Source organism: Vigna umbellata, chromosome 9 (assembly GCF_029865625.1).
Source record: "Vigna umbellata cultivar VRB3 chromosome 9, Vumbellata_1.0, whole genome shotgun sequence".
Lineage (NCBI taxonomy): Eukaryota > Viridiplantae > Streptophyta > Magnoliopsida > Fabales > Fabaceae > Vigna > Vigna umbellata.
Window position 1 is genome coordinate 42042846 of NC_142173.1, and position 62250 is coordinate 42105095.

Here is a 62250-nt window from a genome sequence, read left to right on the forward strand (position 1 = left end):
AGTTTAGTTCAAACTAAGTAATTTTTTGTTCATTATATTATTTAATAGTTCGTAAAATTCATTTTACCCACTTGTAGCTATGTTTCTTATATAATGACTTGATGTACACTGTATTCTATTATACTTTCAACATTTTTCGTTATTTAGTAAATCGCATAAGAATCATAATTCCATCCTCTCCATTGATCCAGTTTACGTGCTCACTGCTCAACGATGTGATGTCCTCTTATTTTATTACTTCATGGTTCGGTCAAAGGTGGAGTGGTGCATATTTGGAGAGGCATAACCATTGAACAATTTCTCCTTTTGTGCTGTGGAATATAATCTGATGTTGGCTTCATTCTCTTTACTTGTGTTTTAGCAGAGTGGTTAAATTTGAGGGAAATATTAGTCCATGCACAGGAATATATTCCTAATTGGCTGTAAAATGCTTCATCTCCCTCAGTCCTAGCAAACAAATAAGTAATTACCAAAATATGTGCACAAAATTTCAGTCCCATGGTTCCTTTTTTTTTCTGTGGAATATAGTTTACCTTTTTGAGACAGTTGGAATAAGAACCTTTTCGTGTTCAGGAGTTCTTCTCAATTCCATCATACAGATTATGCTATGCTGTAGAACATCTCGTGAAGTCTTCATGTGCAGATATCAATCATGGTGGTTTGGTACTAGTAGAATGAATAGGTTAATCTCCATAACGTGATTAACCAAAGCACGAATATCTTCAGAGAGATACTCAAATTTAATATGAAACAGTGTCTTGAAGACAATTATAAAGGACAGTTTTTTTGGGAGAGGTCGGAAATACCACAAGCAGGTTGATAAACAGCACAATATGAAAAATAGGATTTTGTAATCTTTTATACGAGATGTTACACCTAAAAACTATATTATAGGGTTCATTATTGATTATGGGTCATAGGGTATATGGTGTTTCTTAGTGTCCATAGAAGAGTGCAGAATGCAAAAAGCATAGTCAACTGTAACTTTCGAACCAGTTTCTTATTTGAGTAATCTAAAGCGGTGAAAGTAGTAAATGTTTTGGCGTTGAGTGGAATCTTCGATAAGTAGTAAATCTGATCCAATAATCCACCTTATAGGGACCAGATTACTCATGGTCCCAGGTGAATATGAATATATACTGAAAATATTCGTGTGATTATGAGCTTACTCTGGAGCTTTTTCTGTATCTGGCAGACAATTTGGAAGTGTCTGCAGTGTTACCTCCAATTATAGTGTTGATTCGTGATCAATTATGCTTTTAACTTTTTTCTGCTATATTGCTTTAACCACTAATGCCAAAGTTCCATCTGAAATTTATTGGTATGTGAAATCAGAATCACTTACTATTCCAACCCCAGAATAGTTTACTCACCTACTTTGCTAACTTCATGTGATGAAAATATAATAACGAATAATAGCTATCAGAGTTTGCAATGCGTAAGCAACCTCAACAGTCCAAATCTCTGCATCAAGTCATGTTTTGTAATAAACATGTATTAGGCGTTGAACATGTGATAACATTGAAGTTTAAAATATTTCAATTAACTGTCTACTTTTATTCGTGTTTATCAACTCGCGATTTCTATATTCAGTAACATGTACGTTGTACCTAAATGTATCTAACTCTATCTTTTTGGTCTGTTTTAATATATGGGCAGAAATTGTACCCATTTGTTAAAGTTTCAGTTCTATTGGAAGTGTCAAATTCGGTGTATGTCTTGTATGGTTGTGAAGAGAGCAAATAGCTTTAAAACTATATTGTTTTATTGAGTTAGTGTTACTATATTTTAACGGTAGTTTATTACTTTTGCTATTTATCATTTCGTTTATCTTCTATTTATATAGATCACCATTGGTCAAAATAATAAACAAGAAAAAACAATATTGTTTCATGGCATTAGATAGGGTATGATTTTCCGCTTCTTATACTTTTTTTTTTTATATATTTTCTTCTTTTCTTTCATCGACTACTAAAACCTTTTTTCACCCTGTTTTTTTTGTAATATCAAAACTCATTTTTTCTCATCATCTATAATTGGAGAACGTCCGATATGTGACAAATATATTGTTAACCTTAAATTTGTAAATGAAGCGATCACAAATGTATTGAAATATATTTAGTAGGAAAAGAATGAAAATATAACAATACTAAAATTATACATATCTTAGAAAACGCTAATACATTAGCATGTAACATCCCAAAATACAGTAATCACTATAATTCAGAATTAATTACAATTAACAGTAATCACAAACAGTCTTTGCATTAAAACAGGATTAAAAGCCTAACGGCATCAGTACAGAGGACGCGTATAAACGCATACAATGAAACCAAGAGTGAACGCTCTATAATACATAAACTAACGTGCACCAAAATACATCAGAGATGAATAAGACGAACGGCCTTACAAAATAGGTGGCCGAACGTTATAACTATGCTAACATATACAGCCTAACTACAACGAGCACTCTAAGGCTCGGCCTTTACTTCAACTTCAACCAGATTGGATCGTCCAAATTTTCTTCTTCCAGCATTGCTTCAAGGGATGCACCACCATCTGCTCACATCCACAACGGATGATCATTGCATTTGACAAGACGGAGTATACATGTACAGTGGACAACACAATGGAAATGCAAGGGTAAGCTTATAATATTTAATTTTATACAATTAACACATACAGTCACACTTCAATTCAAGCATACAACATGAAACTTATCATAAAATAGCATAGCATATCATATATAAGACAGACCGTCCGGACCGTATGAACCATGTAGTTACAAGCGTCCTTGCACCCGAGTGATGTAGTAACTGGGTAACACCAAACAGCTGCCACTCGAGGTTAACCCTATCTGCCCGAAGTACTCAATGGACTAGGGTCTCCTGCCATTCCCACGCATGAATACCCCCTTCTACTTGAAGAGGCGTATCACGGAATATCAGGATGGACTGCGAGGCTTAACTTATCCAGGTTCATACTTTACCATTCAATATTTCACACATCTGAGACGTTCCTCCTTGGAACGCTCGTTAAAATCCATTTCCAATAATTCTTTCAAAGTATCATTCCCATAATAACAAGTTCCCTTTATTCACATTCTCATTCTCTGTTCCATTCTCATATATTAACAACAGGCATCCTTTAATCAAATAAGAACGAACTTATTACAGTGCATTTGACTTCACGCTTCTGAACAAAAGAAACGAACTATAGTCCACTTACGGACGTTAAGAATACTAAAATAGTTTAAATGGGATTGAGTTTAGAAAATCAGAGTAATACTTAGAAAATATTGAGTACAAAGACTTTAGGTTGAATTAAGAGAATAAATATCTTACAGAATAACTTAGATAAAGAATAGTTTAGATAAATAACCAGAGAAGTTAAAGTACAGAAAACAACTCTTACTGTAAATGAACGAACGTTCAGAAATTTACTTTGGACGAACGTCAATTACGTTCGCTCAGAATTCAATAATAAGGACGAGCGTTCAGTTTGAAACCGAACCCTGCTTTGGACGAACGCTAGGTCAATGACCGAGCACAAATCAGAACGAACGCTGGATACAAACCGAGCGCTATTTAGGACGAACGCTTCGGTATAAGACCGAACCCATTCAGACGAACGTTCAGTATAAGGGCGAACGCTCTATAGAACGATCGTTCGACATAAGGCCGAACGACATTAAGGACGAACGCTCGACATGAGGCCGAACGTCACTGAGGACGAACGTTCGACTTAAGGCCGAACGTCACGTATTTATAAAGTTTCAAATATTTATCTAAGCTGAGCTGAAACGAACGCTCATTCACTAAATTGGGGACGCTCGTTCTCGAGCAGAATTCATTCCAAATGAACGAATTCCAACTAAGTTATTTTAATGAAAAACCGAACGGTCTATGACCGTACAGTGACGAGCGTCATTCATAAAAGGGAAGATTAAAATTCCAGATTTCTCAACTTAACAGAATTTTCCAGATTTCATTTTTTCCAACTTTATAACATTCATTCCAGATTTAATTCACCTTCAACGTCATTATCATACAGTTTCAATATCCAAATCCTTCCAAATATATCATAAACATACTCCATTCATATATAATCAATTCAACATGCATTTTAATCAAGATCAACAACACATATCATACATAAAAGTCAGTGTTCATCCATAACAGATCAATCAAAACCAGCATTCGTATCAGATCTCAGTAACCATTCATAACAGCTCAACTTCATGAAATTCATACATGCACAATAACAGTGATCATCCATACAACTCAAATCTTATATTCTTCATTCATGCAACTCAGATCATTCAACATACAGTATAAATTAAACATATAAGCTTCCCTTACCCGGATTGAAATTCAAGCTTGTTCTAGATGTATAAAAATGGCTTCGTCCAACTACGTTTTGCTTAGGATTCTTGACTCTTCCAGAACCAAATCTAACCACAGATTACAGAACTCTTAGAATACCAGTTTGCATGCAACTAAAACTCTATTTTTCCAGAACCTAAGGACGAACTACGAAAGGGACTTACCAGTGTCAGTCTTTGAAGCTGTTCGGTCCAATGGATAGCTCTTAGTGCAGTGGGTGTTCCTACGGTGCTGAAAACGTGATTGGAGAAGAAACGTAAGGATTACAGTAGAGAGAAGTTTAGGGTTTTTAGAGAGAGTTGGAGAAGATGAAAGGGTGAGTTCAGAGGTTGAAGATGAGTTCGTGTAAGTGAGAGAGAGTTTTCGAAAAGTCTGGTTTTGTTAAACCAACGTTCAATTGGAAGAACGTGTCACAGGTTGCCACATGCACACCAAACTCTGATTTAGAAGATTCCAACGTGACAAGTGGCGTGTGTGCATGCAGAGTTTAGTGCGTTTTAATGTTTCAGAGAATGATGAGCGTGGTGATTCGTGCACGTCAGACAGAATGTGATCAGCTTAGGAAGTGGGTTTTAAATGGCTGGGAATGAGGTGGCAAGCATTAAGGGTGAGATGTCAGGATTAATTTAAGCTAATTATTAAGGGTCTCACATTCTCCTAACTACAAAAATTTTCGTCCTCGAAAATTTAGAACTTACCCGTGAATAGGTGTGGATAAAGTTCCTCATTGCACTCTCCACTTCCCACGTTGAATCTCCAGTCTTTTCGTCCCATACAATCTTTACCAAACGGATGTCTTTTCCTTTATGCAGCTTGGTACGTTCATCTTCAATGCGGACTGGTTGTAGTTCCAACGTTCTGTCTTGGTGCAGTTGGATGTTTTCCAGCTCCAAGACATGAGAAGGATTAGATATGTATCTCCTAAGCTGAGACACATGGAAGACCGGATGTAAATTTGATAATTGAGGAGGTAACGCGAGTTCATAGGCTACTGGTCCAATCTTCTTTAAAATCTGATACGGTCCTATGAACTTGGGAGACAGCTTCTTTGGACGAACAACTCTTCCCACTCCAGTGATTGGATTCAGTCTCAAGAATACGTGATCTCCTGCAGCAAACTCCAAAGGCCTCCTTCTTCTATCCGCATAAGATTTCTGCCTGCTCAGGACGTCTTCAATCTGTCTTGGATCAATTTAACCTTCTCGGTTGTTTGCTGGATGAGTTCAGGTCCAGTGAGTACGTTCTCCCCTTCTTGAAACCAGCAAAGTGGCGTTCTGCACTTCCTCCCATAGAGAGCTTCAAACGGCGCCATTCCAATGCTAGATTGGAAACTATTGTTGTACGTGAACTCCACCAGTGGCAAGACCTCATCCCATGCGCCTAAGTGGTCTAGGACGCATGTCCTCAATAAATCTTCTAGTGTCTGGATGGTACGTTCAGATTGGCCGTCAGTTTGCGGATGATATGCTGAACTCATCTGCAGCTTGCTTCCCAATTCGCCTTGCAGTGATTGCCAAAACCGAGATGTAAATCTCGTGTCTCGGTCAGAAATGATGCTTGAGGGCACTCCATGAAGACGAACGATCTCATTGATATACAACTTAGCCAAATTCGTCATTGACATCTTCAAATTCACTGGTAGGAAGTGAGCGCTCTTCGTTAGTCTGTCCACGATCACCCAAATTGAGTCATGATTCCTCACTGTTCGTGGCAGGTGAGTCACAAAATCCATGGAGATGCTGTCCCACTTCCATTCTGGAATTTCCAGTGTTGAAGCAACCTCCTGGTCGTTGGTGTTCAGCCTTGCACTGACAGTAAGCAAGACCACAAAGCGTGCTACATCACTCTTCATTCCAGGCCACCAAAACGATTTTTAGATCTTGGTACATCTTAGTCATGCCAGGGTGCATGCTAAGACGACTGTGATGAGCTTCCTCCAAAATAATCCGCTTCAGCTCGCCATCATTGGGAATGCACGTCCTACCATGATAACGTAACATACCATCTGTTCCAGCATTAAACTCCTTAGCTTTGTCTGTACCGAGTGCATCAAAGATCTTCACCAATTCTTCATCCTCACGTTGCTTCATCCAGATACGATCAAACACGTTGCTGGAAATTCTAAGGTTACAGCACTTGATGCTGTTCGGTTCTAATTCGAACTGCAACCTTAGATCTCTGAAGCTCTCCACCAAATTTAACTCTTTCACCATCATAACCGAGACATGCACTGCCTTCCTGCTTAGAGCATCCGCAACTACGTTGGCCTTCCCAGGGTGATAGAGCAGTTCAAACTCATAGTCTTTCAGAAATTCTAACCAACGCCTCTGCCTCATGTTCAGCTCCTTTTGATCAAATAAATACTTGAGGCTCTTGTGATCACTGAAGACTTGGAAAGTGGATCCGTAAAGATAATGCCTCCAGATCTTCAATGCGAACACAACAGCTGCCAATTCTAAGTCGTGTGTAGGGTAGTTCCTCTCATGGATTTTCAATTGACGAGATGCGTAAGCTACTGCTCGTTTCTCCTGCATCAGTACACAGCCCAACCCTTGATGAGACGCGTCACAGTAGACTTCAAAAGGCTTGGACGTGTCTGGAATAATTAGCACTGGAGCGCTCGTCAATTTATTCTTCAATTCTTGAAAACGTTCTTCACATAAATCTGTCCACGCAAACGGTTGGTCTTTCCTGGTGAGCTGAGTCAAGGGTGCTACTATCTTAGAAAATCCTTCAATAAAACGCCTATAGTAGCCCGCAAGACCAACGAAACTTCTTACTTCTGTGACTGAACGAGGACTCTTCCATTCCAACACTGCACGCACCTTAGCTGGATCCACTGAAATACCTCCAGCCGAGACTACATGGCCCAAAAACTGCACCTCCTTCATCCAAAATTCACACTTGGACAGTTTGGCATACAACTCCTTCTCCCTCAACACGCTCAGCACTGCCCTCAAGTGTTCTTCATGTTCATTGGTCTTGGAGTAGATGAGAATATCATCTATAAAAACAACCACAAACTTGTCCAAATATGGCCTGAAAATACGGTTCATATAATCCATGAACACTGCAGGAGCGTTGTTACTCCAAATGGCATCACCACGTACTCGTAGTGTCCATATCGAGATCTGAATGCTGTTTTCTGGATGTCATCCTCCTTCACCCTGATTTGGTGATATCCCGAACGCAGATCAATCTTAGAGAATACCGTTGCCCCATGCAGTTGATCCAGCAAGTCATCAATCCTTGGCAATGGGTATTTGTTCTTGATGGTCAGCTTGTTCAACTGTCTGTAGTCTATACATAATCTTGAGCTGCCATCCTTCTTTTTCACCAAAAGCACAGGCGCTCCCCATGGTGACACGCTTGGCCTTATGAATTGCTTCTCCATGAGTTCTTCAATTTGCTTCTTGAGTTCAACCAACTCCGCAGGCGCCATCCGATATGGTTGAACTGAAATAGGTGCTGCCGTGGTCACCAAATCAATGGTGAATTCAATTTCACGCACAGGAGGCAGTCCAGGAATCTCTTCTGGAAACACATCCTGGAATTCGTCCACAACCGTTCGTCCTTCAGTGCACTTAATGGACGAACTCTCAGTAATTCCATCCGCACCCTCTCGGTCTTCATGCGTCATGATCAAGAAGCAAGATGCGCCCTCCATAATATCTTCTTTCAACTGACCGAGTGTCACACCCAAACATTCCTCATCTTCTTCAGGAAATACTAACTCCTTCTTGCCACAATCTATGAGAATGCGATTGGTATTTAACCAATCCATTCCCAAAATTATTTCTAAGTCTTTGAGAGGCAAACAGATAAGATTCACCTTGTACCTACGTCCTTCTACCTCAATAGGGCATCTAACACACATGGTAGACGTCCTAACTTCACCCGCAGCTGGTGTTGACACCATCAAATCAAAATTCATCTCGCTCACAGCTATTCCCAACTTATCAACGCACGCCTTCGATATGAAGGAGTGTGTTGCCCCCGAATCAAACAGCACACAACATTGCATTCCATATAACAAGCAAGTACTGGTGATAAGTGTACCTGAACTTGCTGCTTCCGCACCAGTAATTGCGTACACACGCCCAGTAGCTTGGGCTCGACCACCCCTTCCTTGCTGATTTCTTCCTGCGTTTGGCGGCCTCATCACTGCGCGTCCGCCCATATTACACTCATTCTCCAGATGGCCATTTCGCCTACACCGAGTGCAATATTTTACTCCCACCAGTTGAGGGCATGAAGAACGATAATGGGGTCCTCCACACTTGTAGCACACAACACTGCCTTGCTGCCCAGACTGTCCAGCAGGAATCAAGGCTTGAGATCCACTTGTGTTGGCTGCTGGACGAGCGTAAGGGGATCCTCTCTGATTCACATTCCCCCTTGAGACAATTGGCCCCCTTACTGTTTGCTGTTTCTTATACCGTTCCGCCTCTGCCAAATTTTCCAGTACCTTAGCCCTCTCCACCATGGCAGGGAACGTTCGGATGCAAACTGGAAATCACAACCTTCAGATCACTGCGTAGACCATTCTCAAATTTTCTGCACTGCCACTCCTCACTAGTGGCCATTGTATTGAATCGGACAAGGTGTTTAAACTTATTGGTGTATTCTGATACAGACATTCCACCTTGACCAGTTGTAAAAACTCCACCTCCTTTGCAAACTTTACGCTGTCAGGGAAATATTCCTCATAAAACTTATTACGGAATACTTCCCAAGTAATAGGGCGTGAGCGTCTACCAGTATGGCCCTTGTGCTCGCCCACCAATGGCTTGCTTCTCCAGTTAATAAGTATTCTGTATACGCCAACCTGTTCTCATCCGGACACCTTTTGGCGTTAAAAATCCTCTCCATATCCCTTAGCCACTGGTCCGCCTCATCAGGAAGACTTGCCACTGAACTTGGCAGGGTGATGCTGGAGAAAACTCTCCAGACTCCATTCAGCGTTCGGTTGAGCAGCGTTTGAAGAAGATGCTCCAGGCGCACCTCTAGTTGCAGCCAAGATCTCCATCAACTGCCTTTGCGTGTTTTCAGAATTGACACGCGAGGCCTCCAAACCTTGCATAGCAGCTTGGTTTTGCTGCATCAAGGTGGCGTTTTGCTCCAGCAACGTGGTGTTCTGTTGATGCAATCTTTCCACCACGGTTTCCAACAATCTAGTGTTGTTGGACGTTTCGGACTCATTCGGTTGAGGAGGAGGAGGCAATCTAGGTGCCATTTGTTCTCTGGATACAGAGAAAACAAACGATCGTTAGTAATGTCTAAGAGTTAAAATAGTGATAACTCATTAAACATGCAATAAGCACACAGCAAAACACAGTGCACTCATAACCCTACAGTGTCCCTTAATAGAACAAAACTGCTCTGATACCACTAATGTAACATCCCAAAATACAGTAATCACTATAATTCAGAATTAATTACAATTAACAGTAATCACAAACAGTCTTTGCATTAAAACAGGATTAAAAGCCTAACGGCATCAGTACAGAGGACGCGTATAAACGCATACAATGAAACCAAGAGTGAACGCTCTATAATACATAAACTAACGTGCACCAAAATACATCAGAGATGAATAAGACGAACGGCCTTACAAAATAGGTGGCCGAACGTTATAACTATGCTAACATATACAGCCTAACTACAACGAGCACTCTAAGGCTCGGCCTTTACTTCAACTTCAACCAGATTGGAGTCGTCCAAATTTTCTTCTTCCAGCATTGCTTCAAGGGATGCACCACCATCTGCTCACATCCACAACGGATGATCATTGCATTTGACAAGACGGAGTATACATGTACAGTGGACAACACAATGGAAATGCAAGGGTAAGCTTATAATATTTAATTTTATACAATTAACACATACAGTCACACTTCAATTCAAGCATACAACATGAAACTTATCATAAAATTAGCATATCAATATACATATAAGACAGACCGTCCGGACCGTATGAACCATGTAGTTACAAGCGTCCTTGCACCCGAGTGATGTAGTAACTGGGTAACACCAAACAGCTGCCACTCGAGGTTAACCCTATCTGCCCGAAGTACTCAATGGACTAGGGTCTCCTGCCATTCCCACGCATGAATACCCCCTTCTACTTGAAGAGGCGTATCACGGAATATCAGGATGGACTGCGAGGCTTAACTTATCCAGGTTCATACTTTACCATTCAATATTTCACACATCTGAGACGTTCCTCCTTGGAACGCTCGTTAAAATCCATTTCCAATAATTCTTTCAAGTATCATTCGCCCATAATAACAAGTTCCCTTTATTCACATTCTCATTCTCTGTTCCATTCTCATATATCAACAACAGGCATCCTTTAATCAAATAAGAACGAACTTATTACAGTGCATTTGACTTCACGTTTCTGAACAAAAGAAACGAACTATAGTCCACTTACGGACGTTAAGAATACTAAAATAGTTTAAATGGGATTGAGTTTAGAAAATCAGAGTAATACTTAGAAAATATTGAGTACAAAGACTTTAGGTTGAATTAAGAGAATAAATATCTTACAGAATAACTTAGATAAAGAATAGCTTAGATAAATAACCAGAGAAGTTAAAGTACAGAAAACAACTCTTACTGTAAATGAACGAACGTTCAGAAATTTACTTTGGACGAACGTCAATTACGTTCGCTCAGAATTCAATAATAAGGACGAGCGTTCAGTTTGAAACCGAACCCTGCTTTGGACGAACGCTAGGTCAATGACCGAGCACAAATCAGAACGAACGCTGGATACAAACCGAGCGCTATTTAGGACGAACGCTTCGGTATAAGACCGAACCCAATTCAGACGAACGTTCAGTATAAGGGCGAACGCTCTATAGAACGATCGTTCGACATAAGGCCGAACGACATTAAGGACGAACGCTCGACATGAGGCCGAACGTCACTGAGGACGAACGTTCGACTTAAGGCCGAACGTCACGTATTTATAAAGTTTCAAATATTTATCTAAGCTGAGCTGAAACGAACGCTCATTCACTAAATTGGGGACGCTCGTTCTCGAGCAGAATTCATTCCAAATGAACGAATTCCAACTAAGTTATTTTAATGAAAAACCGAACGGTCTATGACCGTACAGTGACGAGCGTCATTCATAAAAGGGAAGATTAAAATTCCAGATTTCTCAAACTTAACAGAATTTTCCAGATTTCATTTTTTCCAACTTTATAACATTCATTCCAGATTTAATTCACCTTCAACGTCATTATCATACAGTTTCAATATCCAAATCCTTCCAAATATATCATAAACATACTCCATTCATATATAATCAATTCAACATGCATTTTAATCAAGATCAACAACATATCATACATAAAAGTCAGTGTTCATCCATAACAGATCAATCAAAACCAGCATTCGTATCAGATCTCAGTAACCATTCATAACAGCTCAACTTCATGAAATTCATACATGCACAATAACAGTGATCATCCATACAACTCAAATCTTATATTCTTCATTCATGCAACTCAGATCATTCAACATACAGTATAAATTAAACATATAAGCTTCCCTTACCCGGATTGAAATTCAAGCTTGTTCTAGATGTATAAAAATGGCTTCGTCCAACTACGTTTTGCTTAGGATTCTTGACTCTTCCAGAACCAAATCTAACCACAGATTACAGAACTCTTAGAATACCAGTTTGCATGCAACTAAAACTCTATTTTTCCAGAACCTAAGGACGAACTACGAAAGGGACTTACCAGTGTCAGTCTTTGAAGCTGTTCGGTCCAATGGATAGCTCTTAGTGCAGTGGGTGTTCCTACGGTGCTGAAAACGTGATTGGAGAAGAAACGTAAGGATTACAGTAGAGAGAAGTTTAGGGTTTTTAGAGAGAAGTTGGAGAAGATGAAAGGGTGAGTTCAGAGGTTGAAGATGAGTTCGTGTAAGTGAGAGAGAGTTTTCGAAAAGTCTGGTTTTGGTTAAACCAACGTTCAATTGGAAGAACGTGTCACAGGTTGCCACATGCACACCAAACTCTGATTTAGAAGATTCCAACGTGACAAGTGGCGTGTGTGCATGCAGAGTTTAGTGCGTTTTAATGTTTCAGAGAATGATGAGCGTGGTGCTTCGTGCACGTCAGACAGAATTGTGATCAGATTAGGAAGTGGGTTTTAAATGGCTGGGAATGAGGTGGCAAGCATTAAGGGTGAGATGTCAGGATTAACTTAAGCTAATTATTAAGGGTCTCACATAGCATATCATTATTAAACTACTATATAAATCCCAGAACAATAAAATAAACCTATAGTAGAAGTTTCTTAAACACGTACTATATATAATTATAAAGTTAGCGCATTAGTTGTTGAATTAATACCATGTTATAAACATTAGAGTGAATAAAAATAAATCATTCAAAAATTCAGAGTCATCTTTGTCTTAAAAAATAATTTAAGAACCACAAACTATATTCAAACAAAGTTGACACCTAAACTCATAAAAACATGTAGTGTACAAAAAGACAACAAAAGTATCATTAAAAAAACATGTAATGTATAATAAGACAATAAAAGTATCATTAAAGATATATGCATCCAAGTCGAAAATAATGTATACATACAGTAAAAAACATACATAAAAGCATTAAATGCTGACATATATAAGATAGACGGATAAATTTATCTTAATCTCACAAAATTAATTTATAAAATAACTTTTTAATTTTACTTTTATTTTGGAATTTTCAACATTATACAAATTTTCTTATAAACATGATTAGCACATCAGCAAGTCCATGATCACATTATACCATATGTAACATCCCAAAATACAGTAATCACTATAATTCAGAATTAATTACAATTAACAGTAATCACAAACAGTCTTTGCATTAAAACAGGATTAAAAGCCTAACGGCATCAGTACAGAGGACGCGTATAAACGCATACAATGAAACCAAGAGTGAACGCTCTATAATACATAAACTAACGTGCACCAAAATACATCAGAGATGAATAAGACGAACGGCCTTACAAAATAGGTGGCCGAACGTTATAACTATGCTAACATATACAGCCTAACTACAACGAGCACTCTAAGGCTCGGCCTTTACTTCAACTTCAACCAGATTGGAGTCGTCCAAATTTTCTTCTTCCAGCATTGCTTCAAGGGATGCACCACCATCTGCTCACATCCACAACGGATGATCATTGCATTTGACAAGACGGAGTATACATGTACAGTGGACAACACAATGGAAATGCAAGGGTAAGCTTATAATATTTAATTTTATACAATTAACACATACAGTCACACTTCAATTCAAGCATACAACATGAAACTTATCATAAAATTAGCATATCAATATACATATAAGACAGACCGTCCGGACCGTATGAACCATGTAGTTACAAGCGTCCTTGCACCCGAGTGATGTAGTAACTGGGTAACACCAAACAGCTGCCACTCGAGGTTAACCCTATCTGCCCGAAGTACTCAATGGACTAGGGTCTCCTGCCATTCCCACGCATGAATACCCCCTTCTACTTGAAGAGGCGTATCACGGAATATCAGGATGGACTGCGAGGCTTAACTTATCCAGGTTCATACTTTACCATTCAATATTTCACACATCTGAGACGTTCCTCCTTGGAACGCTCGTTAAAATCCATTTCCAATAATTCTTTCAAGTATCATTCGCCCATAATAACAAGTTCCCTTTATTCACATTCTCATTCTCTGTTCCATTCTCATATATTAACAACAGGCATCCTTTAATCAAATAAGAACGAACTTATTACAGTGCATTTGACTTCACGCTTCTGAACAAAAGAAACGAACTATAGTCCACTTACGGACGTTAAGAATACTAAAATAGTTTAAATGGGATTGAGTTTAGAAAATCAGAGTAATACTTAGAAAATATTGAGTACAAAGACTTTAGGTTGAATTAAGAGAATAAATATCTTACAGAATAACTTAGATAAAGAATAGTTTAGATAAATAACCAGAGAAGTTAAAGTACAGAAAACAACTCTTACTGTAAATGAACGAACGTTCAGAAATTTACTTTGGACGAACGTCAATTACGTTCGCTCAGAATTCAATAATAAGGACGAGCGTTCAGTTTAAACCGAACCCTGCTTTGGACGAACGCTAGGTCAATGACCGAGCACAAATCAGAACGAACGCTGGATACAAACCGAGCGCTATTTAGGACGAACGCTTCGGTATAAGACCGAACCCATTCAGACGAACGTTCAGTATAAGGGCGAACGCTCTATAGAACGATCGTTCGACATAAGGCCGAACGACATTAAGGACGAACGCTCGACATGAGGCCGAACGTCACTGAGGACGAACGTTCGACTTAAGGCCGAACGTCACGTATTTATAAAGTTTCAAATATTTATCTAAGCTGAGCTGAAACGAACGCTCATTCACTAAATTGGGGACGCTCGTTCTCGAGCAGAATTCATTCCAAATGAACGAATTCCAACTAAGTTATTTTAATGAAAAACCGAACGGTCTATGACCGTACAGTGACGAGCGTCATTCATAAAAGGGAAGATTAAAATTCCAGATTTCTCAAACTTAACAGAATTTTCCAGATTTCATTTTTTCCAACTTTATAACATTCATTCCAGATTTAATTCACCTTCAACGTCATTATCATACAGTTTCAATATCCAAATCCTTCCAAATATATCATAAACATACTCCATTCATATATAATCAATTCAACATGCATTTTAATCAAGATCAACAACACATCATACATAAAAGTCAGTGTTCATCCATAACAGATCAATCAAAACCAGCATTCGTATCAGATCTCAGTAACCATTCATAACAGCTCAACTTCATGAAATTCATACATGCACAATAACAGTGATCATCCATACAACTCAAATCTTATATTCTTCATTCATGCAACTCAGATCATTCAACATACAGTATAAATTAAACATATAAGCTTCCCTTACCCGGATTGAAATTCAAGCTTGTTCTAGATGTATAAAAATGGCTTCGTCCAACTACGTTTTGCTTAGGATTCTTGACTCTTCCAGAACCAAATCTAACCACAGATTACAGAACTTAGAATACCAGTTTGCATGCAACTAAAACTCTATTTTTCCAGAACCTAAGGACGAACTACGAAAGGGACTTACCAGTGTCAGTCTTTGAAGCTGTTCGGTCCAATGGATAGCTCTTAGTGCAGTGGGTGTTCCTACGGTGCTGAAAACGCGATTGGAGAAGAAACGTAAGGATTACAGTAGAGAGAAGTTTAGGGTTTTTAGAGAGAGGTTGGAGAAGATGAAAGGGTGAGTTCAGAGGTTGAAGATGAGTTCGTGTAAGGAGAGAGTTTTCGAAAAGTCTGGTTTTGTTAAACCAACGTTCAATTGGAAGAACGTGTCACAGGTTGCCACATGCACACCAAACTCTGATTTAGAAGATTCCAACGTGACAAGTGGCGTGTGTGCATGCAGAGTTTAGTGCGTTTTAATGTTTCAGAGAATGATGAGCGTGGTGATTCGTGCACGTCAGCAGAAATGTGATCAGCTTAGGAAGTGGGTTTTAAATGGCTGGGAATGAGGTGGCAAGCATTAAGGGTGAGATGTCAGGATTAATTTAAGCTAATTATTAAGGGTCTCACATTCTCCATAACTACAAAAATTTTCGTCCTCGAAAATTTAGAACTTACCCGTGAATAGGTGTGGATATAAGTTCCTCATTGCACTCTCCACTTCCCACGTTGAATCTCCAGTCTTTTCGTCCCATACAATCTTTACCAAACGGATGTCTTTTCCTTTATGCAGCTTGGTACGTTCATCTTCAATGCGGACTGGTTGTAGTTCCAACGTTCTGTCTTGGTGCAGTTGGATGTTTTCCAGCTCCAAGACATGAGAAGGATTAGATATGTATCTCCTAAGCTGAGACACATGGAAGACCGGATGTAAATTTGATAATTGAGGAGGTAACGCGAGTTCATAGGCTACTGGTCCAATCTTCTTTAAAATCTGATACGGTCCTATGAACTTGGGAGACAGCTTCTTTGGACGAACAACTCTTCCCACTCCAGTGATTGGATTCAGTCTCAAGAATACGTGATCTCCTGCAGCAAACTCCAAAGGCCTCCTTCTTCTATCCGCATAAGATTTCTGCCTGCTCAGGGACGTCTTCAATCTGTCTTGGATCAATTTAACCTTCTCGGTTGTTTGCTGGATGAGTTCAGGTCCAGTGAGTACTTTCTCCCCTTCTTGAAACCAGCAAAGTGGCGTTCTGCACTTCCTCCCATAGAGAGCTTCAAACGGCGCCATTCCAATGCTAGATTGGAAACTATTGTTGTACGTGAACTCCACCAGTGGCAAGACCTCATCCCATGCGCCTAAGTGGTCTAGGACGCATGTCCTCAATAAATCTTCTAGTGTCTGGATGGTACGTTCAGATTGGCCGTCAGTTTGCGGATGATATGCTGAACTCATCTGCAATTTGCTTCCCAATTCGCCTTGCAGTGATTGCCAAAACCGAGATGTAAATCTCGTGTCTCGGTCAGAAATGATGCTTGAGGGCACTCCATGAAGACGAACGATCTCATTGATATACAACTTAGCCAAATTCGTCATTGACATCTTCAAATTCACTGGTAGGAAGTGAGCGCTCTTCGTTAGTCTGTCCACGATCACCCAAATTGAGTCATGATTCCTCACTGTTCGTGGCAGGTGAGTCACAAAATCCATGGAGATGCTGTCCCACTTCCATTCAGGAATTTCCAGTGGTTGAAGCAAACCACCTGGTCGTTGGTGTTCGGCCTTAGCACGCTGGCAAGTTAAGCAAGACGCTACAAATCGTGCTACATCACTCTTCATTCCAGGCCACCAAAACGATTTTCGTAGATCTTGATACATCTTAGTCATGCCAGGGTGCATGCTAAGACGACTGTGATGAGCTTCCTCCAAAATAATCCGCTTCAGCTCGCCATCATTGGGAATGCACGTCCTACCATGATAACGTAACATACCATCTGTTCCAGCATTAAACTCCTTAGCTTTGTCTGTACCGAGTGCATCAAAGATCTTCACCAATTCTTCATCCTCACGTTGCTTCATCCAGATACGATCAAACACGTTGCTGGAAATTCTAAGGTTACAGCACTTGATGCTGTTCGGTTCTAATTCGAACTGTAACCTTAGATCTCTGAAGCTCTCCACCAAATTTAACTCTTTCACCATCATAACCGAGACATGCACTGCCTTCCTGCTTAGAGCATCCGCAACTACGTTGGCCTTCCCAGGGTGATAGAGCAGTTCAAACTCATAGTCTTTCAGAAATTCTAACCAACGCCTCTGCCTCATGTTCAGCTCCTTTTGATCAAATAAATACTTGAGGCTCTTGTGATCACTGAAGACTTGGAAAGTGGATCCGTAAAGATAATGCCTCCAGATCTTCAATGCGAACACAACAGCTGCCAATTCTAAGTCGTGTGTAGGGTAGTTCCTCTCATGGATTTTCAATTGACGAGATGCGTAAGCTACTGCTCGTTTCTCCTGCATCAGTACACAGCCCAACCCTTGATGAGACGCGTCACAGTAGACTTCAAAAGGCTTGGACGTGTCTGGAATAATTAGCACTGGAGCGCTCGTCAATTTATTCTTCAATTCTTGAAAACGTTCTTCACATAAATCTGTCCACGCAAACGGTTGGTCTTTCCTGGTGAGCTGAGTCAAGGGTGCTACTATCTTAGAAAATCCTTCAATAAAACGCCTATAGTAGCCCGCAAGACCAACGAAACTTCTTACTTCTGTGACTGAACGAGGACTCTTCCATTCCAACACTGCACGCACCTTAGCTGGATCCACTGAAATACCTCCAGCCGAGACTACATGGCCCAAAAACTGCACCTCCTTCATCCAAAATTCACACTTGGACAGTTTGGCATACAACTCCTTCTCCCTCAACACGCTCAGCACTGCCCTCAAGTGTTCTTCATGCTCATTGGTCTTGGAGTAGATGAGAATATCATCTATAAAAACAACCACAAACTTGTCCAAATATGGCCTGAAAATACGGTTCATATAATCCATGAACACTGCAGGAGCGTTGTTACTCCAAATGGCATCACCACGTACTCGTAGTGTCCATATCGAGATCTGAATGCTGTTTTCTGGATGTCATCCTCCTTCACCCTGATTTGGTGATATCCCGAACGCAGATCAATCTTAGAGAATACCGTTGCCCCATGCAGTTGATCCAGCAAGTCATCAATCCTTGGCAATGGGTATTTGTTCTTGATGGTCAGCTTGTTCAACTGTCTGTAGTCTATACATAATCTTGAGCTGCCATCCTTCTTTTTCACCAAAAGCACAGGCGCTCCCCATGGTGACACGCTTGGCCTTATGAATTGCTTCTCCATGAGTTCTTCAATTTGCTTCTTGAGTTCAACCAATTCCGCAGGCGCCATCCGATATGGTTGAACTGAAATAGGTGCTGCCGTGGTCACCAAATCAATGGTGAATTCAATTTCACGCACAGGAGGCAGTCCAGGAATCTCTTCTGGAAACACATCCTGGAATTCGTCCACAACCGTTCGTCCTTCAGTGCACTTAATGGACGAACTCTCAGTAATTCCATCCGCACCCTCTCGGTCTTCATGCGTCATGATCAAGAAGCAAGATGCGCCCTCCATAATATCTTCTTTCAACTGACCGAGTGTCACACCCAAACATTCCTCATCTTCTTCAGGAAATACTAACTCCTTCTTGCCACAATCTATGAGAATGCGATTGGTATTTAACCAATCCATTCCCAAAATTATTTCTAAGTCTTTGAGAGGCAAACAGATAAGATTCACCTTGTACCTACGTCCTTCTACCTCAATAGGGCATCTAACACACATGGTAGACGTCCTAACTTCACCCGCAGCTGGTGTTGACACCATCAAATCAAAATTCATCTCGCTCACAGCTATTCCCAACTTATCAACGCACGCCTTCGATATGAAGGAGTGTGTTGCCCCCGAATCAAACAGCACACAACATTGCATTCCATATAACAAGCAAGTACTGGTGATAAGTGTACCTGAACTTGCTGCTTCCGCACCAGTAATTGCGTACACACGCCCAGTAGCTTGGGCTCGACCACCCCTTCCTTGCTGATTTCTTCCTGCGTTTGGCGGCCTCATCACTGCGCGTCCGCCCATATTACACTCATTCTCCAGATGGCCATTTCGCCTACACCGAGTGCAATATTTTACTCCCACCAGTTGAGGGCATGAAGAACGATAATGGGGTCCTCCACACTTGTAGCACACAACACTGCCTTGCTGCCCAGACTGTCCAGCAGGAATCAAGGCTTGAGATCCACTTGTGTTGGCTGCTGGACGAGCGTAAGGGGATCCTCTCTGATTCACATTCCCCCTTGAGACAATTGGCCCCCTTACTGTTTGCTGTTTCTTATACCGTTCCGCCTCTGCCAAATTCTTTTCCAGTACCTTAGCCCTCTCCACCATGGCAGGGAACGTTCGGATGCAAACTGGAAATCACAACCTTCAGATCACTGCGTAGACCATTCTCAAATTTTCTGCACTGCCACTCCTCACTAGTGGCCATTGTATTGAATCGGACAAGGTGTTTAAACTTATTGGTGTATTCTGATACAGACATTCCACCTTGACCAGTTGTAAAAACTCCACCTCCTTTGCAAACTTTACGCTGTCAGGGAAATATTCCTCATAAAACTTATTACGGAATACTTCCCAAGTAATAGGGCGTGAGCGTCTACCAGTATGGCCCTTGTGCTCGTCCACCAATGGCTTGCTTCTCCAGTTAATAAGTATTCTGTATACGCCAACCTGTTCTCATCCGGACACCTTTTGGCGTTAAAAATCCTCTCCATATCCCTTAGCCACTGGTCCGCCTCATCAGGAAGACATTTGCCACTGAACTTGGCAGGGTGATGCTGAGAAAACTCTCCAGACTCCATTCAGTAGCGTTCGGTTGAGCAGCGTTTGAAGAAGATGCTCCAGGAGCACCTCTAGTTGCAGCCAAGATCTCCATCAACTGCCTTTGCGTGTTTTCAGAATTGACACGCGAGGCCTCCAAACCTTGCATAGCAGCTTGGTTTTGCTGCATCAAGGTGGCGTTTTGCTCCAGCAACGTGGTTCTGTTGATGCAATCTTTCCACCACGGTTTCCAACAATCTAGTGTTGTTGGACGTTTCGGACTCATTCGGTTGAGGAGGAGGAGGCAATCTAGGTGCCATTTGTTCTCTGGATACAGAGAAAACAAACGATCGTTAGTAATGTCTAAGAGTTAAAATAGTGATAACTCATTAAACATGCAATAAGCACACAGCAAAACACAGTGCACTCATAACCCTACAGTGTCCCTTAATAGAACAAAACTGCTCTGATACCACTAATGTAACATCCCAAAATACAGTAATCACTATAATTCAGAATTAATTACAATTAACAGTAATCACAAACAGTCTTTGCATTAAAACAGGATTAAAAGCCTAACGGCATCAGTACAGAGGACGCGTATAAACGCATACAATGAAACCAAGAGTGAACGCTCTATAATACATAAACTAACGTGCACCAAAATACATCAGAGATGAATAAGACGAACGGCCTTACAAAATAGGTGGCCGAACGTTATAACTATGCTAACATATACAGCCTAACTACAACGAGCACTCTAAGGCTCGGCCTTTACTTCAACTTCAACCAGATTGGAGTCGTCCAAATTTTCTTCTTCCAGCATTGCTTCAAGGGATGCACCACCATCTGCTCACATCCACAACGGATGATCATTGCATTTGACAAGACGGAGTATACATGTACAGTGGACAACACAATGGAAATGCAAGGGTAAGCTTATAATATTTAATTTTATACAATTAACACATACAGTCACACTTCAATTCAAGCATACAACATGAAACTTATCATAAAATTAGCATATCAATATACATATAAGACAGACCGTCCGGACCGTATGAACCATGTAGTTACAAGCGTCCTTGCACCCGAGTGATGTAGTAACTGGGTACACCAAACAGCTGCCACTCGAGGTTAACCCTATCTGCCCGAAGTACTCAATGGACTAGGGTCTCCTGCCATTCCCACGCATGAATACCCCCTTCTACTTGAAGAGGCGTATCACGGAATATCAGGATGGACTGCGAGGCTTAACTTATCCAGGTTCATACTTTACCATTCAATATTTCACACATCTGAGACGTTCCTCCTTGGAACGCTCGTTAAAATCCATTTCCAATAATTCTTTCAAAGTATCATTCTCCCATAATAACAAGTTCCCTTTATTCACATTCTCATTCTCTGTTCCATTCTCATATATTAACAACAGGCATCCTTTAATCAAATAAGAACGAACTTATTACAGTGCATTTGACTTCACGCTTCTGAACAAAAGAAACGAACTATAGTCCACTTACGGACGTTAAGAATACTAAAATAGTTTAAATGGGATTGAGTTTAGAAAATCAGAGTAATACTTAGAAAATATTGAGTACAAAGACTTTAGGTTGAATTAAGAGAATAAATATCTTACAGAATAACTTAGATAAAGAATAGTTTAGATAAATAACCAGAGAAGTTAAAGTACAGAAAACAACTCTTACTGTAAATGAACGAACGTTCAGAAATTTACTTTGGACGAACGTCAATTACGTTCGCTCAGAATTCAATAATAAGGACGAGCGTTCAGTTTGAAACCGAACCCTGCTTTGGACGAACGCTAGGTCAATGACCGAGCACAAATCAGAACGAACGCTGGATACAAACCGAGCGCTATTTAGGACGAACGCTTCGGTATAATACCGAACCCCATTCAGACGAACGTTCAGTATAAGGGCGAACGCTCTATAGAACGATCGTTCGACATAAGGCCGAACGACATTAAGGACGAACGCTCGACATGAGGCCGAACGTCACTGAGGACGAACGTTCGACTTAAGGCCGAACGTCACGTATTTGCAAAGTTTCAAATATTTATCTAAGCTGAGCTGAAACGAACGCTCATTCACTAAATTGGGGACGCTCGTTCTCGAGCAGAATTCATTCCAAATGAACGAATTCCAACTAAGTTATTTTAATGAAAAACCGAACGGTCTATGACCGTACAGTGACGAGCGTCATTCATAAAAGGGAAGATTAAAATTTCAGATTTCTCAAACTTAACAGAATTTTCCAGATTTCATTTTTCCAACTTTATAACATTCATTCCAGATTTAATTCACCTTCAACATCATTATCATACAGTTTCAATATCCAAATCCTTCCAAATATATCATAAACATACTCCATTCATACATAATCAATTCAACATGCTTTTTAATCAAGATCAACAACATATATCATACATAAAAGTCAGTGTTCATCCATAACAGATCAATCAAAACCAGAATTCATATCAGATCTCAGTAACCATTCATAACAGCTCAACTTCATGAAATTCATACATGCACAATAACAGTGATCATCCATACAACTCAAATCTTATATTCTTCATTCATGCAACTCAGATCATTCAACATACAGTATAAATTAAACATATAAGCTTCCCTTACCCGGATTGAAATTCAAGCTTGTTCTAGATGTATAAAAATGGCTTCGTCCAACTACGTTTTGCTTAGGATTCTTGACTCTTCCAGAACCAAATCTAACCACAGATTACAGAACACTTAGAATACCAGTTTGCATGCAACTAAAACTCTATTTTTCCAGAACCTAAGGACGAACTACGAAAGGGACTTACCAGTGTCAGTCTTTGAAGCTGTTCGGTCCAATGGATAGCTCTTAGTGCAGTGGGTGTTCCTACGGTGCTGAAAACGTGATTGGAGAAGAAACGTAAGGATTACAGTAGAGAGAAGTTTTAGGGTTTTTAGAGAGAAGTTGGAGAAGATGAAAGGGTGAGTTCAGAGGTTGAAGATGAGTTCGTGCAAGTGAGAGAGAGTTTTCGAAAAGTCTGGTTTTGTTAAACCAACGTTCAATTGGAAGAACGTGTCACAGGTTGCCACATGCACACCAAACTCTGATTTAGAAGATTCCAACGTGACAAGTGGCGTGTGTGCATGCAGAGTTTAGTGCGTTTTAATGTTTCAGAGAATGATGAGCGTGGTGCTTCGTGCACGTCAGACAGAATTGTGATCAGATTAGGAAGTGGGTTTTAAATGGCTGGGAATGAGGTGGCAAGCATTAAGGGTGAGATGTCAGGATTAACTTAAGCTAATTATTAAGGGTCTCACATATAAAATTTGAATTATATTATTAATTGATTTAATTATGATATATATTCCTAAAAGTTATTTTAAAAATTTGTTAATTTTAAAAATAAATAGATAATTACTTATTTTAATGTGTGCCCTTAAACACATTTTAATCATCTTAAAAAAATTTCTAATATATTTTTAATATATTTATTATTAAAGAATAATTTGTATTAAAAACATTAACTCATATGCTCTATATTTTTTATTTTTAGTTTTATTACCTTACAGTTTCTAATTACTTAGTGTAACATCCCAAAATATAGTAATCACCATAAATTAGAATTAATTACGATTAACAGTAATCAATGCAGTCTTTACAATTAACAGCATTCAAAAGACGAACGGTTAAAGGTACAGCGTTTTCAATATACAGCTCAAAAATAGCGAACGCTCATAACGAACGGTTTTACAAAATACCAAACCGAACGTTCACAATTAATACAGAAATACTAATACATTAACACCTAATGAGCGCTCTAAGGCTCGGCTTTAACTTCTACTTCCACCAGATTAGCGTCATCCAAATTTTCTTCTTCCAGCATTTCTTCAAGGGACGTACCACCATCTGCTCACATCCACACGGATGATCATTGCAAGACAGGACGAACGTACATGGACAATTGACAACACAAGGAAAACGAAAGGGTAAGCTTATAATATTTAATTCATACATTCAACATACACACTCAACATTTCAATGCACACGCACAACATAAAATTTAACATAATATAACATAGTAATTTATATGTATATTAGACGACCGTCCGGACTGTATGAACCGTGTAGCTACAGGCGTCCTTGCACCCGAGTGATGTAGTAACTGGGATACACTCAACAGCTGCCACTCGAGGTTAGCTCTATCCAAAGTACCCCTAAGGAATAGAACCTCCTGCCATTCCCACACATGACTACTCCCTTCTACGTGAAGATGAGTATCACGGAATATCAGGATGGACCAAGCCAGCATTAGCTATCCACCGTCATACTTTACCAATTCAATATTCAACATATATGAGACGTTCCTCCCTGGAACGCTCGTCCAAAATCCATAATCATAGATTCACTCAATATAGTGTTCGCACTGTAATTTGTTATGATTTATCATCATTTTCATCTTTAACTTTAAGAGCACAAGAGGACGAACGTTCAGTCCTTTGAAGAATTAGGACGAACGTCCAAATAAATTACTGGATAGACGGACGTGACTCTCCGTTTGATCAGTTAAATGAACTAACTCTATTGAAGGTATAATGATACTTAGAAAATTTTTTATAACATAGATCTTGGACCAGGTTCAATATATCAAGGATGGTCAATAACACTTAGAATTTCCTTTGTAAAATTTTGTACATACAGAACTGATGCCAGTATTTGAACGAACGTAAGAGGATGAACATTGTAATATTTGGACGAACGCTATTTACATTTAATAAATCAAAGATAAGGACGAGCGTTCGGCTTAAGACCGAACACTTCATTAATGCGAACGCTCGGTAAATGACCGAGCACCAATCATGACGAACGCTTGGTATAAGACCGAGCGTTATTTAGGACGAACGCTTCGGTATGAGACCGAGCGCTATTTAGGACGAACGCTTCGGTATAAGACCGAGCGCTATATAGAACGAACGCTTCGGTATGGAACCGAACGCTATATAGAACGAACGCTTCGGTATGAGACCGAGCGCTATATAGAACGAACGTTCGGTATAAGACCGAACGTTACATAATTATTTTAAAGTTCAAGGTTTTTTTATATACAGCTGAGCTGAACGAACGCTCAGACATTCAAAAGGGGACGCTCGTTCTCGAGTAGAGTTCTTTCCAAATGAAAGAATTCCATTCTAAGTTATTTTAAGGAAAACCGAACGGTCTAAGACCGTACGGTGACGAGCGTCATTTATCAAAGGGAATGATTTAAGTTTCAGATTTCTCAACCTTAACAAATTTCCAGATTTCAACATTTTAACTTATACTTTATACTTCATATGATTCTCAAATTTATGAACTTTATAACTTTCACTTCCAAATTAATTCACATTCAACAATCATCACATTAATAACTCATACATTACAATATTCATCCATCATTCATACGTATCAACTAACATGCAAAACAAACCAGAAATCATATCCGATATCAGTGAACGTTCATAACAGCTCAAACATCATACTTTTCATACATGCAACTCAGATCATACAACAGGCAGGTATAAATTAAACATATAAGCTTCCCTTACCTGGACAGCAGTGTACGTTTAACAGTATAACTTGAATCTGCCCAACTATGACTTTCTACCCTCCAAATCTCTTTCTTACGCTCCTTAACTAAGTCCAACCAAAGAAAACTCAGAAAACTCAGTTTATATCCTTGCATGCAAATGAAACAGGGTTCGTAGTAACTCCAGAACTAGGGTATGGTTTGGAAACTTACCGGTTACAGAATCAAAATGGATTCGGATCAAAATGAAGCTCACTGGTCCGTGAACGTTCCTACGGTCTCTGAAAATTGATCGGAGTTGAAAGGAATGAGTAATAGTAGAGAGAAGATGAAAGTTCTTAGAGAGAAGTTGGAGAAGATGAAGGGTTTGGGTGCTGAGGAAGAAGATGAGTGGTGCAGGTGAGAGAGAGAGTTTTCAAAAATTCTGGTTTTGTTATACTCACGTTCGTTCGAACGAACGTCTCCCAAGCTGACACCTGCACACCAAACTCTGAATTGGAAGCTTCTCCCGCGACAGGTGGCATGTGTGCATGCAGTGTTTAGTGCGTTTTTAATGTTTCAGAGAAATGATGGGCGCGGCTTTCCGTGTATGTCAGAGAGGGATGGGATCAGATTAGGGAGTGGGTTTTAATGGCTGAGAAATGATGTGGCGTGCATAAGTGGTGAGGTGTCAGAATTATCTTTGCTAATTATCCAGGGTCTCACACTTAGTCATTTAATAAATTATTAAATAATAACTTATATTAAAATATTAATTATTTTTAATTTTGTTTCTTAATAATTTCTAATTATTTGATTGGTCATTTAATAAAGTTAAATTTAGAGAAATATATTTTATTTTTACTTATTAAAATATTATCATTTAAAAAATAATATATATTTATTAACCATACAAACTGTTTATATTGTCATATAAAAAATTATCTTCCATATAATTATATTGGTCATTTAGTAATTATTTTGACTTTTATTTAATTGTTATTTGATATTCTTATTTAATATTTATAAAATTATAATGTTTATTTCATATTTGACATTGAAAAAAAGAATATGTATTTTTTTTTACATTGGATATTATATGTTTCTTGATCAGATTTTTTATTTTTGTAAAAAAATAATAATTAACATTTGAAACAATAAAAAAACAGAACGGAATAGTAGGGTTTATCTATAAATAAGAAAGATTAGGTTAAGAAAACCAGAAAGAAAAGCAAAGAAAACAGAGAACGTAAAGGGGAAGCTCATCCGGGTAACGTTCAAACTTGGTTTCTTGGTGATGAAAATCTGTTTCTTTTGCTATTTGTTTGGGTTTTAATCTTTTGCTATTGTGTTGTGGCATACAGGGAATTATGTTTAAAGATTTTCATTATGATAGGAATTCAGCTTCAGCTTTCTTAGAGCAACTGGAGTTGCAGAAAGAATTCATTCCTGTGTTCTCGTTATCCCTCCCTCCTTGAGAACAGGACGAGGAAAAGTAAATGTTTTATTGAATGTTCTCTCAATTCACTGGGTCAAGTTCTTTTTTTTCTGAAGACTAAGAAGATTAAAGACATTGATGATCTCCAACGTGCATGGGAACAGGTTCAGTGTTTTGAATTTGACCTGAATTGGCTCAAACCTTTTGTTGAGTCTGTCCTAGAACTTGGTGAAAAAAAAATCTTTATAAAATTAGATATGGATGCAGTACTTGGATTTCCTTGAATAATTTTTAGTTTTTGTTTTAGTCTCTAAATAAGACAGAAGAGAACTGTTTTCTATGTTATTCCTCTTGTTTCATAATGGTGAGTTTAAATATATTTATAGAGTTTAGAATTTTTGATAATTTTCACATGATTACTAGGTCTAGGTATAATTAGTCTAACTGTACTAAACTCTATCTTTACTATAAAAATTTAAAAAACTGAACTTTTATATCCGTAGTTAACTGCTTCAGTAACTGCTTGCTTGCTTTATAATATAAAAACTTAAATAAAATTTAATTGCATAAGTTACATAAAAAAATTGATCAGAAAAACCTTAACAAAATCTATCCATTTATAAATTGCAATAATATAATAATTTTTAGTAAAAATAAATACTTAAATGAAAAATAATAATAAATTAGTATGATATATAATTATGAAAAGTATGATATATAAATATAAATTCATACAAATGACTAATTGTAACATCCCAAAATTATACAGTCATCAACTATATACTTAGAATAATCACATTAATCAATATGGCAAAACAGTTTTAATATAAAAGGGAGTAGAAATTCATAAATGGCCGAACGGCCTTTCATGTATTAATTAATGAGCGTTTACAAAATGAATGAGGACGAACGATTTACAAAAAATGACCGAATGTCCAAATATTTACAACCAACAAAAGAGCGCTCGCTCAAAGCCGCTCGCTATCCTAACTACACTAACTAAAATAACCGAACGCCTTCACTGTTCGGCCTTCACTTCAACTTCTACTAAGTTATCTTCAGCAATAACTTCTTCTTCAAGCGCTTGCTCCAGAGAAGCATCTCCCTCTGCTCACATCCACACGGATGATCATTGCATTTGACAAGACGGATATACATAGACAGACAACACAATGGAAATGCAAGGGTAAGCTTATTGAATTTAATTCAAGTCAGACAGATATTTCATACTTATCAAATTCAGAAATTAAATTCACAACATATACATTCAATTCATACAATAATTCCATCCAAATCCTGATACTAGACCGACCGTCCGGACTGTATGAATCCTGTGTAGCTAAGGCGTCCGTGCACTCAGGTGGGGTAACTGGAATGCTCATCAGTAGCCACCTGAGGTTAGTCTGTTCTGTCCAAGTTACAGTTATGGACTAGACCTCCTGTCATTCCCACGCATGACATACTCCTCTCTACTTGAGAACGAGCACTCACGGAATATCAGGATGAACCACCATCTAAGCTTACCACGTTCATACTTACAAATCTCAATTTCCATTCAAGAGTCGTTCCTCCCTGGAACGCTCGTTCAAAAATTCACAACCATAGTTCACCTCATATAATGTTCATCATTTTTAATCTTTCACTTTTATTTTCATTTTTGTCTTTTTTGTCTTTCAGTCCAAGTACCTAAAATCACTACCTCTTTATAACGAGAACTAATGTGAGGAACGAGACCGAAGAACTTGCCCTTTTCCAAGATAAAGTAATACCGGCTTCAAGATAAATGGACGACCTATATTACAAGGCGGCTCGACACGGTCGGTCGACCCAGATGGACGACCTACATTAAGAAGGGTGGTCGACACAGATGGATGATCTGTATTGACAATGGTACTCGACACTGTCGGTCGACACAGATGGATGATCTATATTAACAATGGTACTCGACATTGTCGGTCGACACAGATGGATGATCTGTATTAACAATGGTACTTGATACTGTCGGTCGACACAGATAGATGATCTATATTAACAATGGTACTCGACATTGTCGGTCGACACAGATGGATGATCTGTATTAACAATGGTACTTGATACTATCGGTCGACACAGATGGATGATCTATATTAACAATGGTACTCGACATTGTCGGTCGACACAGATGGATGATCTATATTAACAATGGTACTCGACATTGTCGGTCGACACAGATGGATGATCTATATTAACAACGGTACTTGATACTGTTCATTATGAGCTCTAAGTAGAAGACCGACACAACACATACTCGACCAGAATTCTTCCCAAATGAAAGAGTTCAACTATTTCAAAGGAGTTACTAAAAATACCGATCGGTCAAAGACCGTTTCGATATCGAACATTCATTATCATAGAATTTCATACTTAAATTCAACTTACGGTAAACACATTTTTCAGTATAAACTTTCATACATCAATTTACTCAGATTATAGGACAAAATCCATACTTTTTCATGCATCAACTCATCATACAGCTCACTTTCAATTTAATCAAACCATAGAATACTTCATCATTTCCATACATCAATTCGAATCATACTAAAAATCAAATATCAAACATCATACTGCATACAGATTTTCAGAACGCTCATACAAAACATGTAATTCGTATTACATTCATACATCACAGTAAATTACAAGAATTAAACTTAATAAGCTTCCCTTACCCGGATTGTAGTGCACGTCCTAAAAGTGAGTTGTTTCTACTCGTCCAAAGGTGGCTTTCTATTCTCAAGGTTCCTCTTAAACTCTTCAACTAAAATTTAACAAAACGAAAATGGAAGAATTGAGTTTACACCCATGCATGCAGCTGGATCAGGTTTTGTAGTAAATCCAGAAACGATCGCCCAAGGAAACTTACCAGAACTGGAAATGGTTCGGTCCAAAATGAAGCTCACGTCGCAGTGGTCATTCTCACGGTGCTGAAACGTGAACGGAGTAGAGAATGGTGAGTTGCAGAAGAGAGAAAGATCAGAATTCTAGAGAGATGGAGGAGAAAAGGAAAAGTCTGAGTTTGGAAAGGGAGAAGGTGCGCGTAGAGAGTGGGAGATTTTCCAGAAAGTTACTTTTGTTCAAATCCCACTGTCAGACGGACGAGCGTCCCTCTAGACGACACCTGCACCCCACTACTGACTTCAGAAGTTTCTAAATTGACAAGTGGCGCGCATGCAGGGCTCGTTCTCAGTGGATTTTTAATGCATTGAGTTGCGTGGCATGGTGCTTTAATGGAAGCGGAGAGGTGACTAAGCAGAATAATTAATGGGGCGTGACAATCCCCCTAACTACAAAAATTTTCGTCCTCGAAAATTGAAGACTTACCAGGGAATAGATGAGGGTATAAGTCCTTCATGGCATCTTCAACTTCCCATGTAGAGTCGCCTGTCTTTTCATCCCACACCACTTTCACGAGACGAACGTCCTTCCTTTTATGTAATTTAGTACGAACGTCTTCCACCCGAACTGGCTTCATCACCAGCGTTCGGTCTTGTCGAAGATGAACGTCCTCTAGCTCCAATATGTGCGAGGGATCAGCTACGTACTTTCGGAGTTGAGAGACGTGAAACACAGGATGAAGGTTGGATAATTGTGGAGGCAAAGTTAACTCGTACGCAACTGGCCCAATCTTCCTCATGATCTGGTACGGCCCTACGAACTTGGGAGACAACTTCTTTGATCTCAACGCTCTGCCTACTCCAGTAGTTGGATTTAACCTCAGGAAAACATGATCGCCAGCTTCGAACTCCAAGGGTCGTCTCCTCTTATCTGCGTATGACTTCTGCCTGCTTCTGGACGTCTTCAACCTCTCTTGAATTAATTTCACCTTTTCAGTCGTTTGTTGAACGAGCTCGGGTCCAGTCAATAGGTTTTCTCCTTCTTGAAACCAGCAAAGTGGTGTGCGGCATTTACGTCCGTAAAGAGCTTCGAAGGGAGCCATTCCAATACTGGACTGGAAGCTGTTGTTGTAGGTGAACTCCACTAACGGCAAAACTTCATCCCAAACGCCCATATGATCCAGCACGCACGTTCTCAATAAGTCTTCTAGCGTTTGGATTGTTCTCTCGGATTGACCGTCCGTCTGAGGATGGTACGCTGAACTCATTTGGAGTCTGCTGCCCAGTTCGCTTTGCAACGACTGCCAAAACCGAGAGGTGAACCTTGGTGTCTCGGTCAGAGATGATGCTGGACGGCACTCCATGCAGACGAACGATCTCTTTGATGTAAAGCTTTGCCAAGTTGGTCAATGACATCTTCAGGTTGATGGCTAGAAAGTGAGCACTCTTTGTTAAACGATCCACTATCACCCAAATGGAATCGTGATTCTTGAATGTGCGAGGCAAGTGTGTCACGAAGTCCATTGAGATGCTGTCCCACTTCCATTCTGGAATCTCCAAAGGTTGCAGTAGGCCGCCCGGTCTTTGATATTCAGCTTTGGCACGTTGACAAGTTAGACATGAAGCCACAAAACGTGCGACATCACTCTTCATTCCTGGCCACCAGAACGACTGCTTTAAATCGTGATACATCTTAGTCATGCCAGGATGCATGCTAAGACGACTGTGATGTCCTTCTTCCAATATGATTCGCTTCAGCTCTCCATCATTTGGAACGCACGTCCTACCCATATAACGTAATAGGCCGTCCGTTCCAGTATTGAAATGTTTTGCTTGATCTGTGCCGAGCGCGCCTCTTATCTTCATCAATTCCTCATCTTCAAGCTGCTTCATTCTGATCCGGTCAAACACGTTACTGGATATCCTAAGGTTGCAGCATTTGATGCTGTCCGGTTCTAAATTGAACTGCAACCTTAAGTCTCTAAAGCTTTCCACAAGGCTCAACTCACGTACCATCATGGACGACACATGCACCACCTTTCTGCTCAACGCGTCCGCCACAACGTTCGCTTTACCAGGATGATAAAGCAACTCGAAGTCATAATCCTTCAAGAACTCAAGCCACCTCCTTTGTCTCATGTTTAACTCCTTCTGATCGAAGAGGTACTTGAGGCTCTTTTGATCGCTGAAGACTTGGAAAACGGATCCATACAAGTAGTGTCTCCAAATCTTCAAAGCGAAGACGACCGCTGCCAGCTCCAGGTCGTGCGTCGGATAATTCCTCTCATGTATCTTCAATTGCCGAGAGGCGTACGCCACTGCCTTCTTCTCTTGCATAAGAACGCACCCCAAACCTTGGTGAGATGCGTCACAGTAAACTTCGAAAGGTTTGGCGGTGTCCGGAATTACCAAAACTGGAGCGCTCGTCAACTTCTGCTTCAGCTCTTGAAAACTAGATTCACACCGATCGGTCCAGGCGAACGGGTGATCCTTCCTGGTCAGTTGTGTTAACGGTGCTACTATCTTAGAAAATCCTTCTATGAAACGCCTATAGTAGCCCGCGAGTCCCACAAAACTTCTTACTTATGTGACCGAGCGCGGACTCTCCCATTCCAATACCGCTCGTACTTTAGCTGGGTCAACTGAAATCCCATCAGCGGACACAACATGACCCAAGAACTGTACTTCCTTCATCCAGAATTCACACTTAGATAACTTAGCGTACAACTCTCTTTCTCTCAACACTCCAAGTACCAACCTTAAGTGTTCTTCATGCTCTTCACAGCTCTTGGAGTAGATGAGAATATCGTCAATGAACACCACCACAAACTTGTCCAAGTACGGCCTGAAGATCCGGTTCATATAGTCCATGAAGACTGCTGGAGCGTTCGTCACACCGAACGGCATGACCACATACTCATAGTGTCCATACCGAGATCTAAAGGCCGTCTTCTGAATATCTCCTTCCTTAACCCGAATCTGATGGTAACCCGATCTTAGATCAATCTTTGAGAAGACGCTCGCTCCATGCAATTGATCCAGTAGATCGTCAATCCGAGGCAGTGGGTATTTATTCTTGATGGTCAGCTTATTCAATTGACGGTAATCAATACAAAGTCGAGAGCTGCCATCCTTTTTCTTCTTGTCCATTAATTCTTCAATTTGCTTCTTGAGTTCAACCAATTCAGCGGGTGCCATTCTATATGGTTGAACCGAGATTGGTGCGGCTGTAGTCACCAAATCAATTGTGAACTCCACTTCACGAACGGGAGGCAGTCCTGGCACTTCATCCGGGAAGACGTCCGGGAATTCGTCCACGACCGTTCGTCCTTCAATGTACTTATTGGACGAACGTTCAAAACTCTTAGTCCTATCCTCCCCGTCTTCATGCGTCATGATCAAAAAGCAACTCGCGCCCTCCATAATATCTTCTTTTAACTGGCCGAGTGTCACACCCAATTCCTCTTCGTCTTCTTCAGGAAAAATTAACTCCTTAGCTCCACAATCTATGAGAATGCGATTGGTATTCAGCCAATCCATTCCCAAAATTACCTCTAAGTCTTTGAGAGGCAAACAGATGAGATTCACCTTGTATCTATGCCCTTCTACCTCAATAGGACATCTAACGCACACAGTAGATGTCCTGATTTCACCAGCTGCTGGGGTCGACACCACCAGATCAAACTGCATCTCGCTCTCAGCTATTCCCAACTTATCAACGCACGCCTTCGAGATGAAGGAGTGTGTCGCCCCCGAATCAAACAATACACAACATTGCTTTTCATGAATTAAGCAGGTACTGGTGATGAGCGTACCTGAGCTCGCGGCTTCCGCTCCAGTAATAGCATACACACGCCCAACAGCTTGGGCTCGTCCACCCCTTCCTTGTTGGTTCCTCCCAGCGTTCGGCGGCCTCATCACTGCGCGTCCGCCCATATTACACTCATTCTCCAGATGGCAGTTCCTTCTACATCGAGTGCAATATTTCCCTCCAATCAACTGAGGGCATGACGACCTGAAATGGGGTCCTCCACACTGGAAACATCTAACCGGCCCCTGTTGCCCTGACTGTCCAGCAACCACCAAAGCTTGAGACCCACTATTCTGTGCTGGACGAGCGTACGGTGTCCTGTTCCGGTTCAGATTGGGCCTCGACAGAACTGGTCCTCTTGACGCCTGTAGTTTCTTTTGTTGTTCTGCCTCAGCCATATTTTTCTCTAGCACTTTAGCCCTCTCGACCATTGCAGGGAAAGACCGAATGCAAAGACTGGAGATCAACACCTTTAGATCGCTCCTCAACCCATTCTCAAATTTTCTACATTGCCACTCTTCACTGGCCGCTACTGTATTGAACCTCAGCAGATGTTTGAACTTATTTGTATATTCTGAAACCGACATTCCCCCTTGCACCAGCTGCAAAAATTCCACTTCTTTAGCAAAACGGACGCTATCCGGGAAGTACTCCTCATAGAATTTGCTTCTGAAAACTTCCCAAGTAACAGGTCTGTGAGCGTCCGTCAGTATAGCCTTCGCGCTCGTCCACCAATGGCTTGCTTCTCCAGTAAGCAAATACTCCGTGAAAGCCAAACGATTCTCATCTGGACACCTCTTGGCATTGTAAATCCGTTCCATATCCTGCAGCCACTGATCTGTCTCATCCGGAAGACCCTTCCCACTAAACTTGGCCGGATGGTGTTGAAGAAAACTCTCCAAACTCCACTCGGTATGATGAACAGCATTAGAAGACGACGCTCCTGGCGTGCCTCTGGTGGCAGAGATGAGTTCCATCAATTGTCTCTGAGTTTCCTCAGAGTTAGCGCGAGCAGCCTCCAAACTCTGCATGGCGCTCTGATTCTGCTGCATCAGAACAGCGTTCTGCTCCATTAAAGTGGTGTTTTGTTGATGCAATCGTTCCACCACTGTTTCCAACAATCTAGTGTTATGGGACGTGTCAGACTCGCTCGGTTGCGGAGGAGGAGGGAGTCTAGGCGCCATTAGTTCTCTGGACCAGAGAAAAACGAACGTTAGTTAAGTCTAAGAGTTAAAACAATAACTCATTAAACACGCAATAAGCACACAGCAGAACGCAATGCACTCATAACCTACAGCGTCCTTAGAAGAACAAAACTGCTCTGATACCAATAATGTAACATCCCAAAATTATACAGTCATCAACTATATACTTAGAATAATCACATTAATCAATATGGCAAAACAGTTTTAATATAAAAGGGAGTAGAAATTCATAAATGGCAACAAATTTATGTATTTCTACCATCCAATGAATCAGTACAATCTAAGGAAGTTGGTTTACTGGCAAAAGAGATTTGCAAGTCCATAAAATATCATCAAGGGAAGGGAAGGGACCAAGTGGGACTATTTTTGGTCCGGCGACACTCCGACGGCAGTCCGGCGGCCACCGCAAGGGTCCGGCACAGGGAAGGAAGCGGGTGGGAGGAATCGATACTCAAAACGCAAACTTGGTTGGCTGGGCCGGAGGGAAGACGATGCCGTCTTCGGTTCGTCTGCCAACACTGGCGCTGCGACGACCCGCAAACGGAACTGCGTGGCTGGGTGGAAGACGACGGACACCGGCGGCACTGGATGGAGCGAAAACGGCAACGTCTACGGGCGGCGCGTATCCGGCGAGAGCTGTGGTGGCTGGTTCGAAGGAAAGAAGGAAAGAAGGTGCTCCATCAAATGTTCTCCGTTTTCTCTCTCTCTCTCAAAATATTTGAATCTCAAATTTTCGAAACAACCCTAAAATTTGAATCTGCCCCCAATTCTGTCATTGCCACGTCATTTTAATTTTTGAAACGCACACCCCAATCTGCCCGTGCCCGTGCCCGTCCTCGCCACGTCAGCGTTGAAGCAGGTTTCATCAGACTTTCTCAGAACGCAGCAGCTTTTTCCAACCAAAACGTGGGCAGCTCAAACGCTGACACGTGTGCTGTGTCCAAATGTTGTCAAATTTGGTTGTTCGAGTATCTTTTTCCTATTTTTAATAGTAAATCTTATTTAATTCTTAAACAAGTGACTTTCGTAAAACTATTTATTTTAGAAAAAAATTATTTATGAAATGTCTAAAATTATTACTAGAATAAATGTGAAAGCAAAAAAGTTATTTACCAAAGAATAAAAAAAGTACATAAGTTTTTAGTTTTTATATTTTTAAAATTAGAAATATTCTAAACTTGATATATTTTAATTTAGAAAAAATATAATTTGTTAAGTTAATTTGTTTTTTTACATTAGAGGAAAGTTTGACCAAATGCAGTTGTAGTTGTAAAGTTTAAAATTTGATCAAATAAATTACATTAAAATGAGACAGAAGGTAAATTTGAATTTTATGTGTGGAAGGGAATAAATCCGTATTTAGTCCAAATGCAGAAAAAAATAGAACCTTTGAGTCAAAAACGTTTACCCTAACCCCCAATTTCCCTCTTTCTCTGTTTGCACTGCTTCGTTTTGAGCAGAGAGATGAACCCTTTAACACTGGTGAAGCGCACTCAGAATATCAACGCCAGAGAAGCTGCACTCGGAATTGGCGAACAAGCTTCGTGGCACGCCAAGTACAAAGATTCCGCTTACGTATTCGTCGGTGGCATTCCCTTCGATCTCACCGAGGGTGACCTGCTCGCCGTTTTTGCTCAGTATTTCGCTTCCCTTTTCCATTTCAATTCATCAACTCTTTTTATTTTCTTTTTCTTTTAAATCTGAATGATATTTTTTTTATTACTCAGATATGGGGAGGTTGTTGATCTTAATCTCGTTAGAGACAAGGGCACCGGAAAATCAAAGGGTTTTGCGTTTCTTGCGTATGAGGATCAAAGGAGCACAAATCTTGCTGTGGGTAATTTAAATGGGGCTCAGATTATGGGTAGAATTATTAGGGTGGACCATGTTGACAAGTACAAGAAGAAAGAGGAAGAAGACGAGGAGACAGAGCGGCAGAAGAGGGAGGCACGGGGCGTTTGTCGTGCGTTTCAAAGGGGTGATTGTATTCGTGGAGCTAGCTGCAAGTTTTCTCATGATGAGCAAGTAAGATAACTGTTTTATGACAATGTTTGAGAAATGCTGCAAGTTTTCTGATGATGAACAAGTAAGATAACTGTTGTATGATGATGTTAGAATAATGCTGCAAGTTTTCTCATGATGAGCAAGTAAGATAACTGTTATATGATAATGTCAGAGTAATTTGTTTTTCTTTTTCTTTTTATGCTATGTTTTAGATATGTGGATGATAGCTCTATTAACTCAGTGAAAACTTGGAGTTAAGGTCTATATTTTGTAAATTAAATTTTAGTATTCGTATGCAGTGCCTTTTGACTTATTGGAATTAGATTTTTATTGGTCTATGACACTTTGATATTGTTGGTTACTGTTAAGTTTCACTTGCGTGTTTATTCATTAGGAGCAGGTTGTGTTCAAGGGGTTGAGGATTTTGAATGTCTTGCAACGGATACTTAGGTCTATGGTTAGGAGCTTTACGGTAAAGGGTTTTGGCGTTGATATCAAATGTCTTGTATAGGAAGCATGATAGTTCTCCCGATCTCAAAGTTAAGAAGGATGCATTTGATTTGGCCATTAGTTGTTACTTATCATATTGCCAATCAGATTTGGATTGCTTTGGTTTTGGAAGCATGAAAATTGACACTGTAAAATTCTCTCAACAGAAATATCATATGATAATTGACAAACATTCCTTGGTTCTAGCCTAAAATATGTACAAACCCATGACGAAAAAATATGACAGAAGCATAACAGAACCAGTGTTTATACAATTTAGCAAAATTCAAATGATTTATTTTTAGAAAAAAAAGTGATGCATTCCTAAAAGGCTTCCTGATAGATCTCTTTCTACATCTTTAATTGTTTGTAGAAGTTTCCAATGAAGGCCTCAGCTTTGGCAAATAACTCTTGCTCATTATCTGTTTTAATCTCCTCATCTATTTGTTCATTTCACCGAGAGATGAAAGTAAAGGGTTGAATTTTTATGCTTGATTATTGCTTTATATGTTTGGTTTCATATATAACTTGTACTGATACCATACTAGTGAGCTAAAAAGGAAGTCTGGGACGATAATTGTTGTTATAGAATTGAATGATTAGAAGATAATGTAAACAAATTTCACAAAGATTGCAGTTGGAGAACATGTTTTCGTAGATTCATATTTCACTCAGTAAAGTAAGAATTGAATTCACTCCAACAATCATATTAGTTCATTGCATAACATGGTGCGAGCAACTTTTCAGTATCAAGATAAACTTTCATTTGAGTATCATTCATATTTTCCTTATCATGAAGCAGCAAGGTATTACCACATTTCCTCGTAAAGTCTCTTAAGAACTCAAAGGAAAAAAAAAACCACACCCAAATAACGAATGAAAGCGTGACATGGGTTTTGAATTTCAAAACTTGAAATATAAGCTGAATAAAATTGAAGACAACTCATAATTGAACCAACTAAAAGAATTCAATTCAAATAAAAACTCTAATTTTATATTTATTTTATATATTTTATATATTATTGATACAAATTTTATACTTATTGTAACATCCCAATAAATAGAAATTTCCATTAATCAGAACTAATTACATTTACAGAAAATACAGTGCAGTCTTTAAATATAAACAGTAGCTGCTCAAAAGGGTACAGCACGTACATCAATATTTACAGTGATTTCCGTGTTCAGAAATTCAGCCAAAATACAAAACCAGTTCTGAATAATCTATTCTGCACAACTGTATATAGAACTGTCAAAATACAGTACAGAAAAATCTAATATCTACTACGGAACTAATCCCTACTGCTCCGATTTGACTTCAACTTCCATCAAGTTGGCATCCTCCAAAGTTTCTTCTTCCAGCAATGATTCCAAGGGTGCCTCGCCATCTGCTCACATCCACAACGGATGATCATTGCATTGACAAGACGGACATACAGAAACAGCAGACAACACATGGAACATTGCAAGGGTAAGCTTATATTGTTTAATTAATACAACATACATACAGTTCATGATTCAATTCACACATTCATCAAATAACTTAATCATATAATTTAACATATAAATATATATAAGACAGACCGTCCGGACTGTATGAACCATGTAGTTACAGGCGTCCTTGCACACAAGTGGTGTAATAGCCGGGATATACCTAATCAGCTTCCACTTGAGGTTAATCATTCGCCCCTGCTAAGTGAGGGATACGAATGACCTCCTGCCATTCCCACACATGACTACTCCCTTCTACGTGAAGATGAGCATCACGGAATATCAGGATGGACCAAGCCAGCATTAACTAACCACGGTCATACTTTACCAATTCCATATTCAATCATATATGAGACGTTCCTCCTTGGAACGCTCGTTCAATTCCATAATCGTATAATCATATCACATAGTGTTCAACCATCAAATCCTTTCATAGTTATAATCTTTCCATTCTGTGTTCCACTCTCTTAACATTAACGTCATGCATTCTTTAATCAAATAAAACGAACTTATTACAGAACCTTTGATTTCACGTTTCTGAACAAAAGAAACGAACTCTTATTCATTGATGGACGTTAAGAATTCTTAAAGAATTTAAATGAGATTGAATTTAGAAGTTCAGAATAATACTTAGAAGATGTTGAGTACAAGAACTTTAGGTTGAATCAAGAGAATAAATATCTTACAGAATAACTTAGATAAATAACCAGAATATTTAAAGTACAGAAAACAACTCTTACTGTCAATGAACGAACGTTCAGAAATTGACTTTGGACGAACGTCAATTACGTTCGCTCAGAATTCAATAATAAGGACGAGCGTTCAGTTAGAAACCGAACCCTGCTTTGGACGAACGCTAGGTCAATGACCGAGCACGAATTAAAACGAACGCTGGATATACACCGAGCGCTATTTAAGACGAACGCTTCGGTATAGGACCGAGCGCCAGTTCGGACGAACGTTCAGTATAAGAATGAACGCTCTGTAGAACGAACGTTCGACATAAGGTCGAACGACATTAAGGACGAACGCTCGACTTAAGGCCGAACGTCACTTATTTATAAAGTCTTAAATATTTAAACATTGCTGAGCTAGACGAACGCTCAGACCATCAACTGGGGACGCTCGTTCTCGAGCAGAATTCTTTCCAAATGAAAGAATTCCAATCTAAGTAATTTTACTGAAAGCCGAACGGTTTAAGACCGTACAGGGACGAACGTCCTTCATCAGTGGGAAAGAGTAAATTCCAGATTTTTCAACTTTAGCAGAATTTTTCCAGATTTCAACTTTATGAACTTTACAACTTTCCTTCCAGATTTAATACATTAAGATCATACAGATTTCAACATTTGAATCATTCCAACTATACAATCAACATATTCCATTCATACATAATCAAATCAACATGCATTTGAATCAAATCAACCACAACCTGTATAATACATATATCAGTGTTCATTCATGACAGATTCAATCAATCCAATCATCCTAACTCTATAACATTCATACACCTTTTATACATATCCAGATCAACATTCAGAACAAACCAGAAATCATATCCCGTATCAATAATATTCATAATTACTCAACCATCATACTCTTCATATATACATTTCAGATCAGAAAATCATGTAGTAAAAATTAAACATATAAGCTTCCCTTACCTGGATAGCAGTGTACGCCCTAATGCAAAAGTTGGGTTCGTCTTTTACAGCTTTCTACCCTCAGTTTCACTAACCACTCCCACTTGATCTAAACATCAAAACCAGAAAATCCTCAGGTACAGTCCATGCATGAACCGAGAGTATGGTCTCGCATGAAACCCAAATGGTCAGCTACTAAAGAAGGGAACTTACCAGCTTGGATTCCAGTTCTGTTCGGTCCAAAAGGAAGTCCACAGCTGAACGAACGTTCCTACGGTTCTGAATGTTAAACGGAGAGGAGATGGATGAGTAACAGTAGAGAGAAGTTTAGGGTTTCTAGAGAGAAGTTGGAGAAGATGAAAGGGTAATTTCTGAGGAAGAAGATGAGTGGTGCAGGTGAGGGAATGAGTTTTCGAAATCTGATTTTGTTTAACTCACGTTCGTTTGGACGAACTTCTCCCACGCTGACACCTGCATACCAACTCTGAACTGGAAGCTTCCAACGTGACAAGTGGCGTGTGTGCATGCAGAGTTTAGTGCGTTTTTAATGCACTGAGGGTGTGACGTGGTGCGTTTTCCAGTGCACAGCAGAGATGAAATCAGAGTAGTGGTTGGGTTTAAATGGGATTAACATTGATTGTGGTGCGTGTTAAGTGGTGAGGTGTCAGAGTTAATTTATGCTAATTATTAAGGGTTTCACACTTATCTAAAAGAGTTATCATTGAAAACAGTTATATAAATGAATAGCAAAGTAAAAATTTCTTGATTGCATAAAGTCAATACTACAAAAGGTAAACAAATGGAAAATGTTAATGACAAAATTATTCTAGGTTCAGCAACCACGGGAATAAAATAGGCTTTAAACACCCAAAAGAAACAAAAAAAAATAAAAAAGTGTAATTGGTAGTGAAATTTCTCTACTGCACTTTCCAATGTTGACTGAATGATTAGGACTGCACAATGACCCTTCTCTCTAACATCAAAATATTCAATCGGTGAAGCTCCTAGATTATGTTAACCTCTCCAGATTTGGAAATTCAATCACGAATAGTTGGCATTATATGCGTTCACGAAGCAAGGGGAAAGGTATTTCAGAAGTAAATTATTGGTATAGTAATTGTGCATGGAGAAAGGGAAGAGGTTGAAGCGGTGCAAGAAGCTGGAAACTAGGGTTTAGGGCTTGGAGGAAGGGGAAGAGATGGCACAATTAAGAGTTTGCGATGAAGAAGGAAAATGAGGAAGAACGGGTTGCGACAATTGCAAAAATTATGATTTTTGTTTGTGGGTTCGCAGGTCTGTGGGTTAGGGACTCTGTTTTCCAGTGGGAGGAGGAGAGAGGAGGTTTGGTGGCGGAGGGAGGAAGAAAAGAACTGGCATCGTTGCTGACGGAGGATAAAAAGAAGAGGAGGTGGTGGTGGTTGTGGAGAGAGGGAGACTTTCTAAGTTTACAGTATGACACACTAGTAGCCAACTCAGCCTAATTTTAACGGCGTTGGTTTTGGAGGACTAGAAATTATAGTTTTCTTAAGGACAATGATCAAAGTATAGCAAAGTTTGAAAAAGGGACTAAATCTAAAATCGCATGATAGTTGAGAGACTAAAAACATATTTAACCCTAGATTAATTATGTCAAATTAATTCTAAGAGGAACGTATCATTGAGCTTCTGCTAATGTTTGTTGGTGAAAAGACAAACAAATCCCTTCTATATATGTTGAAATCATTATTTTTAAGTTGAATGAAGAAAGATGTGACAAAGTTTGTGTTGTCTTGTTTGGTATGTTAGAAAGCCAAGGTAAAACACTAGAGGTCGGGAGAGATGTTAGAACAATTGGATATTCCTTAATGAAAGTGAGACAATATTTCAATGAATTTTGTAACTCGTCTACCAAAATCATTGAGAGGTCACGATTCCATCTGGGTGATAGTGAACAAGCTAACAAAGAATGCTCATTTTCTCCAACAATTAGAGAATGATTTTGGAGAAGCTGACAAAGTTGTATATCCGAGAGATAATAAGATTTCATGGAGTGCCTACAAGTATTGTATCAGATCGAGATCCAAAGTTCACATCGAGGTTTTAGCAGACGTTACAAGAAGCTTTGAGTATGAAATTAAGGATGAGTTCAACATATCATCCAGATAGATAGTCTAAAAGGATTATTCAATCTTTGGATGATTTGTTGAGGATGTGTGTGCTTAATCATCTCGGAGATTGAAGTGAGGTCTTGTCATTGGTATAGTTCATGTATAATAATAATTATCATTCAAGTATCAGGATGACGCCTTTTGAAGCTTTGTATGGGAGGTGATGTTAAACACCTTTGTGTTGGTACCAGGATGGGAAAGTGGTAACAGTGGCCCCTGAGTTGTTACAGTAGACTACGAATAAGGTAAAGTTGATTCAGGAACGAATGCGAGAAACTCATAGAAGAAAACAGTCTTATGCATATCATAGGAGGAGATTGTTGGAATTTAAGGTAAGACACCAAAGTTTCTTACAATGTATAAGATTCTCAGAAGGATTGCGCCAATAGCTTATGAAATGAAAGTACCACATCAGTTATCAGATTTACATAATGTGTTTGATGTATCACAATTGAGGAAATATGTTCCAATTCTAGATCATGTGTTAGAAGCTGATGATATCCAAGTCCTTGAGGATTTAACTGTGGATTTAGACCAATGTGAGTATTTGATGTTCGGACTAAAGCTTTGTGGAAAATATATTAGGACGGTGAAGGTTCTTTGGGATGAAAGAATGCAAGAAGAAACTTGAGAATTAAACGAGAGCACGAAGAAGGAGTATTTGTATCCAGGAATTGGAAAGAATGTAAGATCTAGGAAAAATGGAAAATATTTTATTATATTTTGGTTGTGTGAGGATAAGGAAAATGAGGAATATTTTATTGTAGTTTGGTTTTGTGACGATAAGACATTAATAATCCATATATGTGCATGTTTTCTTGCATTTTGTTTTGAATGCCAAAGGGGTTCGAATAAGGATTATATAAATGTTTTTGCGGTATATGTAACAACATGCATGTTGGTTGGGTAGGGTAAAGGTTAGTCCTATGCATGAAGAGCCCCTGCTTGAACCATGGCTACAACATTTGGGGATTTATTTCCCTTGTTCATGCTATTGGGCCTGTTATGGTCCGTGAATTGGGATGAAGTTGTTGAGCTCTACCTAGTTTGAGTGGTTTGGTGTGGGAAGTGGTTTAGAGCATTTAAAGAAGTTTTTTTTTCTCTTTCTTCTTTTTCTTCCTTTTATTATAAGCCCAAAAATAATGAGTTTAGGAAATTTGTTTCACGATAGGTTCATAGGTTAAAGGGGGTCTATGGCCTATTATGAGAGATTATACATTTTAGATTAGTAAGGCATAAGGGAAGGAACCCTAAAAATTGTGAATAGTGAATTAAGAGGAAGAGATTCAACCCAATTTGAGTGGTTTGGTAAGGGAAAAGGTTTAGAGCATTTAATTTTTTTTTCTCTTTCTTCTTTTTCTTCCTTTTATTATAGGTCCAAAAACAACGAGTTTAGGGAAACTTATTTTACGATACATGGGTCAAAGGGGGGTCTATGGACTATTTTGGGAGATTATAAATTTTAGGTTAGTGAGGGATAGAAGAAGGAACCCTAGCAGCCGTGAAAAGTGAATTGAGAGGAAGAGATTCAACATTTGCTAAAGCTAAGGCTTGTGTGTGGAAGTAGAGTAGAACAAAGGTTTGTTTTTCCTGGTTTGTAAGGGAAGTTTACTTTTTTATATATATATATATATATATATATATATATATATATATATATATATATATATATATATATATATATATATATTTTGTACAGTATAAAATATTAACCGAGTGGTTACCAACAACCAACCGGATATCCAGGTAATCTGTTTATATCTTATTCTGTTTATATTTTATTGGGCTCATATCAGTTTAGGAAAATAATAAATACAAAGCCAGGGCCAAAAGCCAGGTATGTTCCACTTACGCATTATTCACTCTACGCTACTCTCAAATACTCAATAGGGATAACCATTCGCTAAATATTCAACTAAGAGCCGAGGCTCTTCAAATCACACGCCTAACTTGGGCGTCGGAGTACCTTTTGCAGGTACATCCTCCCACGTCAAGAGGAAGACCGATCGGTTTGTGCCAACACCGATCGGCCAATAGCAGGAGTTTGAAAGCGAGCGAGCGGCCCAAACACATCAACAGGTTAGTCTCTCGGTCCCAAAATTATCCACCGAAACAATTAGTAAGAACATATAGAAAGTAAATAATTTGTTTTCCTAAATAAAATTATGATTTATTAAAAACATTATTAACTCATTAAATATGATTTTTTAGTACCAATACAAATTAATCATCACTCATTAAACATGCACATTTTGTTTATTTTTGTAATTTTTTTAAAATCTATCTATTATGATAATATAATAGACTGATTTGCCTACTCCCATAAAAAAACCAATAATTAAGTTAATAAATCTAGTCTCATTTTAAATAATTTTTATTGAAGTTAAGCCAATAATATTAAATAGAAAAAAATTATTTCAATAACTTGAAATTTTTATTTATCATCTTGTACTCAATCTTTAAAAAGTTCGACAAATTTTGTTAGCAACTGTACATTATTTCACATTTTTACCATAACGACATTATCGATCGATTTATCTATGTTTATTTATTTTTAATTTTTAAATTAAATAATTAAATTTTCTATTTTTACGTATTTATTTAATAATTTACTTCAAAATATAAGTTATTTTTAATAGTAAATCTTATTTAATTCTTAAACAAGTGACTTTCGTAAAACTATTTATTTTAGAAAAAAATTATTTATGAAATGTCTAAAATTATTACTAGAATAAATGTGAAAGCAAAAAAGTTATTTACCAAAGAATAAAAAAAGTACATAAGTTTTTAGTTTTTATATTTTTAAAATTAGAAATATTCTAAACTTGATATATTTTAATTTAGAAAAAATATAATTTGTTAAGTTAATTTGTTTTTTTACATTAGAGGAAAGTTTGACCAAATGCAGTTGTAGTTGTAAAGTTTAAAATTTGATCAAATAAATTACATTAAAATGAGACAGAAGGTAAATTTGAATTTTATGTGTGGAAGGGAATAAATCCGTATTTAGTCCAAATGCAGAAAAAAATAGAACCTTTGAGTAAAAAACGTTTGGACCGCGATATTCCAACAACAGATTTTTAACACTCTTTTGACAACGCCACGTGTCGCCACCTCATTGGTTCGTTTAAATTTTTTTTTTTTAAAACCTATGACCGTAACCCTTATTTTGAGTGAAAATCCTAAAATACCCCTTTCCCTTTCTCTGTTCCATTGCCTTTCCCTTTCTCTGTTCCATTGCAAACGAAGGTCCGTTCTCTTGAGAGGTCGAAGGTTGCGTTTCGTCTCGCTTCGTTCCATTTGCATCCTGTTGTCTCCGGCCAGTTTGGTCTCCTGTTATCGTGCGTAATGGCAAGTTCCGATGACGATTGTCCGACGACTAAGGTAAGTGGTTTTCCATTCCATGTCGTAGCTTGGTTATTCGGTTTGGGCATCACGTAGCATGGTTATTTGATTTGGGTTAATGTTTGGGGTTCGTATCGTTGTGTTGTGGTGCTTGGGTTATTGGGTTTCGTTGTTTTGATGATTTGATTTTGGTTTATGCAGTTGAGTGTTCGTCACACTTTTTCGACAAAGTATATATGTACTTTGAACGAACGCTTAACAAAGGAGCATCGATCATTGATTGCGACAACTCCATTTGCTTGGTTTTTAGATGTCAATGTCAATGTTAAAGTAGGTAGAAATATACTGAGTGAGTTATTGGGTAAGTGGGACGACTGTAATAGTGGTTTTATAGTTGGGAATAAAGTTTTGAATATAAATGAAAATGATATTTATTTAGGGTTGGGACTGAGTACAGATGGTGCAAACATTAACTTAAAGGAAGAGCTGGGCAATAGTGAATGTGTGAAATACATAGGCAAAGGAACAAAGGAATTGAATTCAATATACAAAATTCTAATGCGAAAACAAAAGAAGAAGATTCCTTGTTCTCATTTTTGTAGCCTTTACCTCCTGGTAGGGATAAGTGAGATTTTATTTCCAAAACGTAGCGGGAAAGTGTTTCCCGTAATGTTTAATGTTGTTGACAACTTAAGTGCTTTGGGTAGTTATTGTTGGGGTAGTCTAGTTTATCGTTTTCTGTTACATAGTTTGTGCAAAGCTTCAAAAGGCTTGAAGAAAGGCAAAGGTATTTCAAACGTTTACGTCAACGGTTGTGTGTACATGCTGCAGGTAATTAATAGTATTTGATGTACTTACTTAAAATGTTATTTGAATTAAGTTTGTTACAAGTTAAGATGATTTATTTGTCTTAGGTATGGTTTTTTGAGCTGTTTGTTCCACCAAAAGGTCCTATTGATAAATTTCCACGAATATTGCATTGGATGAATATAAGTGTTGGAGACAAGTTCGTTAAACGGTGTATGGAGACAGGTTTGGTAAGTTGTTTGTTATCGAAAGTTTTGTTATGTTTTCATATATTGACCAAAGTTGTGTAATCTGTAATGTGTTGTTAAATTTCAGGTTGTTGACGATGTTTATGGTGGTCCTTCAACGAAGGATAAGGAGGAATACAGACCAACACCTAAAAGAAAGGATGCTAAACCAAGAGGAAAGAAGAAACAAAAAAGAGCTCGCAGAGAAACTTTTATGCGTGCCTTAGAGGAACAAGAATTTCTAATTGAAGAACTTAAAAGGAGGGTTGCAACTTTGGAGGCACAATTGGCTGAAGAGAAGGCAAGAAGGCAAAATAAAGATGACGTTGGACAAAGTGTGGCTCGTACAGAACCATCTGTGAACACTGGTTTTGTATCCCCTACTGACATTGACGGAAATGAACAATCTTTGAAGACGTATGTTAGGGTTGGATCACGAAGGCGTTACAAGGGAAGAGCACTTAGGACTCCATACACCGGGACCGTAGTGCTTAGAATAAAAAATGAGTGATTTGTGTATTTAGTTGATTGAAAATGTTATTTGGAAAGTAATGAAAATTGTAATCATTGTAAATAGATTAAGAAAACAATGTTCAATGTATTCGATTTGGTTCAATGAAATAAAATTTGAGTTTTGGTTTGAATTGGTCTCATATTTTATCTATTCAATACCATTGTTATTATGAGTTGTGGGTTTGTCGATTTCAGAATGTCGTAATTTTTTTTGTCTCCTAAGTTGCAGGCTTGTTTGTAACATGTTGGTGTTTGAGTGGTCATTTTGAGTAACATGTGATGTGATGTGAGTCCAAGGAGTGTGGGGTGACCCCTCATGAGTTGGGGGAGCAACCTGTGCAAGGAATGAGTGAGAGTGCTGAAAAAAGGAGCTGGTAATCGTTTACAGGACCCCTGTAAACGATTACCCGAGAGAAATTGCCAATTTGTACAGAAAGTCCAACACAGGTACTCAGTCAGGTGAACACAGGTCACCATTGGAAAAAAAAGTGACTTTTAGGCAGTTCTGCACCTGTCTGAGGCTGGTGAAGGTGTTGCAGTGGTGGGAGAGGGTGGGTGGTGATGTGATGTGAGTCCAAGGAGGGTGGGGAGACCCCTCATGAGTTGGAGGAGCAAGCTGTGCAAGGAATGAGTGAGACTGCTGAAAAAGGGGCTGGTAATCGTTTACAGGACCCCTGTAAACGATTACCCGAGAGAAATTAAGAATTTGTACAGAAAGTCCAACACAGGTACTCAGTCAGGTGAACACAGGTCACCATTGGCAAAAAAAGTGACTTTTAGGCACTTATGCACCTGTCTGAGGCAGGTGCAGGTGTTCCAATGGTGGGAGAGGGTGGCTGGTGATGTGATGTGAGTCCAAGGAGGGTGGGGAGACCCCTCATGAGTTAGTGGAGCAACCTGTGCAAGGAATGAGTGAGAGTGTTCAAAAAGGGCTCTGGTAATCGTTTACAGCACCCCTGTAAACGATTACCCGGGAGAAATTGCCAATTTGTACAGAAAGTCCAACACAGGTACTCAGTCAGATGAACACAGGTCACCATTGGCAAAAAAAGTGACTTTTAGGCACTTCTGCACCTGTCTTAGGCTGGTGCAGGTGTTCCAATGGTGGGAGAGGGTGGCTGGTGATGTGATGTGAGTCCAAGGAGGGTGGGGAGACCCCTCATGAGTTGGTGGAGCAACCTGTGCAAGGAATGAGTGAGAGTGTTCAAAAAGGGCTATGGTAATCGTTTACCGCACCCCTGTAAACGATTATCCGAGAGAAATTGCCAATTTGTACAGAAAGTCCAATACAGGTACTCAGTCAGATGAACACAGGTCACCATTGGCAAACAAAGTGACTTTTAGGCACTTCTGCACCTGTCTGAGGTTGGTGCAGGTGTTCCAATGGTGGGAGAGGGTGGCTGGTGATGTGATGTGAGTCCAAGGAGTGTGGGGTGACCCCTCATGAGTTGGGGGAGCAAGCTGTGCAGATTACCCCTATAAACGATTTATGGTAATCTGCACCTGTCTGAGGCTTGTGCAGGTGTTCAAGTGGTGGGAGAGGGTGGATGGTGATGTGATGTACTTTTTGAACACTCTCACTCTCACTCATTCCAGAGCCCTTTTTGAACACTCTCACTCATTCCTTGCACAGGTTGCTCCACCAACTCATGAGGGGTCTCCCCACCCTCCTTGGACTCACATCACATCACCAGCCACCCTCTCCCACCATTGGAACACCTGCACCAGCCTCAGACAGGTGCAGAAGTGCCTAAAAGTCACTTTTTTTGCCAATGGTGACCTGTGTTCACCTGACTGAGTACCTGTGTTGGACTTTCTGTACAAATTCTTAATTTCTCTCGGGTAATCGTTTACAGGGGTCCTGTAAACGATTACCAGCCCCTTTTTCAGCAGTCTCACTCATTCCTTGCACAGGTTGCTCCACCAACTCATGAGGGGTCACCCCACACTCCTTGGACTCACATCACATCACCAGCCACCCTCTCCCACCATTGGAACACCTGCACCAGCCTCAGACAGGTGCAGAAGTGCCTAAAAGTCACTTTTTTTGCCAATGGTGACCTGTTTTCACCTGACTGAGTACCTGTGTTGGACTTTCTGTACAAATTGGCAATTTCTCTCGAGTAATCGTTTACAGGGGTGCTGTAAACGATTACCAGAGCCTTTTTTCAGCAGTCTCACTCATTCCTTGCACAGCTTGCTCCTCCAACTCATGAGGGGTCTCCCCACCCTCCTTGGACTCACATCACATCACCACCCACCCTCTCCCACCACTGGAACACCTGCACCAGCCTCAGACAGGTGCAGAAGTGCCTAAAAGTCACTTTTTTTGCCAATGGTGACCTGTGTTCATCTGCCTGAGTACCTGTGTTGGACTTTCTGTACAAATTCCCAATTTGTCTCGGGTAATCGTTTACAGGGGTCCTGTAAACGATTACCAGAGCCTTTTTTCAGCAGTCTCACTCATTCCTTGCACAGCTTGCTCCTCCAACTCATGAGGGGTCTCCCCACCCTCCTTGGACTCACATCACATCACCACCCACCCTCTCCCACCACTGCAATACCTGCACCAGCCTCAGACAGGTGCAGAACTGCCTAAAAGTCACTTTTTTTCCCAATGGTGACCTGTGTTTATCTTACTGAGTACTTGTGTTGGACTTTCTGTACAAATGGGGAATTTCTTTCGGGTAATCGTTTACAGGGGTCCTGTAAACGATTACCAGAACTTTTTTTCAGCAGTCTCACTCATTCCTTGCACTACTTCGTCCCCCTACTCATCACGGGTAACTCCACGCTTCTTGCGTTCACATCAATCACCAACACCCATCTCCCCACTCAGAAATTGATCAAATCCTTCGCATTAATTACCATTAATTTTAGTGGAAATGCTCTCGTACTTTTCAAATTTTTATTATAATGCTGTGTTCATTTTTCAATCACTAATTTTGTCATTATAACAAACACAAACGCAAAGTGAAAACAATTCATTTCGAAATCCAACCACTATTCTTATTACAAACACATACTGTACATTGTCAAATAACATTAGGTACATATTTCAACATCTTATACATGTCAAAATTGTCAAATAACATTAGGTACATATTTGAACATCTTATACATGTCAAAATTTGATAATTTCTTAGCAATCCTAGACAATGCCGTATAGATGTAGGGCTTCCATTCTGCTAGTGTTCTCGTTGTCCAGGATCCAGTCACACACATATTTCTTTCTAATCCCAAACAGCTCCTCCTGAAACCAACATTTTCCACATTAGAAACCAGGACATACAAGAATATTATCAAACACACAGTTCCAACTTACAGTTGTATATTCAGGCATGCTTTTCCCGTTGTATTTTTCATCTCCATCCCAGATTTCCATTGCTTTCAACATTATTACTCCACAATCATGTCTGAAATAATATACCCACAACATCAGATTACTTTTGCCCATATACATCACAATATAATCCGCCACTACAGTTCAAGAAACTTACAAGTTTGGTTGGGATGGGATATTTGCTTGTTTAACTGTCAAAGGAGCAATACTACCTTCCGGTATATTCATCAGGATGCAAAAAAAACCATGCCATATTTTCAGCCTACCAGTTAACAAAAACAATAAATACTTAAACAATGCAGCGTTATGTCATAATCACACGGTAATCAACAATGAAAGATGTCGAATCTTACAACGGCTGTGTCTATCCTTTTGCGGTCTCTGATCCCCTTCCCCAATGAATCAATCACAAAAATCTCCATTGACCTCAACTTCACTGAATAACACCACCAATGATCATCGTGGACAAATGGCAGAAACAACTACAAAAAATATAAACAATTTCAGTAACACATTTACAACCAAAAGTCGACAAGATTTGCAAATTCAAGGTTACTCACAAAGTCCGCCGTGGGTAATTCTTCAAGTCCAAAATGATCGGAACGCAAATAAGTGTTATAGTTATGAAGCGTGAATACATGGCGATTCTGTGGACGTTTCCTATAATCTGTAAGAATATGGTGCTGTGGACAATTTCAAAATCATCAATAAAAAATCGATCAAAATACTTTCTTCAATCATAAATATGAGACAATATCAAATTTTATTTACCGAGTATAACGGACTAAAATGAAACCTCTTAACAACACCGCACAACCTTTTCTCAAAGTACATAAAGACCGTACAAGCAAAGAACACCACCTACACAATAAAAAATTTTCACATTACTAAAATAAACTATAACATGAAACACAACCAAATGTGACAATACTAACCATGTTATCAACGTATTTCATTGGGGCCAAAGTGTAAATTGAAGTCGTGCTCAAGCTTTGGCCAATTATCTCGCTTACAACCCTAAACATACAAATATTAGTCAATGACAAACAATACATATTCCCCAACCACAACTACAATTCATACCACATACCTGTGTACGTTCATCTCTCTGATGCTGACTGCTGTATACAATTGGTTTACATCAACACTAGTGCTTGGATCACCAACAAAACTCCACAATGGGGGTATAGCCAATGGAACGACCTCCGGTTCTCCTTCATCAGCATCATCTTCTATTTCAATAAAATTAATGTTACGAACAGTTTCATCATCCCCTCTTACTTCAGCATGTGCACCTAGGGGGTCATCAACTTCATTTCCATCACCTTCTTCTTCTCCCCCAACTTCAGCATTCTCCTCACCTCCAACTCCATGTCCATCACCTTCTTCTTCTCCCCCAACTTGAGCATTCTCCTCACCTCCAACTCCACCCCCAACCTCTTCATCAGTGGCACATGCATCTTCTTCATGAAAGATTGGAGTTTGATAAATTTCAAATAGCTCCCTAGTCAGAACTCCAATCTTGGCATTCAATGCTCTGATATGTTCGTTATTTTTCCTCAATCTCTCCTCCGCACCTGCTTCCCATGCCCCGTCATCAGAGCTTTCGTCTTCATCATCGTCTTGGTCAACCTTGGATCCTTCACTCATTCCTCCGTCATCCATGTTGAAAGCTGCACGGATTTCCGGCCTATGACGATCTTCATTTCGTATATACCACTCCATATTTAACTGCACCAATAGCACACAAAAAATTCAGACAAAATACACAATCCATTTTAACATACAAAATAACGAAAAACAAAACACTTACATCTCCGGTCATAAAAATCTTTTCAATTTTTTCGGTCCTTGATTTAAACGGGAACCATCTCATTATGCGGGGGAAAAACCGGTGCGAAGGATGACCATGCAAAGAAAGTCTCTCAACCGCCCAAGCCTAAAACATCATAAAATTATTTCATCAAACATAATTCACAATGTTCTGCACTACATCAAAATAGTGAACTACATATCATATTACCTGCAACACTGCCACATTGCCACTGAGAGTGACTGACTGGGGGATACCTGCTCCCATAATTTTCTTCTTACATTTATTTAAATTCTCTACAATGTGTTTATGTACACCGGTGCACCAATCATATAGACACAAACGGTCTAAGTCATCTAACACTCCAAAAGGCATGTTACAAACATGCCTTGATTTCCTAGGGAAATAGAAAACAACCAAACAAACTAATATATATAACCTACACACTACATCGACTTCAATGTTTTTATCATCAACAATGACATTAAACATGTCTGTCAAGTCCTTCAAACTGATGGTTTTTGATTTGAACAATTCACCAACCAATCCACCAACTACTTCATCAAAGGGAATCTCTAAACCACCTATTTCTAAACCTAAGCTCATCAACACATCAACAACTCTAAACGGCACCAACTTTTGACGAACTCTAAAACTGTTATCATTTCCAACCCACCTGCTAACCATAACCTTCAATAATTTTAAATTCACCTCCACAGGGTTATTAATATTCACACACCACATAAATGGTGTCATCCTAATCCGATCCACATGACACTGTCGGAGCAAACGATTCATTTCAATAATGATGGATGAATCCATCGAGATAAGAAGTCGCCACTACAAAAAAAAATCATAAAAATTTATTACTAACTACAATCCGTAAGATAATTAAATAATATATAAACAAAAAATTTAATTTTTTTCTTACACTTGCTTTTTTCCCTTCCATTGCAACGGCCCTAAGAAGACAACATTCCACACTCAGTTATATCATTCAACTTAATGAAAACCAAAAACATAGAGTAAAACACAATGTCAGGGCTCGCCCATTTTTACTTACACCAAAATGTAAGGGTTTCAACGCACGTTTTGAAGAAGGAGGACAGAACGAAACCGAGGATGGAAGCTTCGAACACGGCAAGAGAACGAAGGCTTGAACGAACGAGAAGACGGACGACACAGCGAGAGAGAAGACGGACGACAGAGAAGGCTTGAACGAACGAGAAGAACGAAGGCTTGAACGAACGTCTGTGGCACCCTAAACCGCGAAACCCAAATTTTGTCAAAATTTAATTTGGAAAGCCCAAAATACCCCTATGACCGTAACCCCTTCTCTGTTCCATTTTCAAATTACTGAGCCAATGGCAAGCTGCCACGTGCACGTTGTCAAAACTGTGTTAAAAAAGCGTTGTTGGAATAACATTTTCCTTGTAAAAATGGTTTTGCTGACTAAGTTGTGTTTGTGAACAACATCCATTCACCACTCCAATTCGAGAGATTTCCGAACACAACGGCGGCTTCACCACTATCAGCCACCATCAAACCATGGCGACCTGAAACTCGTTTCACAGAAATACCAGTAATTTTTCGGCAATCGCCACTTCAGACTTGAGCAATCGTCATATCCCGTTAGGGTTTGCAGACTCTCCATTGTGGAGCTTGCTTCAGGTGAATAATTTGCAAGTCTTGCTTTGTCCGCGCAATGATTAAGCTTTGTTCCCATAGAAAAAATATATTATCCAAATGGGTATTGTTTGCAAAAATGCACAGCACAAATGAGGCGATTCAGGAGGTTGGAGAAGCGAGCGAGAGAGTGAGCAAGGTTATGATGACGTGTCCCACACTGGCACTTGACACTGCTCTTAATCAAACTGGAGTTAAAGTTTCCCCTGATTTAGTTGAAGATGTTCTCAAACGATTTGAGAATGCGGGCATGTCAGCATTTCGGTTCTTTGAGTGGGCAGAGAAGCAGAGAGGGTACTCGCACAGCATAAGGGCATATCACTTGATGATTGAATCTCTGGCTAAGATTAGACAGTACCAGATCGTGTGGGACCTTGTTAATGCCATGAGGAAAAAGGGCATGCTAAATGTGGAGACATTTTGCATCATGATGAGAAAGTATGCTAGGGCTAACAAGGTCGACGAGGCTGTTTACACCTTTAATGTCATGGATAAGTACGATGTGGTCCCAAATCTTGCTGCATTTAATGGTTTGTTAAGTGCTTTGTGCAAGTCCAACAATGTGAGGAAGGCTCAGGAGATTTTTGATGCTATGAAGGGTCGATTTGAACCAGACGCGAAAACTTATAGCATTTTGCTGGAGGGGTGGGGAAAAGCTCCCAATCTTCCCCGGGCAAGGGAGGTTTTTGGAGAGATGGTTCATGCTGGGTGTGATCCTGATGTTGTTACTTATGGTATAATGGTTGATGTTCTTTGCAAAGCAGGGAGGGTCGATGAAGCAGTTGAGGTTGTGAAGGAAATGGATGAGAGCAATTGCAGGCCTACATCTTTCATTTATAGTGTCCTGGTTCATACTTATGGAGTGGAGCACCGAATTGAAGATGCTATTGATTCATTCCAGGAGATGGAGAGGAAGGGAATCAAGGCTGATGTTGTGGTTTATAATGCCTTGATTGGTGCCTTTTGTAAAGTAAATAAGTTTAAAAATGTGCGCAGGGTCTTGCAGGAGATGGAGATCAATGGCGTTGCGCCGAATTCAAGGACCTGCAATGTTATCATAAGCAGTATGATTGGTCAGGGACAGACTGATAGAGCTTTTAGAGTTTTCCGCCGGATGATCAAGTTATGTGAACCGGATGCTGATACTTACACAATGATGATAAAAATGTTTTGTGAGAAAAATGATCTGGAAATGGCTCTGCAAATATGGAAGTTTATGAAGTCAAAACAATTTGTTCCAAGCATGCACACCTTTTCTGCCCTTGTCAAGGGGCTGTGTGAAAAAGGTGATGCCGCAAAAGCTTGTGTTGTGCTTGAAGAGATGATAGAGAAGGGAATTCGACCATCACGTATTACGTTTGGGAGGTTGAGACAGTTGCTTTTAAAGGAAGGGAGAGAAGATGTGCTCAAATTTCTTCATGAGAAAATGAATCTTCTTGTCAAGGAGCCTTTACATGATTAAAAAAGGTGAATGCAGTTGGCAACTAGAAACATATAGCAAGCTTTGAATACTATTTTGTTGTCAAAACAGTTTTGTAACCACAGTTTTGTATACTTGGGATCTGCCTATTATGTAATACAGAAATCAGACCGCTTAACTTACTGGTAGACTTTTTCCTTTACTTATTCACTCTGATTTCTGTTATTATAATTTTTTATGTTGCTTCTTTTCATAAGATTTTCCTTTTACTTTGGCAGATATGCGGATACTGCCAAGTCCTTCCCAAATATAAAATGCATTGATGATCAAACATTGTATGCCATGTCATTGCTGATGAGATCACAAGACCATTATCCACTAGATTTTCGAATGTGACATAATGATGCCCTGCATGTTATAGGGAAAACTTCCTCTAAAGTTAGAATATCTCTAAATTAGCATGGGTGTATTCACCCTTTGAATTTGAGTTAAGATTTTATGCTTGATGATCGATGAAGTTTTATTGGAAGTGAGCGGGGGTTAAAAGTATTTGCTTTGGATTTGTCCCTAGTGAATTGGAAAATATCCTGATTATCATTTAGTGAAGAAAAACCTTGCGCTAGTGGCTGTTCATGATCTCTGACAAATCAGTGATGTCACTTACCCTGCTGGTAAAGCTCCCTTTAAAACTTACTTTTATTGATCGCAGACTTAGAATGATATTCTTAGATTTTCAGTATGTTGTTTCTTTTGGCCTAAATTTTCAGCTGTTAAAATGCCATTTGAGGTGGGTCTGCATTTTATGATGTCACTTTGTTACTAGCTTATGTTGTATATAATTTAATAATGTTCTACATGATACAAATGTGTTAATTTTCTGCAAAACCGGAATCAAATTAAGCATTGTTATTGGGACTAGAAAAATTATTATATTACACTTAGTTGGATTGATTTTAATCCTTGATTAAGATAAAGGTTGCAGTGTAGTTGCACCGGGTTCTCCACTTTGACTCTAAGATCATCCAAAATGATTTTCATCCAGAGTCCTTCACACATTCCTTGAGCAAGGGCTCAAAATTCAGCTTCTGCACTAGAACGTGATACTCTATCTTGCTTTTTGCTTCTCCATGTTACCATACTATCTCCAAGAAATACACAATATCCAGAAGTAGATTTTCTGTCAGTAATTGAACCTGCATAGTCAGCATCAATATATATCTTCATAGTCAATGTGTCTTCTCTTTTGAATAATAGCCCCTTTCCTAGACTTGACTTCAAGTATTGGAGAATTTTGTCAACTGCTTGCATGTGTCTCTCTCTTGGATCATGCATAAATTGACTCACTACACTAACTGCATAAGCAATGTTTGGTCTTGTGTGTGATAGATAAATCAATTCCCCACCAATCTCTGATATTGGGCCTTCTCTACAGGAGCACTTTCTTCACTTCCAATTCTGTGATTCTGTTCTATAGGAACTGTTGAGGTTCTACATCCTATCTTTCCTGTTTCTTTGAGGAGATCAAGAACATATTTCCTTTGGGAGATGAAAATTTCGTTCTTGGAGTAGGCAACCTCTATTCCAAGAAAATATTTGAGTTTTCCTAGGTCTTTCGTTTCAAATAGAGCTGCTAATTTTTCTTTTAATGCCAATTTTTCTGTTTCATCATCTCCTGCAATAATCATATCATCCACATGGACAAGCAACAGAGTGAGTTTACCTGTAGAAGAGTGCTTTATGAAGGAAACCATTGCTTTTGTAAATCTTCCAAACCATGCTCTAGGGGATTGCTTAAGACCATACAATGCTTTCTTCAAGAGGCATACCTTGTTTCTTTCATTTTTCACTTCAAGACCTGAGGGAATCTCCATGTATACTTCCTCATCTAGATTTCCATGAAGAAAGGCATTCTTCACATCCAACTGGTGTAAGTCCCATCCAAAATGGGCAGCCAAAGCGAGAAAAGCAAGAATAACTCGAACTGTATTCATCTTTGCCACCGGGGCAAATGTCTCCTCATAATCAATCCCATATGTTTGGGTATATCCTTTTACCACCAATCTAGCTTTATATCTTTCTATTGTCCCATCTGCCTTATGTTTCACTGAATATCCATCTACACCCTATTGCCTTCTTGTCTCTTGGCTTATCAACAATTTCCCAAGTGGAATTTCTTTCTAATGCATTCATCTCTTCTTTCATGGCTTGATTCCAATGTTCAAGTTTCATGGCCTCCTGGATTGAGGTAGGAATTTTTGTGGCATCAATGGTAGCAATAAAACTTCTGTGCTTATCAGAGAGATTGTTAGTGCAAACATACTGAGAAATAGGATATTTAGCACATGATCTTCTTCCCTTTCTCAATGCAATGGGTAATCCTTAGTAATACTTACGGGTAAATCCTCAGTAATACTTACCTCCTCCTCATTGATATCTTCAGGGATCCTCGCCTCTTTAGTAGACAATTTTTCTTGCTTGAGAGTCGAAGTGGGTTGTTCTCTTCTTTCATATTTTTTGCAAAAAATTTTGTCTTCTTCCTCTTCTTCCTCACTGTGGACTATGGTAGCTTTATTGCTGAAGTCTTGGGCATCCTGCAAAGACAAACATGGTAAAGACAAGAAGGAGAGTTCATCCACTTTAAGTGCTTTCTCCCCCTGAAGTGGTGGACTGACATAAAAGGATTGTGTTTCATGAAAGGCGACATCCATGGTGATAAAGACGCGACGACTTTGAGGATGATAACATTTGTACCCGTTTTTATTAGAATGATACCCAATAAAGACACATTTAAGAACTTTGGGATCTAATTTACCACGATTAGGATGATGAGAGTGAACAAAAACAACACATCTAAAGACTCGACTAGGTAAACTCGTTAGTAGGGAACAAGAAGGAAGAAAAGACAATAGAGACTCTATAGGACTAATGCCATTTAAGATATGAGTGGATAACCTATTGATGAGATATGTTGCAGTTAACACAGCTTCTCCCCGATAATTTTTTGGAACAGACATTTGAAAAAGAAGAGCTCTAATTACTTCAAGAAGATGACAATTCTTTCTTTCTACAACCCCATTTTGTTGAGGGGTGTTAACACAAGTTAGTTCCTGAACAATACCATTATGAGACAAAAAATTGAAAAATTCATGATTCACATATTTAGTATCATTATCAGACCTGATTCTTTTGATATTTTTTTCAAATTGATTTTGGACAAGATAGAAAAAATTAACAAAAATTTGAAAAACTTTGGATTTATTTTTCATAAGGTATGTGATGAGTCAATATTTTCTCAATTTCACTTAGCTTATTGTACCGAATTTAATCAGGGAATTGTGCTTAAATGTCCAGTATTTTCCCATTTTTCTTAATTGTGTTTAATTTGATCGGAAATTCAAATTTTAATTAATTTGAATTATTTGAGCTAATTATTTGCATTATTAATTGTAGGGAAATTGTTGGATAAATTTTGGAACATTTGGAGGTCAAAAGAAAGATGCCACATCAAATATATTTTAAAATAAAATGAAAGAGAGGTGTGGATTTAAATTGGGGGGTGCACATTGAGAAGCTGGATTCGTTTGGAGAGGTGCACACGGTGAGCAGCCACGCGTCCTAAAATGTTTCTTCATTTTAAAGCAGCCACATGCCATAGGTCACGGCCCACATAATGGAAAAGAGGTGCAGATTTTAATTCTCGGTGCTTTCCACTCTACACATAAACTTTTGACTTTTCAATTGGACATGAGAAGCAACTCTCGGTGTGTGCTTATTGGAGGGGCCCTCATGGTTTTGCTACAAAATTAAAAGCACACGGCCTAGGGCCCATGAAGCAGCATAGGAGCAGGTGGTGTCACGGTTTGGGCCATTCAATTCTTCTAGAGAAGAGGCCTTCACACGTTCCAGCAGTAGGGGCTGTAGTTGGACAGCAAGCACACGGAACTGTAAGGGTGCACATCCAGCTTTCAAATGGAAAAGAATTCCACACGTTCACGGTGCATTCAGCAACTTGGAGAGATTCGGCCCACACTTGGCAGCACCCACGGTCCCATTTTGTTTGGCACGGTCCAGCAAATTTTGGAAAGGAATCCACGTCCAGCTTGGAGAGAATGGAGGGAAGCGGTCCAGAGTTGAATGGAGAGGTGCACCTAGCACATTAACGCCCAGCAGAGGCACGAGGAGAACACACAGCCGCCACAGTAGAAAGGAGTGTGACCTAACGGGGGAACAGCTACCAGCTTCACGAGAGTTTTCCTTGGAGCAAATTTTTTTTCATATATTGTAGAAATGGAAGGTTACGGGTGACGGCCTGGACGGGTTTGATGTGCACACTTGGAAGCTCCAGCCGCCACTCTCTCTCATTTTATTTTCCAGCTGCCGTGGATGGCTCTTTGCTTTGCTTTTGAATGTTATTTTGAGGCATTTTAATGCTTATGCTTGAACTGAGTTTTTTTTTACGTTGTCACAATGGATGAGAAATGAAGCACATTTACTTCTCCGTTTAGTATTCTTTTTGCAAGCACAAAGGGATGAATGAAACATCTTGGTTTTTATTCCAGTAGGGAAATCAGTTTTTCTTTTCTTTCTTTAGACAGTAGCAACACAAATGTTTTCTTCTTTCTTTTGGATAAGTGTGGATGATGAGCTGAGAGAGAAATGGAGCGGTGATAGAGAATGAACATACGGGAATGGTGACTCTCGGCTTGCTGGAAGAAAAGTGAAGCGTGACTCACTTTGCATGAAGAGATGGAACGGTGATTGACTTTAGGAGAGTATTTCTATTAGCTTAGCTGGAGTAGAGAATGAAAGGTGGACACTTGGAAAGAAGAGCACGGTGTAGTGTTTCTTTCGGTTTGGAGCACAAGCATGGGAGCGTCCTGGAATGAAGCGGTAATGAGTTTTTAATTTCTTTCTTGGAGAAAGAAGTGAAATGGTGACACGTTTAGGAAGCACGCAAGGGGGAGAGAGTGGTATGCGGTTGCTGTGAAGGTGGATGGTGTCTTTAATTTTATTCAGAGAATAAAAAGAGTGGATTAGGATAAAGTATAGGGTGATGGGACATTTGGCAGAAATTGTTGGAGGATGAAGAAGTGATTTAAATGTGGTAGGTAGGAGCTGGATGAGCACGGTCACGTGGAGCTCTCGGAGGGCAGATTCATTTTCTTTTTAGAAGCGCACAGTGATTGATGATTTCACTTGGAGAAGTTGGCTGATTTCATTTTTATCTTTACTGTTCATGAATTTACTTTTAAGTGTTATGTGCGTGAATGATATGCGTTGGGGAATGTCTTCAATCAGCAATTTATTTCTTTACCTCAATAGTTGCATTTAATAGCTGAATTGCATTTGCTGAAGTGTCTACTGCATCCTAAGTGGTTAACGCCCTTTTTTCCAATTAAAGTTTAGTCTCGCTACATGTGCTCATGAATCGTGTTTTCATTCCAACTATTTTACTTTCGCTAAATTGTGCTTCTGTTGATGCGTTGAATTCAATAGTGTTAGATGAGTTTTCAGATTTTTCTAGTGCATTTAAATTAGTTCACACATCTTGCTTTAGGACCATTCAGTTTACTCTCTTTATTTAATTTAATGTTTTCAATTGTATTCGGTTGTGTTTAATTTTAATTTTAGCTTTAAGTTTTTCCGCAACAAAAAAAAAATCACAAACCCCCCCCCATGTGTTTGACCTAAGACTCGAACCACATTTGGTCCTTGAGAGACGACCTAGGAGTCACTTCCTAGTCTATACTGCATTCTTATATGCACAACTTTTGTGGGAGGTGCGACCCTCACAACAAAATGGCGCCGTTGCCGGGGACCAATGGTTCGGTCTTAGGTCTTTCTGTTGTGTTAGTATGTGTTGTGTTTTGTCTTGTGTTGTGATGTGACGTGACGTGATGTTCTGTTGTGTGTGTGTGTTGCATGTATAAATGTGTTGTGTTTTATTTGTTTCGTGATTTTTAGTATTATTCTTTTTCCATGTCTACCTATTTTGATTTCGTGAATACTGCTTGTTTTGCTAGTGCCTCTGATTATGATTCTCCTTCTGCATGTTACTCTGATTGTAATTCATATTCTGCTGATTTCTATGTTGAGAACAATATGACTCATCCTCTAATTTA

General features: G+C 39.3%; 4 protein-coding genes, 1 long non-coding RNA gene and 1 pseudogene across 6 annotated transcripts; 4 read left to right on the plus strand and 2 right to left on the minus strand.

Annotated features, from left to right (window-relative positions):
• The first annotated feature begins 26957 nt into the window (after window positions 1–26957).
• On the plus strand, window positions 26958–27816 carry LOC148193592 (uncharacterized). The gene is made up of 2 exons (XR_015781879.1): window positions 26958–27146; window positions 27241–27816. It is a non-coding gene; the product is annotated as an uncharacterized LOC148193592 (long non-coding RNA).
• Window positions 27817–32767: 4951 nt separating this feature from the next.
• On the minus strand, window positions 32768–35179 carry LOC148193593 (uncharacterized). The gene is made up of 3 exons (XM_088099465.1): window positions 34000–35179; window positions 33737–33885; window positions 32768–32872 (listed from the first exon to the last, which is right to left on the minus strand). Exons 1-3 carry the CDS (start codon window positions 35177–35179, stop codon window positions 32768–32770), a joined length of 1434 nt encoding a protein of 477 aa, XP_087955591.1.
• Window positions 35180–36572: 1393 nt separating this feature from the next.
• LOC148193594 (zinc finger CCCH domain-containing protein 25-like) lies at window positions 36573–37886 on the plus strand. 2 transcript variants are annotated; one of them, XM_088098271.1, is made up of 3 exons: window positions 36573–36837; window positions 36928–37225; window positions 37599–37886. In XM_088098271.1, the coding sequence occupies exons 1-3, from the start codon at window positions 36665–36667 to the stop codon at window positions 37713–37715; spliced, it is 588 nt and encodes a 195-aa protein (XP_087954397.1). In that variant the 5' UTR covers window positions 36573–36664; the 3' UTR covers window positions 37716–37886. The 2 variants fall into 2 exon arrangements, with proteins under 2 accessions (XP_087954397.1, XP_087954398.1); XM_088098272.1 differs by having other exon boundaries at window positions 37605–37886.
• Window positions 37887–46499: 8613 nt separating this feature from the next.
• LOC148193595 (uncharacterized) lies at window positions 46500–47864 on the plus strand. Its single transcript, XM_088099684.1, has 3 exons — window positions 46500–47150; window positions 47234–47356; window positions 47442–47864. Exons 1-3 carry the CDS (start codon window positions 46515–46517, stop codon window positions 47862–47864), a joined length of 1182 nt encoding a protein of 393 aa, XP_087955810.1. The 5' UTR covers window positions 46500–46514.
• A 4232-nt stretch (window positions 47865–52096) lies between these two features.
• LOC148193596 (uncharacterized) lies at window positions 52097–53974 on the minus strand. The gene is made up of 5 exons (XM_088098147.1): window positions 53954–53974; window positions 53233–53862; window positions 53023–53148; window positions 52300–52940; window positions 52097–52226 (listed from the first exon to the last, which is right to left on the minus strand). The coding sequence occupies exons 1-5, from the start codon at window positions 53972–53974 to the stop codon at window positions 52097–52099; spliced, it is 1548 nt and encodes a 515-aa protein (XP_087954273.1).
• Window positions 53975–54472: 498 nt separating this feature from the next.
• Window positions 54473–56909, plus strand: LOC148193597 (pentatricopeptide repeat-containing protein At1g77360, mitochondrial pseudogene; annotated as a pseudogene).
• Window positions 56910–62250: the final 5341 nt, after the last annotated feature.

Bases quoted from the DNA above. Each gene is read 5' to 3' on its own strand.
- LOC148193593 (XM_088099465.1), bottom strand. From the start codon at position 35,179: ATGGCGCCTAGACTCCCTCCTCCTCCGCAACCGAGCGAGTCTGACACG. The intron at 33,886-33,999 runs GTACGCTCATCA...AGTTGGGAATAG, and splicing joins AGCGGAAGCCGCGAGCTCAG to CTGAGAGCGAGATGCAGTTT. The intron at 32,873-33,736 runs GTAATTTTGGGA...TTCTGGATGAAG, and splicing joins TGCCTCTCAAAGACTTAGAG to GAAGTACAGTTCTTGGGTCA.
- LOC148193595 (XM_088099684.1), top strand. From the start codon at position 46,515: ATGCAGTTGAGTGTTCGTCACACTTTTTCGACAAAGTATATATGTACT. The intron at 47,151-47,233 runs GTAATTAATAGT...TATTTGTCTTAG, and splicing joins GTTGTGTGTACATGCTGCAG to GTATGGTTTTTTGAGCTGTT. The intron at 47,357-47,441 runs GTAAGTTGTTTG...GTTAAATTTCAG, and splicing joins GGTGTATGGAGACAGGTTTG to GTTGTTGACGATGTTTATGG.
- LOC148193594 (XM_088098271.1), top strand. From the start codon at position 36,665: ATGAACCCTTTAACACTGGTGAAGCGCACTCAGAATATCAACGCCAGA. The intron at 36,838-36,927 runs GTATTTCGCTTC...TTTATTACTCAG, and splicing joins CTGCTCGCCGTTTTTGCTCA to ATATGGGGAGGTTGTTGATC. The intron at 37,226-37,598 runs GTAAGATAACTG...TTTATTCATTAG, and splicing joins AGTTTTCTCATGATGAGCAA to GAGCAGGTTGTGTTCAAGGG.
- LOC148193596 (XM_088098147.1), bottom strand. From the start codon at position 53,974: ATGGAAGGGAAAAAAGCAAGT. The intron at 53,149-53,232 runs GTAATATGATAT...ATGATGTTTTAG, and splicing joins GCAATGTGGCAGTGTTGCAG to GCTTGGGCGGTTGAGAGACT. The intron at 52,227-52,299 runs GTATGTGGTATG...TTGTATGTTTAG, and splicing joins AGAGAGATGAACGTACACAG to GGTTGTAAGCGAGATAATTG.